General features: G+C 37.5%; 3 protein-coding genes and 1 pseudogene across 4 annotated transcripts; 3 read left to right on the top strand and 1 right to left on the bottom strand.

Annotated features, from left to right (window-relative positions):
• Positions 1-18259: 18259 nt before the first annotated feature.
• Positions 18260-20773, bottom strand: LOC125473431. Of its 2 annotated transcripts, none has more exons than XM_048576216.1 (2): positions 19429-20773; positions 18260-18593 (listed from the first exon to the last, which is right to left on the bottom strand). In XM_048576216.1, exons 1-2 carry the CDS (start codon positions 19741-19743, stop codon positions 18426-18428), a joined length of 483 nt encoding a protein of 160 aa, XP_048432173.1. In that variant the 5' UTR covers positions 19744-20773; the 3' UTR covers positions 18260-18425. The 2 variants fall into 2 exon arrangements, with proteins under 2 accessions (XP_048432173.1, XP_048432174.1); XM_048576217.1 differs by lacking the exon at positions 19429-20773 and adding an exon at positions 18828-19279.
• Positions 20774-27352: 6579 nt separating this feature from the next.
• LOC125473421 (probable rhamnogalacturonate lyase B) lies at positions 27353-31574 on the top strand. The gene is made up of 15 exons (XM_048576195.1): positions 27353-27376; positions 27576-27697; positions 27819-27869; positions 27956-28075; positions 28248-28367; positions 28547-28682; positions 28782-28952; positions 29055-29210; positions 29484-29590; positions 29669-29759; positions 30031-30172; positions 30428-30584; positions 30731-30847; positions 30939-31065; positions 31335-31574. Exons 1-15 carry the CDS (start codon positions 27353-27355, stop codon positions 31572-31574), a joined length of 1881 nt encoding a protein of 626 aa, XP_048432152.1.
• A 7617-nt stretch (positions 31575-39191) lies between these two features.
• On the top strand, positions 39192-44303 carry SAD (8-hydroxygeraniol dehydrogenase-like). Its single transcript, NM_001302328.1, is given in 5 exon segments — positions 39192-39408; positions 39513-39626; positions 42668-43181; positions 43694-43847; positions 43937-44303. Coding segments are annotated over 5 exon segments (1089 nt in total). The 5' UTR covers positions 39192-39310; the 3' UTR covers positions 44146-44303.
• Positions 44304-56329: 12026 nt separating this feature from the next.
• Positions 56330-58227, top strand: LOC103954151 (annotated as a pseudogene).
• Positions 58228-72089: the final 13862 nt, after the last annotated feature.

The following is a 72089-nucleotide window of genomic DNA, read 5'->3' on the forward strand; positions in this document are numbered from 1 at the left end:
TTTTGAAGGAGTACTCATGAGATGCCTAGGTGAGGAAGAAGTTAATCAAGCCATGGAAGAAGCACATTCAGGTGTGTGTGGGGCACATCAGTCTGGACCAAAGCTACATTTCCAGCTTAAAAGAATGGGTTACTACTGGCCAAGTATGGTGAAGGACTGCCTGGAACACGCCAAAAGGTGCCAAGCCTGCCAGTTCCACGCCAACTTCATACATCAACCGCCTGAACCATTACACCCTACAGTTGCTTCATGGCCGTTCGACGCATGGGGATTGGACGTTGTAGGACCAATTACGCCAAAGTCATCTGCAGGGGAAGCTTACATCCTAGCTGCAACAGATTATTTCTCCAAGTAGGCTGAAGCCATACCTTTAAGGAAGTAAAGAAGGAAACTGTTGTTCGTTTCATCAAGGAGCATATCATCCACCGATATGGGGTGCCTCGCTACATTATCACTGACAACGGAAAGCAGTTCTCCAACCGACTCGTGGACGAGCTTTGCGACAAATACAAGTTCAAGCAGCACAAGTCTTCCATGTATCATGCTCCGGCCAACGGTCTCGCAGAAGCATTCAACAAGACGCTGTGCAACCTCCTGAAAAAGGTAATCGGCCGAACAAAGAGAGACTGGCATGAAAGAATAAGTGAAGCACTTTGGGCATATAGGACTACACATAGGACTCCTACCCGAGCTACACCTTATTCTCTTGTATATGGCGTAGAAGCTGTTCTACCGCTCGAAAGTCAAATCCCCTCACTAAGGATGGCTATACAAGAAGGCTTGACTGATGAAGAAAATGCAAAGTTGCGCCTTCAGGAGTTGGAAGCGCTGGATGAGAGAAGGCTCGAGGCTCAACAACACTTGGAATGCTACCAAGCACGGTTATCCAAGGCATTCAACAAGAAAATCCGCCCAAGGTCTTTCCAAGCCGGAGATCTCGTGCTGGCATTGCGTAGGCCCATCATTACAACTCATAAGACAAAAAGCAAATTCACATCAAAGTGGGATGGACCCTACGTGATACAAGAGATCTACACCAATGGCGCTTACTTAATCATGGCAGAAGACGGGTTGAAGATCGGCCCCATCAACGGCAGATTTTTGAAGCGCTACTACCCCTAAAGCAAACGCACCACGCTCCTGGCCCGCAAGAGCATAAACTGTGTACGGCAAAATCATCATTAAAACCATCACTCATTTGAACTACGTCATGACTTGATCCCTCCTCAACCAAGGGTACGTAGGCAACTTGAAACTTCAAAACTTCAAGTACAGTCACATCAAAAAAAAAAAAAAAAAAAAAAAAAAACACTTTGAAGAATAAAGAGCAAACTCAAGAAAGGAAACATTTTATTTCTTTAAAAAAAAAAAAAGTCTGATTACAAAAGAAAAAGGGCAGAAGACACTACTTGAAAACTATGTCCCTAAAACTAAGAAGGCGGTCTTCAAGCAAGCCTTCCAAAGCCTTCAAAGTCTCTACCTCGGTGAGAGACAGGATGGGCAACTCTATAGCCATGTCTTTCTCTTGTTCTAGGCGTGAAATCTCCTCTTGGCATTGAGAAAGTGTAGCTCCCTGCTCCCCGAGAACACTTTCAAGTTTTGATGCCTCGATGCCCAGCTGTTCTTGTTCTCGCATCAACATATCTAGACGTACCCGGACTGAAGCTAAAGAAGTCTCTGTAGATTGATAATCTCCCGAAGCAGCTTGCTGAGAAGACCGGGCTTGGGTTAGTGACAAGTCTATTGCAGCAAGTTGGTGAGCTCTAACATCTGGACTCAACTTCTTCAAGGAAATAACACGCAAGGAAGAATACTCAGTTGAGGCGGCCATAATTTCAGCAATCTTGATCTTTAAGGATGAAGAATCAATGTTAAGATTGTCAATTGCAGAAATAAGTTTCGACAAGTCTTCCTTAAGCAACGCAAGGTCCTCCAACGGGCATTTCGAAATCCTCCCCTCAATATGGCTCTTGATATCCATTGCCGCACAAAGATTGATGCGATGAATAAGCTGCTCAGTACCACTGAGGTTTGGCTCTCTCAGAGAGATCTCAGAGCTAGCTGGCAAAGGTATAGAATGCATGACGGGATCTTGCATGCCTCCACCTACACACGGCAAACTTGGGAAACTGGACAAACTTAGAATAAGCTCTGTACCTGGTGGATCCCCAATTTCCTCGCATGTAGGTAGGTCACCCCCAAATAGCATCTCCGTATAAGAATAAATACTTGTTGTTACCAAGTCAAAAGAACAAGAAGGCCCAACCTAAAGAAAACAAAGAAAGTTGTTAGAAACAAAAGCTAGAACAATGAAAGCTGAAGAAGTCATAAGAGAGAAGAAGATGCATACGTCTTTTTCAAATGACACACTGCCATCGAGTTGAGGGAGCCTAAACACTTCTTTCTTCTTATGACGAAAATTGACATCGCTATCGGCCTGAGCGCCTTCAAGACGTCACTTGTTTAAAACTTGTTGACCCTGCCGCAAAACAAGTCCATCTTCGTGCGAATCGGCTTCATCACCAGCCTCTTCAGATACATCCAGATGTTGAGAAGACAAGCGTGGGCGTTGAGGGGCTAAAACCACTGGTCTATCTTGCAAAGTAGCAGCACTCGCGCGATCAAAAGATATCAGTTGAGCAAGAACCACAGAGCACCCCTCCTTCAATACATTAAGGTGTGAATGAGAAGAATTGGTACCACTTGCCATCCCCAAATTCTCATAATATACCTTTGACCACCAACTTACGTAAGCACGGGTTACTGGACTACTCTTGAACTCGTCTTTGGCCGGCAGGGTGATAGAAGCATTTGTACATGCACGGGTACAAGACTCCCAATGCATATACACGGCTTGCAAGGAGTCTAATTGGTTTTTTTCCTTCAGCTTGCTTGGCACATGTTGGACAAAACCAAATTGTCTGCTGAAACGGTGGGGACTATACGGTTGAACAATGCATCGATCTTCTTGACGCAAAGAAACATACCCTGAGCGAAGACTTATAAGGTAAGATAAGTCTGAGAAGCGAAGATGCGAATCGTCCATGATGTCTCGCCTTACTGAGCCAACTCTCGCCAGATAGTCCATCTTCAAGCCTTTGCAGCTTCTAAACAGTGCTTGCGCTTGGGAATCATCGAGGCTCTTCGAAGAAAGCACGCCAGAATACTTCGTCATCAAAGGCCCTGACTTGTTTACAGTTGAAGAAAAAAAATGAGTGCCGAAGTACTCACCCAACCAACCATACACATAGTGGTAGGGAAGAACCGCAGCACGATCTGCAGTGTTTGCCGAGTTCGAAACAACACTCAAGCCGTTATAAATATTGGCCAAAACCAGGATAGCAAGACTGAAAGATTCACCTGCAGCCATCTTGCTAGCAACTTTGAAAACCCCAGGACGAACAAAGTTGACGTCGCCGATTGGAAAAACAAACTTACAAAGCCAACAAGCTAAGAAAGCAGCTAGGTAAGATTCTTCCACATGCTCTGGTGCTATGCCAAGGTCCTCAAACGCTCTCAACTCGGCAGGGGAACGGCGCCTAGTTGAACCAATGGCACCAGACGAATATGGGTCTCCCTTTGGCTTAGTGGTTTTGTTGCAACTTCTTCTCTTCGAGGACTTCTTGTACCTTGCGTCCTCCCAATACCAGAAGCGGATCCATGAAGAAATCTTCACGCCTGATTCACCTCGAGTATCTTGGGAAAGCTTATGATATGCCCAAAATAAACAGCGACAACTTGCAGGCAATCCTCGGTTGTTGCAGAGAGAAAGTTCCTCCGCACTAGGAACGACCTCGTCATAAAACTTGCCTTGGATTGGCAATCCCCCTATCTTGTGGAGATCCCAAAGTGAAATTGACATCTCTCCTTGAGCTGTATGAAGCGTGTTAGTCGCTGAACACCAATGCTCGAAGAACGCATGAAGGACAGAATGATGGAGATCATAACTAAACAAAGATGCGTACACGGCATGGTAAAGGCCCACGCTAGTAAGCACATGTTTAGATCGGCCCAAGACATCTTCAAGCCACTCCCAATAAGACTCAGCAAAAACAGCTTCTCCGGTAGTCGACAAGACATCATTCCAAGCCATAGCTCCGCTGCGAATGTGATCTCCGAGAAGCTTAAACGGAGCCGGATGATTGTCACGAGTATGGTGCGAAGGGTTCAAGATAAGAATCCCCAGTGTGCACGCCTCCTTCTCCGTATTTGATCGAACAAAGTCTGCCACCTTCCAAGATACTTCAGAAGACCACGACTTAATATGCATGGAGTTGTCTTTTGTAGGAAGAGCAAGCGCCTTAAGGCCAGTCAGTGGGGTGTAAATCTTCAGCGTTGTTCCCCTATCTTGCGAATCACCTTCCTTCGCGAGAATGGTGATGGTGTTGCTCTTAAAACATTTGAAAAATACCATGACCGCAACAAAGCAAAAAATAGCCACAAAACTTGAACAGCAGGACAACAGACAGTGCAATAGGTGTGCAGCGAACAGTGCAGCGATGACGGTGTAGCAAGCAGCAGCAAGAGGCACAACAACATCACCACCGAGGAAAATTATGATCAAAAGACACTACACAGCATAAACTCGCTGCAGTCTTTTGCATAACCCCACACGGTAAAAGTGACACACTGCAACAAGCTCCAAGCAGCGGCAAGAGACACGGCAACGTCACCACCAAGGAAAATTATGATCAAAAGACACTACACAGCATAAACTCGCTGCAGTCTTTTGCATAACCCCACACGGTAAAAGTGACACACTACAACAAGCTCCAAGCAGCGGCAAGAGGCACGGCAACGTCACTACCAAGGGAAGACTGACCAAAATGCATTACACAGCAAAATCCCTTTGCAATCTTTGCACAGCACCACTCTTTCTACACCACCAATTTATGCGTTCCTGGGTTCTTCGTCGGTTTGGCAGCCTCAGCCTTGCTGATCACCACCTAAAAAAAAAAAAAAAAAAAATTGATGATGTTAGGTTGCAAATCACGATATATATAAAAAAATACAACAAAAAAAAAAAAATGATGATGTTGGGTTGCAGATCACGATAAAAAAAAAAAATTATTATTATGATGTTGGGAAGCACCTTAATAAAAAAGAGGTAGCAATGATTGATAGGAGCATTTTTATGCGACTTAATTGGCTTGTTCTCATGCATTTATGTTGTTTTTCCTTAGTTAGTCTAGTGTTTAAAGTCATTTTCGTGCAATTTCAGGTTTTAGTGTCAAAGTATGCAAAAAGAAGCAATTTGGAGCATTCTAGAGCATTTTTGGGCCAAGATTGGATAGTGCAAGCATGGAGGCATGAGGATGGACGAATTTGAAGGCTTGAATTCAGTTAGGGAGCTGCAAGGGGGCCTAAAAACCTTATTTCTAGAAGGCTTTATCTATTCACACATGGTGCCTAATTTCTGTATTGGAAGAACAAGCCGTCCTAGCTTGTCACTAACCGTCCTACCTTGTCTCCTAGCCGTCCTAGCTTGTCACTAGTCGTCCTACCTTGTCTCCTAGCCGTACTAGCTTGTCACTAGCCGTCCTACCTTGTCTCCTAGCCGTCCTAGCTTGTCTTCTAGCCGTCCTAGCTTGTCACTAGCCGTCCTACCTTGTCTCCTAGCCGTCCTACCTTGTCACTAGCCGTCCTACCTTGTCTCCTAGCCGTCCTAGCTTGTGTCCTAGCCGTCCTATCTTGTCTCCTACCTTGTCCAAGCTACACACATATATCCTTTAAGTGTTTCATGTATAGAATTTCTGGTACAAAACCTTTTGGTTTCAACTAAGTTCTAAACCTTTCCTAGCCCTATAAATAAGGCTTTGCAACAAGGCACTAGGGGGATCACTCATTCACATAATTTTCGTCCATTCATCTAGCCACACCACTCTACACATCCTAAAATCCTAGAAACACAATTCCACCAAACACTACACCTTGCCATGCCTATCCTCCATCCAATTCCATAATCCCTGATCCTAAAACACATCCCAACCATCCCATCCACCTTTGTGCCGTAGCAAGGAGAAAGAAGGAAGGACTCTTGGATGCTCAAGCTTCGTCGTTGGTGCATTCTAGGTGTAATTCGTTTTATGATTTCAATGTTTAATTTATTTTCCTTTCATTTTGCTATGAACATGAGTGGCTAAACCCCTATTGGTTAGGGGTGATTTCGAAGCCATAACTATGTGTGCAAGTTGATTTGATAAATTCCAGTTATGAGTTCTTGAATCGTGAATGCAATTGGCTTAACTGTGCGAGTAATAACGTATTTGTGTTTGTTAATTAGGGGTCGGCACTTAATTGGCTTGCATGAATATGATGCTAGAATATAAGTTTGTTTCACATAATTGTCACACACTTATATTCACAAGTGGTGAAGGTTGCTAGTCACAATCGCGTTAAGTTCAATTCCTAGCATAAGTGTCATGATGTCATAGTCACAAGTGCTTTGTCAATGCTTATAGTTTTCATTGAACGTAATGATCTTTGATTGTATCTTTATTATGATGTCATGTAAGGAACTTTTGAAGAATGCTTTGGGTTGTCGTATGATGTCATCCAATTCAATAACACAAGGAAAACTTGAGAATTAACTAGTGATGTCACGGTTAATTTGGGGCATTGTCATTCATAATTCTATGAAGGAATAACTGGAAATCAAGTCATTTGCATACTTGTCATGTGTGGAGAAAGAACCCCTAACTAGTCCATCATCCATTAAAAACCCCAAAAACGTTTCAAAATCAGTTTTACTTTGCAATCTGTTTTCTCAACTTTAATTTCGTCCAAATCAAATCCCCCTTTACTTTGAAGTCTCAATTTAGTTAGAAATTGTTTTGGTTCATGTTTTTAAGTGTTTTGAGTCAAGTTTTCAACCAATTTCGTCCAAATTAGTGTAGGTGCTCAAAACTGCCCAGAAAGTGGTTTTTAGGTAGTTTTGAGTCTTCTAGTTGCTGTTTTGAGTTTTTGTTTTGTTTTAGTGTTTTAACTTTGGTTTTTCATTCTTTGAGTCCAAATTAGTGTTTTTAACTTTGTTTTGGAGTTCTTAGGTCAGTTTTCAAGAGTTTAGCAATCCCTCCTAATCCCCGGTTTTGAACGATCCCTACTTACATACTTTGCTACAATTGTCAGAAGAGGGTTTAATTTGTGTGCTTAATATATTTCGCATCAAATTTTTGGCGCCGTTGCCGGGGATTAGCAACTTTGCTAATCCCTTGGATTGTTTTATTTTCGTTTGTTTTATTTTATTCCAGATTCTTAATCTTGTTTGTTTCTTGTTTTAGGTACCAGTTTATGACTCGGAGTTTTCATCCAATTCGTGAACATATCTTGGACTTTGTTTATTTTTCTTTTGATATTTGATTTAGTTTTATTTCTTTGATTTCAGGTACTAGAGAAGCAAGACATGGCAATTGCTAACCTTCAAGCTCAAATAGCAAATCTTACGTGTCAGTTATCACAGTATGCTAAAGGGTCCACAATGCAAACTGTCCCTACATTTGGTGCTCCTTATAGGCAAGAATATCAAGCAAATCTATGTCCACAAAGAAGTTGGGAGAATTTCAATACCTGGGGGTATCAAGATCATAATCAATCAAGGAACAATTTGTTTTCCAACATGTACAATTCAGATTGGAGTGATCATTCAAACTCTATGTGGTGGGAATCTCAAAAAGTCCAACAAGAAGGATATTGGCAGCCATATGAGGAGTTCTATTCAAGCCCTATGCAGCCACCACAACCTCATATACAACCTGCCCAAACAAATTCAGGTGTGTCTTTGTATAATGATACGCTTATTAAGTTACTCACCAATTTGTCTCAGGGGCAAGAAAATCAAAAGAAAGCAATGCAAAATCGAGACAAAAGGTTGAACCACTTGGAAAAGCAAATTGGGCAGATAGCGGAGTTCGTAGGACAATTTCGTGACCAAGGCAAACTCCCTAGTTCAACCATTGTAAATCCGAAGGGAGATTTTGAAATCCATAATGCTATCACTTTGGGAAGTGCTATGGAGGTTGGAGCTGACCTAAAAATGTCCAAACATAGCCTAGAAGTGGATGAGGAGCTGCTAATTGAGGAGGAGGAAGAAGACATGCACACGGCAAGGGTAGAACAACCCTTGCCGCAGCCCCCTAAGCCCTCTAAACCACCCACCACAAGTAAGGACGTCCCAATTCCATGTTATTCTGATGTTATTCCACCCAATGTCCCTTCTCCTAGCAGGTTTTTGATTCCCAACCAAGAAGAGAGTAAAAAGGACATCGTGGAAGCCTTCCCAAAGGTGCAAAATGCTATTCCAATTCTTGGTGCAACACAACAAGTTTTAGATGGTGTTGAATTCTTCAAAGGACTTTGTACACCAAAAAGAATGATTCAAGAGAAGGTAGTGGCTGGAGAAGATGTAGAAGGCATCAAAGAGGACATATTTGAAACCATAAAACCCAAAGAAGTTGAATTTGATGACATTGGACAAGTCATAACCATCACATGTAATCTGGCCAAGTCCAATATCCCTGAAACTTTCAAAGGAGTGGTGTTTGTCATTGAGTTCTTGTCGAACAAAACAAGTAAGTCATCTTCTCCAAATTCCATTAAATTTTATACTAACTGGCTGATTTTGATGAATCAGGCACCTACACTAGAATTCAAACCAATGCCGGTTCACTTCAAGTATCACCTTCCATTCAAGGATCAATTCCATGCCGTGGGACCTAGGGAAGTTTGAATGGAAGTTTCGTCCGGCTGGAAGACGTTAAAGCAAGCGCTACTTGGGAGGCAACCCATGCAATCAACAAAGGAAGAACTTGGGAATCGCTCCATACTCAGATTTGCGTCCCTAAACCCTTTCCTTTGTTGCTTACTTTATGTTATGTGTATTGTGTTTTTAATTGTGTCTAAAACATTGAGGACAATGTTTAGTTTAAGTGTGGGGGGGTAACATTCTGTTTTGATATATTTTTGCATGAAATTTGTAGGGTATTACCACCTAACATGTCTAAACTTGTTTCCCACTGTTTTTAAGTGTTTTTAAGCTATTTTAGAGTGTTTTAGGGTGTGTTGACTTAAAAATCCGAAAATACCATAAAAATTTGAAAAATTGTTTTGAAAAACCCAAAAAGAGTTGTTTTTGTGTGTTGTTGGTGTCGTAGGTTACCTTCCAACACAATGATGAGGATTTGGTTTTTAATTGCATGACGGTTAAAGAAAGTTACAAACATGGATGAAAGTTTGATTTACTCTATGTTTATGCTTGGTTGTGGTTATAACTTATGAATTCACATGCAATCATAAAAGAAAAAAAATCAGTTTTTGTAACATGCTTGAAGGAAGGAACTCAAATTAACGCTACAACCTTGTGAGACTTGAGCCTAAACGTTTATTTGGAGAGTTAAAATCTGTGCATTCTTTGTTTTCTAAAATCGTTGCATGATCTCATTATTCTTTGCTTGGTTGCTACTTAGAAGGTGTTTCATCATTTAGTTCCAAACACTAGAAGTCATGCCCATTTCATTCAAAGCATGGTATTGATTAGCATAACACATATTCAAGATGAAGTTGTGTAGTGACCACCACTTTAGCCAAAAAGCCGTGTGCCCTACTCCATTATATGTTTAGGTGTTAACCCCATTGAGCCTTGTTTAGCCTTTTCTTTGTTAACCCACATTACCCTCACCTAGCCTAGATTAGGACTATCCATACCCTCGTTCTTAAAGTATAGTAAGCATGATTCAAATGGAATTCCTTTATGGCAGAAACCAAGTGTGGGGGAAGTTTTTATTTTGATAATTATGTGCCATAAGCACGGGTAGAAAGAAAAGAAAAGAAAAATTCGTGAAAAAAAAAAGAAAAAAAAAAGAAAAAAAAAAGAGTATGAAAAGAGTTGAATAACATGAGAAAAAAAGTTCCAAGGTGTTGTTTGTTGAAGAAAGGGTCCAAAAAGTTGAATTCGGCCCCAAGAAGTTGTTTAAAGTCTTCCCCTTGTGTTTTTAAGTTAATTTCTGCAAACTAAGAGAATTCTAAGTCTTAATTTCATTACTTTGCTTACTAATGCTTAAAGAACGTTTGTTTTCCCTATCCTTTCTTTGTTAACCAATACCCCAAGCCCCGTTGCAACCCTTAAACTTCTATCTTGAGTGTTATGTGTTTCAATTTGTTGAGTTTGAATTTGGTATGAGCATATGGTGTTACTGGTTCTCGCATCTAAGTAGTAGCATTCCATTCATGAGATCATATCTAAACATGCCTATTAACTCCGGAAATTGCGTTCTTTGTGATACATATATGTGACCATTCGTTTTTATATCTACATCAATTCTCTCACATATAACTAGTATAAGGTGTGTAGTTAGAAAATCTGAGTGAAAATAGAGTGCAAATCTATTAAGGATTGAGGGAATTCTCTAAGGCATGTTACTACATTCAAAACATTGTTTTAATTGGTTAATTGTGAACTAGTAAGTAGTGACTATGATTAAGCATGTGCTTAAATGTTAAATTGACTCAAATCTGTGGGAATGATAATCTTTAACATGTCATGTGCATTGGAAATCCCTGAGGCAAACGTTGGAAGGTTTAGATTATGTTTGTTTGTTTTGTCTTGTTTTATTTCTTTGTTTTGCTCGAGGACTAGCAAAAGCTAAGTGTGGGGGAATTTGATAGGAGCATTTTTATGCGACTTAATTGGCTTGTTCTCATGCATTTATGTTGTTTTTCCTTAGTTAGTCTAGTGTTTAAAGTCATTTTCGTGCAATTTCAGGTTTTAGTGTCAAAGTATGCAAAAAGAAGCAATTTGGAGCATTCTAGAGCATTTTTGGGCCAAGATTGGATAGTGCAAGCATGGAGGCATGAGGATGGACGAATTTGAAGGCTTGAATTCAGTTAGGGAGCTGCAAGGGGGCCTAAAAACCTTATTTCTAGAAGGCTTTATCTATTCACACATGGTGCCTAATTTCTGTATTGGAAGAACAAGCCGTCCTAGCTTGTCACTAACCGTCCTACCTTGTCTCCTAGCCGTCCTAGCTTGTCACTAGTCGTCCTACCTTGTCTCCTAGCCGTCCTAGCTTGTCACTAGCCGTCCTACCTTGTCTCCTAGCCGTCCTAGCTTGTCTTCTAGCCGTCCTAGCTTGTCACTAGCCGTCCTACCTTGTCTCCTAGCCGTCCTACCTTGTCACTAGCCGTCCTACCTTGTCTCCTAGCCGTCCTAGCTTGTGTCCTAGCCGTCCTATCTTGTCTCCTACCTTGTCCAAGCTACACACATATATCCTTTAAGTGTTTCATGTATAGAATTTCTGGTACAAAACCTTTTGGTTTCAACTAAGTTCTAAACCTTTCCTAGCCCTATAAATAAGGCTTTGCAACAAGGCACTAGGGGGATCACTCATTCACCCAATTTTCGTCCATTCATCTAGCCACACCACTCTACACATCCTAAAATCCTAGAAACACAATTCCACCAAACACTACACCTTGCCATGCCTATCCTCCATCCAATTCCATAATCCCTGATCCTAAAACACATCCCAACCATCCCATCCACCTTTGTGCCGTAGCAAGGAGAAAGAAGGAAGGACTCTTGGATGCTCAAGCTTCGTCGTTGGTGCATTCTAGGTGTAATTCGTTTTATGATTTCAATGTTTAATTTATTTTCCTTTCATTTTGCTATGAACATGAGTGGCTAAACCCCTATTGGTTAGGGGTGATTTCGAAGCCATAACTATGTGTGCAAGTTGATTTGATAAATTCCAGTTATGAGTTCTTGAATCGTGAATGCAATTGGCTTAACTGTGCGAGTAATAACGTATTTGTGTTTGTTAATTAGGGGTCGGCACTTAATTGGCTTGCATGAATATGATGCTAGAATATAAGTTTGTTTCACATAATTGTCACACACTTATATTCACAAGTGGTGAAGGTTGCTAGTCACAATCGCGTTAAGTTCAATTCCTAGCATAAGTGTCATGATGTCATAGTCACAAGTGCTTTGTCAATGCTTATAGTTTTCATTGAACGTAATGATCTTTGATTGTATCTTTATTATGATGTCATGTAAGGAACTTTTGAAGAATGCTTTGGGTTGTCGTATGATGTCATCCAATTCAATAACACAAGGAAAACTTGAGAATTAACTAGTGATGTCACGGTTAATTTGGGGCATTGTCATTCATAATTCTATGAAGGAATAACTGGAAATCAAGTCATTTGCATACTTGTCATGTGTGGAGAAAGAACCCCTAACTAGTCCATCATCCATTAAAAACCCCAAAAACGTTTCAAAATCAGTTTTACTTTGCAATCTGTTTTCTCAACTTTAATTTCGTCCAAATCAAATCCCCCTTTACTTTGAAGTCTCAATTTAGTTAGAAATTGTTTTGGTTCATGTTTTTAAGTGTTTTGAGTCAAGTTTTCAACCAATTTCGTCCAAATTAGTGTAGGTGCTCAAAACTGCCCAGAAAGTGGTTTTTAGGTAGTTTTGAGTCTTCTAGTTGCTGTTTTGAGTTTTTGTTTTGTTTTAGTGTTTTAACTTTGGTTTTTCATTCTTTGAGTCCAAATTAGTGTTTTTAACTTTGTTTTGGAGTTCTTAGGTCAGTTTTCAAGAGTTTAGCAATCCCTCCTAATCCCCGGTTTTGAACGATCCCTACTTACATACTTTGCTACAATTGTCAGAAGAGGGTTTAATTTGTGTGCTTAATATATTTCGCATCAATGATGATGTTGGGAAGCATCTTTCAAAGACAGCACCAGCTGCCAAACCGACTTCCGCATGTGCCATCAATGGAAGTTTTGTAGCAATTTGAGGCCCGTGGAGACTGAGTCAAGCAAAGCAGACAATTTATGCGCTCCTGGTTTTTTTTTTTTTCTCTTCCTTCTTCATCACCAGCTTCTTGCAGGTCCTTTATATAGGAAAAAAAAAACGACAATGTAGAATAAGAAATAATAAAATAAAGTAAAATGAAATGATGATGTTGGGAAGTAATGATGAAAGTAAAGAATAAAAAAATAAAAAATAAAAAAATAAAAAAAATAAAAAAATAAAAAACAACTCTGGTGGATCAATCCACCGAAAGAAGAAAAAAATAAAAAATAAAAAAAAATATATATAAAATAAAATAATAAAAAAATAATAAAATAAAGTAAATTGAAATGATGATGTTGGGAAGTAATGATGAAAGTTAAAAAAAAAAAAAAAAAAAAAACTTTGGTGGATCTGTGCCACCGGGAAAAAAAAAAAAAAAACTTTGGTGGATCTGTGCCACCAGAAAAAAAAAAAAAAAAAAATTCTTGGTGATGTACATGTTTTCTCTGTATTTAGCACAATACACTAAATAAAACGAAGTATGTTAATTGATTTTCGAAAAATTACAAGTGCGAAAAAAAAAAAGTGTCTAACAAAGAAAGAGAAAAATGGAGCCTTCACAAAGGTTGTTCACGTGAAGCCCCACTACTCGGCCAAACTCCAGGAGCGGGAAGCACCGAAGATAGATCATTCGAGGCCCCAATACTTGGTGGAACGCTTGATGACGCAGGAAAAATGTGTCTCTGGAAGAAAGACGCAAGCCTTTGACGGTCACTTTGAATGCGACCTTGAGATTCTTGCATCTCATCAAGCTTCCTCTTCATGCCCGACGAATAGTTATTTGCAAGCACATGCAAACTTCTATTCTCGTACTTAAGCTGTTTAATCTCCTGCTTAAGATCTTCCACCTCTGCCATCAATGATTCCACCTGACGGGACCGAGCAAGCAGGCGTTGGCCCATGTTGGACACAGAGCCCGCACACTGAACACTAAGAGCGAGGGACTCTTGAACGGCCAACTCATCGGACCGTCCTGAAAACAGCCTACTATCTTTTGGTGTGAGGAGGTTCCTAGCTACTATTGTAGCTGTTGTTGCATCCTGCATCACTGAGTCTTCACCTGTAAGAGGACCGTTAGAAGATAAGAAAGAAGGGCGCCATACGTTACTTTGACACGGTGCGCCTGTATCACTGCTGAGACCCAATTCTAAGCTAAGGTTCGATGGGTTAGCCATTTTTTTCAAAGGTGTTAAAAGAGATGGGTGGATGGAGTTAAAACTCAAAAGGCCGGAGATGATTTTCAGGAATGAGCAACCTTCAAAGTGTGCATGTTAGAGGTGATCAATACCTCTATAAAAAGGAAGAAGCGCTTGCTCAGAAATCAAAGAGGCGTTGGTTCAGAAATCGAAGGGCCGCTTATTCAAAAGTGAAGAGACATCGCTCTACAAATCTCAAAAGCTGGATTTTTCGGCGTAAGTTAGGCAACGCTTTCTCGGCTTTTCAGAGCACGGGTGCCACTTTGTCAAAAGATCACGTGGAGGTCATCATCGCAGCTACACATCTTTAGCCGACAAGCGCAAAGTTCGGTGACGCTTTCTCTGCTTTTCAGAAAACGCGTGCAGCTTTGTCAAAAGAGGCGCTCGTTCAGAAATCGAAGAGGCGTCGTTCAGAAATCAAAGAGGCGTATTCAAAGATCGAAGAGTCGTCACTATTTCAAAAAGCCGGATTTGCGGGATCAAAACGTTTGTCGACAAGGGTAAAAGAACAGTACCACCACTTGCTATTAGGAAATCCCTATATATGTCGACCTTCATCTTTTATGGTAAGGCAGACCTGCAAACAAGAAAAAAAAAATGCCCAACTCTTCCTCACCTCCGAGAGTACACTCCCAGCAAAGCATCTCAAAATGCTCAGTTTTCTTCCTCTTCGGGAATGCCCTTGCAAACAATTGACACCAAGGCAAAAGTATCTTATATCATCAAGGGCGAAAGCAAAGGTATCTCATATCATGCTTTTCCCCTATCTTTTCCTTTGCCCTTGTTCTCACCTGCCAGGACAAGGACAGAGAAAGCAATATGTTGGAACCTCCACTCAAACTTGCGCTGCCACCAAGAAGTGATGGTCCATTCAAATGCAAGGTTTGCATTCAACTCCTGCATCAGGAACAAATAGTACAAGAGAAGATGCTAAACCTGCATAAGGAAATACCACTTCTGCAAAAGGGAGCAAGTAAGGCAAGTGAAAATGATGCATTGAAGCATGTGGAGACAAGCTACAACTGCATATGCTGAGCTATCTTCTAACCCTCTTCAATACGAATTGGAGAGATTGAACAAAGAAACATCAAAAAAGGAGTAAGCTCAGACCTTCGGGGAAGACCAAAAGAATCCTGCTGCCCAGTTTAAGAGTAGCACAAAGGAAAATCAACGATAGGGGGAGACCAAAAGAATCCTCCAGCCCAGTTCAAGATCAAGCCTCGATGGCCCTTGAAGAAATCACAAGTCCGATTCAAAATCAAGTGTTCACCACCCTTGAATCAAATTCAACTCCAGATAAAAGGAGTAAGTTCAGACCTTCGGAGGAGACCAAAAGAATCCTCCAGCCCAGTTCAAGATTAAGCCTGCGGAAAATCAACGATTGGAGGAAACCAGAAAATCTTCCAGTCGAACTCAAGATCAAGCCTCGATGGCCCTTGAAGAAATTTCCAGCCCAATTCAAAATCAAGCCTCGACGGCCCTTGGGTTGACATCTACATTAAGGGACTTCAAAACGCATCTTCTACACGTGACAAGCACATGCCTACGACGCGCCTTAAAGTGGGGGCATTTGTAGACATCAAAATTTCGGTGAAATGAATGTTGACCAATAATTAAAATTTCAACGTTCACGTGTCACATAAATTTTACATGTAGCGTGTGATTCAACGAAAAATCGAAATAAATTGGAAAAGTCATCAAATAGGACACGTGTCAATACCTGGCAGAAATGATTTATTTCATCTGATTATTTAAATCCAAAAATCAAGTTTTGGAATTCTATAAATAGGAGGCCAAAGGCATTCATTTTAGGGGGAAGGAAGAAAGAAAAAAAGAAGGAAGAAAGAAAGAAAGGAAGAAAGAAAGAAGCCTTGAAACTCTAAAGCTCTCAAGCAAATCCCGAAGAATCAAGAAAGCACTCTTCGTTCATCGTTCATCATCCGTTCATCCTTCAAGATCAAGCCCCAACGGCCCTTGAAGATTCATTCATCATTCGTTCATCCTTCAAGATCAAGCCCCAACGGCCCTTGAAGATCAAGCCCCAACGCCCTTGAAGAACTTCCACCAACTCAAGATCAAGCCCCGACGGCCCTTGAAGAAAGTGTTCATCGCTCATCATCCGTTCATCCTAAGATCAAGCCCCAACGGCCCCTTTGGATCAACAACCTCAACAAATTCACACATCCAATCGTTCTTCAAGATTAAGCCCAGAAGCCCTTGAAGATCCGCTCATTCATCAACCTTCAAGATCAAGCCCCGACGGCCCTTGAAGAACTCCAACCAATTCAAGATCAAGCCCCAACGGCCCTTGAAGAACTCCCACCAACTCAAGATCAAGCCCCGACGGCCCCTTGAAGAAAGTGTTCATCATTCATCATCCGTTCATCCTAAGATCAAGCCCCAACGGCCCCTTTGGATCAACAACCTCAACAAACTCATACACCCAGATCAAGCCCAACGCCCCTTGAAGATCCATTCATCAACTGTTCATCCTTAGATCAAGCCCCGATGGCCCTTTGGATCAACAACTCATCCACAAACCTACACCCTACGAAGATAGAATCAGAGGACCAAATTACAAAGAGATTGTAACCCCAAAATCATTAATACAAAAATATATTTTGTACACGTATTCTTGTCACTTGTTTCAGGAATTATCCGTGTTTATAGTAAAATTTACAGATGTTCGTTTTGTGAATTGGGTTTATGAATGATTTGTGGGTTTTGGTTTTGCAAGAGGACGCTTGGGGTGTGGGGAAGTTGCAGCATCGGTGTAAGGTCCCGTATTTTTAGTTGTATTGTGGCTATTATTATTATTTTTATATTTAGAATGAAGCTAAGATAAGTTTTTACATAGCTCATCACGTGTGATGCATGTCGCTATGCATATTTACACCTCACCATTACCATGACTAGGTTTTGAGTTGGAAGGATTAAGGTGGAGGTGTCATTAGTTTGCATTTATAAGACAAGTGTCTTGTAATTCATGTTTTTATTAGTAGGAGCTGCCATTTAAAAATCATGCAAGCAGGAGGTGGAACCTTAATGTTAGAATGAGGGCAAAAGGTGTTCTTTTCATTAGTCTAGCTAGATTGCTTACTGTTGGAAGCTATACTCGAATGTGGCACACCACAGTTTATGGCTATCTCCTTGTATATTTGCTTAGTGAGCACTCTACACAGTGACTATGTGAAGCTACTTACTTGGACGTGTCTTATCTTCTATTTCCACTTGTTATTGGCTAGCCACTTGCCTAAGCCTACTGCCTATTTAGATTACCACGCAGCATCTTGTAAGAGAAGGTCAATTGATTTGTTATATCTCTAGCCGCTAAGCCAACCAATAAGAAGTTAGCTTGACCTCCTCATTTCTAGTATAAATAGGAAGCCATGCTCCATTGTTTTCTCATATCAAGGAAACATGTAGAGCATGCATCGAAGGTTCAACGTAGAGAAAGGGAGTGAAGGTAAAGAGAGAAAGAAATAGGGTTTAGGGTTTGTTGTGTGGAGATTCTTTGTGTACTTGTCTTGCCGAGGTTCTAGCTATCGATAAATGTGAGTGGTTTATGTAATGTGTTTTAGGCCTCGTTTGGCAGCTCAAACTGTACTGACTATTTCTGTCGAATAGGATAAATAGTCACCGGATAGTACGGACTAAATTAGTCGGGTGTTTGGTGCAGTATCGGATTAATGATCGTATTATTTATATTGTGTTTGGTACTGAACCGGATAGGACAAGAGGAAAAAAAATTTAACAAATCTTTCTTTGTTTGTTGAACTTTTCTCATATTTATACCTATTGAAAAGCACATCAAATTCAAAATATTTTCCAATAACATAAAAGAAGGTTCACAAAAAACAACTACAATCGTTATGATATATAATCTAACCACATAACCAAGTTCATAAAATATACAAATGCAAGGTGGTTTCAGTAAGAAACAGTTTGTCCAGATAGCCAAAATATATGCATGCTACTTTTAACAAAATATATGCATGCTACAACTTTTAACAAAATATATTGTTGTTGGTTTGAAATGTCAATTGAGGTTACTTTGTCCAAGTAACATGAGTACAAAGGCTTTTTTCATTGCACCATCCAAAGACAAGAATGTCCTCTCATTATGTGGCTTTTCGAAAAGGATATTTAGTGCCTTGATTTGATCCTTAATAGACAAATCCATCTTTGACAATTCTGAAACAATCTTAGGTTTTGGATCCACTCTTTTCCCAAAAGCAACTTGTAAAACTTCACCCAACTTATCAACTGATTCAGAAAGCATTTCTTTAAATGCCACAGCAAGATCATTATCATTAGTAGCTCTCTTCCTTTTCCGGGTACTTGAACTACTGGACCGTCGAGCAACAGAGGGAGAACTAGTCTCCCGCCTCATCTTCATCTTCATTAATGTGCTCAGGCTCATTCATCATCTCAGTAGGAGTTGCATCTTCTACTCCGGTTGCTCGGTCTTTCCCAAAAATAACATTCAATCTGTCATACAATGGAAACGATTTTCCTAGCCAGCCTTCTGCTTCTTTGTTAACCTGCAATGCGAAAACAAATCACACTATCCATAAAATACAAACAATCTTATTTTGTTCTCTTCAACCTATCTTGATATAATCAAGCATCCATTAATTTAATTAAGCTGTTATAATGAATGGGGCTAAATGATATGGTTTGGTAGAGACAATCATACTATTAAATTGTATGTAAAGGAACATGTTAAAGTAATCAAATATGTAAAGTTAAATTCTAGTATTATGTTAGAGAATTACCTTTACATAGGATTGCCATACTTCAGTGCTATCAACCTCAATACACTTTCGTACATCATTCCATGCAAATCCAGTTTTATTAACCATGTCATAAACTATTGCATAATCTTTTTTCCACCTCCTCATTTTGGACTCACTATGTGGAATTGCCTTTAGATTGGCATTAGGACATTTCAAATTAATAGCTGTTTCAAACTGAGCCATTGTTCCAGGTTTGAAACAACTGTTATCACATCGCAAATTCTTAACAACTGCCTCCTCAAGTATGGAGAGCAATGCATCTTCTTCATGTTATTTCCAAACCCTTCTACGTCCTTTTGGTTGACTACTTTGTTCACTTTCCATTCCTACAATTACATACACAACATGTGGAACTCCTTTATATTGGCATTAGGACATATAATCAATAATGCATATAATTAATAGTAAGTGATAAAAACCATAAGCAAATCATACACTTTTTAAATAAATACATAACTAGGTCACACTTTGTTCGAATAAAGTATCATAACCGAATACATAAGAAATCACTATTTGTTCAAATAACAAACCATAACCAAATCACAACATGCATATGTAAAAAAATTTAATCAAATCACACTTGTGCACGCCACTCATTGTACATATTCATAGCCAAAATGTTTCTCCATGCAGTCCATTCTTGTGTAGGTTGAACACTCTCAATCATATCTTCATCATCATCACTACTTTCACATTCGTCCAAGTTTAGGATTTCATTTTCTATTGGATCAGCTGACATATGCCTTCTAATAAGATTATGTAATAGGCAGCAGGCTGTCATAATCCTAAATTGTGTTTTAATTGGGAAAAATGATGGATCTCTTAAGATGCTCCAACGCATCTTAAGTAGTCCAAAACATCTCTCAATGACATTTCTAGCTTGAGCATGTTTCATATTGAAATACTCCTCATGATTAATCGGGAGTCTTCTATTTCTCCACTCCGAGAGATGGTAACGCACTCCCCTATATGGTGCAAGGTATCCTGGACCATTTGTGTACCCACCATCCACAAGGTAGTAACATCCTAACACACAAAAAAATGTATATTACTATATATAAGAAAAATGAGGATTCAAATTACTAATATAAACAAATAATCTATTGTTACCCGTGGGAACTTTTAATCCCAATGGTCAACTTATCGCATCTCGGAGTACTCTAGAATTAGATGCCGACCCTTCCCAACCTGGGTACACAAATATAAAATTCATGTCCACATTACAGACTCCCAACATATTGGTTGCAATCTCTCCCTTACTTGATCGGTATCTTGGTTTATCTCGCTTAAGGACATGAACGTTAATGTAAGTCCCATCCAATGCCCCCAAGCAATTCTAAAAAAAATCATTAACATTAGTATGCTCAATATATTTAATTACATTAATTTTAGAAGTAATTTTTATAAAATATGAAGAATACCTCAAACCAACTCTATTTAGGATCTGGGTAGGCATTAGGAATGGGTTCTGGCACTTTCAAAAGTGTACCTTGTAGCCTTAACACTCCATGTAGAATGGAATTGAAATACCTACTTATGGTTTCCCCCGATCGACAAAACCTACTCCCAATTGTACGATTCTTGACATGATGTGCAAGTATATGCAAAAACATGCAAACTCGTTCTTCCATTGTCACTACACCATCCAATTTTACTCTACCGTGGTCACGAAGCATTTGACATAAATAATGGAACGTTTTTCTATCCATTCTAATTTGGTTCACACACTGAACATCATCATATCCTATTATGCTATCTAAATAGGCTGACCCTACCATTCTCCTAACAAATGTGCGATTTCTAAGTGCAAGTTGCAGATTCCGCTTTCTAGCTGAATTATGATTCTTGATGAACCACATCATCAACCAAGTCACAATATTCAAGTACCACACGTTAACAATGAAGCATGCCACAATCTTTCTTTGATCCATGTCTAGTGAAAATATAAAATAACATTATTAGATAGTGAAAATATTACCACATAGACACACACACAATTCAACAACCCTAGTTCGAAAATTTTCAAATCAACAACCCAACTTCGAAATTTTTCACACACACACAGATATATATATATATATATATATATATATATATATATATATAAAGTAAAATTCACATAAAAATTTAAAAAATTTGGAACGAGATTTGTAGTTCAGGTGTGGTTAAGAGTTGTCACCGTCATACCTAAGGTCAAGTTTCCGTATGATTGCATTGTGGCTGCGAGACAGTGAGTGAAACAGGGGCTGCACCAGAGACAAAGTTTTGTTTAGGTAAGTGAACCTGCACACTCCCACTCTACCCAATCATTAAAATTGTAAGTTCAACACCAACAACAAACCCTAAATTCGACCCCAATAGCAAACCCTAAAATTCAAAAATTCTAATTAAAACACAAAATTACATAATCAATTGCATAATTAAAGAGAAAATAATAACTAGATTCAATCAATTGAAAGAAAATTGCAAGAAAAATAGGAGGAGGGGGAAGAATAGAAGAAGGGGCGGAATCCTAGAAGAAGAATCTGAAAAGAACTGTGATTCAAACGAAGAAGAAGAAGTTGAGAAGACGAACCTGGGATGAGAGGAAGAGAGAGCGCCTGGAGAGGAAGAGAGGGCGCAGAAGACTGGTTTCTCGCTGAGCCCAACTAAGTTATACCGTGCATTTGCACGTTATTAGTAAGCGGGTAAGCGTCGGGTAAAAAGGTGGGCCTGAATTATTTAATCCGGTGCTTATTTAATCCAAACAGTCACCAAACACGGTACACCGTATTATTAGTCCTATCCGGTGCCTTATACGGTGTGCCAAACAGGGCCTCAAAGTATTCTTATTTTCTGATAAATGAAAACCACGAACTATTGTGGGTTTTATCTATTTATAAATCTCTATCTATTTTAAGTCAAGCATGTTGGATTTGTTAAAATGCTTTTGGAATTATTAATATGGTGATATGTGGATTATTTGGATATGTTCATGGAGCATGCGAACTTTAGTGTTGCATTAATCCAAGGGATAAATGTAAACTGCACATGGGGACATTAGGGGGACATTAGGGCAAATGACCATTAGGGGTCACGTGGTGAGTTACAATTTATGAAGGATATCATGAACACGTGAAGGGATGATGTGATATGATATTATGTGTATAATGATTTAATATTATTATCCTATTTTATAGTGTGATTAAAATGGAAAGCTTGACTGGCATATTATATATTCTACTCACTGAGCAACGGTGGTTGTTGCTCACCCCTCACCTATTATTTTATAGATGAGTTATTTGGCAAGACATATGTTATTGGCAAGATAAGTATTGGAAAAGTCGAGGATGTGATTGAGGAGAAGTTTAAGGATTTTTTAATTTATTATTTTTGTACACCCTGTAAGGATTTTGGAGTTATTTTTATAAGAGAAGTTTGTTTTTTGTTTTTTTTTTTTACTTTTACTTTTACTCGCGCATCGAGAGCAGGGTTATTTTTCCACCGACCCCGGGTCTGGGGCGTGACAATCGGCGGCTTGAAAATTTGATTGGGTATTGCTGTGATGGGGATGAAAGGCTGCTTGTTGCTGAGTACATGCCTACTGATACTTTGGGCTAAGCATTTGTTGCATTGTATGTCAAACAAAATCTATCTTTATTTACTATTCGTCTTTCAACTCCACTTGGTTTTTTAAGAATGCTATTTTTAGCTCAGCTTCTAAGATTTCTCAGTGACCCTTTTGTGAAGTACATCTAAATACATACTTTGTAGGAAGGGTCACTCCAAAAAGTGTTGTTTATAGCTTTGGCACTGTCCTTCTAGATCTGCTTAGTGGGAAGCACATCCCTCCAAGTCATGTAAGTGAACTGCTATAAATGTGTGGCATCCACATTTTTCAGCTAGTGTGTCCTACTCCTTTGCTTACTTATTCAAACTAGAGTCTTTAGTGTTGTATTATAGTCATGTTGGAGTGTGTCAACTTATAATTGTTCGCTCAAAGTTGAAGTTAATTGATTACAAATAATCTTTAGTAGATCTGTTTATACTAAACTTATGTAGTTCAAAAATAAATGTTAAACAACGTGGTACTCCTTTTGTTTCGTCTATAATGGCTCTATTTGATAGCTTTTTTCAAAATATTTGGTATGGCATTCATTATAGCTTGTGTATTCGTTTAATGCCAACTGCTCCATTTTGATGATGCAATATTCTTTGGACTTATAGCTTGTGTATATAAGGACAGGTTGCCCTGACGGAGGAAGTGAAACCCTAAAAGATAAAATTGTGGCCCAAGAAGTAGCCAGGGATGCTCGGGAAGCCCAGATTGCGGATCAGTTTTTGGCCTAGGATGAGAAGATGAGCATCATTTTACGGGCCTAACAGATGTCTAACCTTCAAATCCCAATGCCATCACCTAATCTTGCTAAACCTTCAACCTTCCAACCATTTTCTCCAACCAATACCCAGTAGCTTGATGTATTAAACCTAGAAGACTACTTGTTGTAGTTTTTTCTTTTTTGTTCGGACATCTTGTATGTACATTTTCATATATTTTATAATTAAATAATTTTTCTAGGTTTATTAATTATTGTTTAGAATTTAATTAAAATATTTATTAAAAATTAAATAAAAAATATTTTTGCCAAAAAATAAAAATAAAAAAACAAAGGTTTGCACGATGAAGAAGTAACATACGTTGCGCAAAGTGTCTTTGCACGATGTAACTCCCTACGTCGCGCAAGGTAGCTTTGTGTGATGTAGGGAACTGCATCACGCAAAGTAGTTTTGCGCGACGTAGGGACTTGCGTCGTGCAAAGTAGTTTTGTGCGACGCATGTTACTTCTTTGTCACGCAAACCCTGCTGTCACTGTCTTGGCTCGACGGTTGGTGCGCGACGAAGGTTCGTTGGGCTAATTTTTGCGCGACAGTTTTTAACTTTGCGCGACGAAGGACATGCGTCACGCAAAGTATTTTTTGTACTAGTGTAAATAGCCATTACTAAGAAAACCCTTGATGCTAGGTAGACATTACGAAGTTTGTTGAAAACCACTTTGACATAAAAGCAAGCCATGAATTTGAGAAGGAACCGGTAAGCGGAGAAATAGTGCCAAAATGAGTTGCAAACCAAATCCAAGCAAGTTGTGCAAATTTACAACTAAAATATAAATGCTAGATAGATTTATAATTATTGTAACAAAGTTGCCATATTGGAACCAGACGAATGCCCCGTCACTATAGTTGATCCTTTGCGGGGAGCTTATTGAAAAGAATCCTCCAAACTAAAATAATATAGTTAGGTGGAATGAAAAGATGTCAAATAATGGAAGCCTGACTTTTAATAGGAAACCGATGACGAACAATTTTCTAACCATAAGAAAACCAAAAATAAACTCCAGATGTAGAAGGTTTCCCAATTAACATGTCATTTTCCTCATGAATTGGAAGAGGTATCTTTAAAATCTCTTTAGCCAACTCTGGAAAAGTAGAAGAAAAAAAAAAGCAATAACTCATTTTCTCATACTACGAATAATGTCAAGACTTCATAAAGGAGTAAGGACTGTAGCACCAACAACCTTCACAATAAGCGTATCAAACCACTTATCAACCAAAAGAGAAGTACTAGAACCATTTCCAATCACCCAAAGACAATTCTGAAATAAGATATGGAGAATGGAATTAACACCGGGCCATATAGAAGATCTCTTGTAACAAGAAGAGTATGAACGACCATGTAGATGAAATCGCACTCGAAAATAAATACTCCATAGAGAATCAAAAGTAATAATAACCTATCCAAGCTTTAAGAGAGCCGTAATATTTAGAGAGCAAAGATCGCACAACCCCAAACCACTTTATTTTTTCATGCACAAATCTGAAATCAAGAAACTGTGACAATCTTCTTTAAGGTCATGTCACTGGACCATATAAATTTGCAATTACATCGCGAAAGAGACCTTAGTAAGGAAGATGGCCATTGATAAACAGAAACTATATGTAATCATACTCTGAAAAACTTATTTAATGAGTTGAACTCTTCCTACCATAGTTAAAACGTTCCCCTTCCAACTTGTTAACTTCAGGTTTATCTTCCAAGGCTTGAAGATGAGACCCCTAGACTTGTCACAGAAAAAGTTGAACTCTTAGATAGACAAATGGTACTTTACCTTGTTTGAACCCCAAGTACTGCTCGACCACAACTTTGTGATGCCTTGAAATAGAGCCCAAGTAGAAAATACTTTTATCCTTATTGATAATTTGAGTAGAGTCCCTACTATATCTATCTAAGAAACCTTGCAGATTAAGCAAAGTGACACCAATATTTATGCAAAAACTAAATAGTTCACTTGCATAAAGTACATGAGAATAAGAAATATAACCTGTTCGAGCAAAATTTGTCTTAGTAAGCCCATCAAGTTGAAACCGACTCAGACCCCTTGACGCATTCCCTGAAAACAAAAGAAAAGAGAAAAATTTATGTGGGGAACCATTGATTAAGATGGACAATTTAACACATGTCGAGATATTAGATACTAGTTCATAAAACAAGTGTAAAAGCCAAAATTAGTAAGTACCCGTAATAGAAAAGACCAATTTAAAGTATCAAAAACGTAAGTTGTATCCACTTTAACTCCTATGTTACCACCACAAGCCACCCCAACAGTAGTTAGTTTAGGATATTTTACATACATTTTAGTTTAGGATGTTTTACATACATTTGTATGAACATTTTAGTTTTAATATAACCAAATACATATTTTAAATATTGTGATTTCCTTTGAGATTATTATAATTTAAATCACGAATTATTTAAAAAAATTTAAAACTTTTGGCCGATGATTTCTTTCTTAAAGCTTGTACTTTGTACTTTTTTTTTTGCTTGAAATTAATTGAACAACAACCGTTTCGTTGGGCAAAATATTTTAAATTTTTATTTCTTGAAATATTTGGTTCGTTGGGCCAAGTTAGTCAACACACCTTAAATATTTGCCCAACAAATTTTCAATATTCATGCAAACATTTGAGTGACGGTGTTTGCCCCACTAAAATTGCCCAACAAATTTTCTTCGGACAAAAAACTAGGCGATGGAACCACTTTGGCTCGATGAAATTATTTCGTCTTGAAAAGGTTATTTTTTGTAGTGTTGATTGTCGAGATTTTTTCTTGTGTAGGGTACTCCGCTCCTCATTGTTGGCAAGAGGAGATAGTGTCGTTGTATTTCTTAACATGGATTGAAGATTGGTTGTTGTACTCAACATTTTCTGCTCAAACATGGGATGAGGAAGTTAATTGTGGAATCAGATGTGCCAAAGCTTGTTGAGACTATTCAAGATAAAAGGGTGGTTGACGTTACTTTGAAGGGACTTATACATAATTTCCAAACTTTAACTACCATGGTGGAAACTATTAGTTTTCATTTCACACCAAGATCGTGTAATATGTCTGCCCACGCCATGGCCTCTTATGCTTCTACTTGGTGGCCGTCTCCCCAGTTTTGAGGGCGATGTAAACAGATCCATTTGATAAACAAATCTGTCAACTGTTTGACAAAACAAGTAAAATCTTTGTTTGTTTTGTTTTGTTTCCGTTAACCAAGGTAAAACTGTTTCAACAAAAAAAAAAAAGTTACAACCGTTATTTTTAGAATGTGGCTAGCTGAGTTCCAATAAAAATTTGATGGAAGTTCCATATACCATGCAGTATTTTTGTATTGTTTGTGTTATATATATGTGCATGTCTTTTGGTATTTTTTTTCTTAAACATTTGCAGTTAATAGAAGATGGAGAAGGTAAGGCAATGGAGTTGGATCATTGGGGCATTAGCAATGCTTGCCATTTTGTTGTTTATGCATGGTGATGGTTTCAAGAAGACCCCAGTAAGGTCCTTCCTCTATCCCTTCTCATTATTCTTTCTTGTTTAGTGCAACGGTGCAACCCATCTCTGCAATAGAGACTCATGCATTGTCATTTTAATGTTGATATTATGTCTGAGAAAAGGTGATGAGCTCTGAGCAGCCATATATCTGTTATTTCAGAATACTGTACAAATAAACTGTCTCGAAAAAGTTCTGCTTTGTTTTTGTTATAGATAGTTAATTTCCATGATGACCGATAAATGATATTTTTCCCAATACATATGCTCTCAAAATTTTATTTTTGGCCCATATTACATTTTCAGGTGCTTCTTTAAGTTTGAATTCTTCATCAACATATTCTTGCAATCTCATTTGAAATTATATCCTCCTAATGTCATTTAGGATGTCCTCTTGATGATTCTTATTGTACTTGATTTGAGTATTAATTCAATCGCCTTCTCTTCAAGAAAATCAACCACTCAATCCTGCCACACTTTCTATTTTACCTTTTTACGAACTACTGCCCCATAGTCAGGCTTTCTCTTTTAGGTTTTATTTTGTTTGGGGTGAATTATTGATTTATAAGAATTATAATGAAATTAATATATTTAGTGTAATTACAGAAGGTTACAAGCGGGTGTTACTGGGGCAGATACCGGGGTCAATCCGATGCTAACAAAGACTAAGAACCAGGTAAAGTGCAATCACTATTTGTTAGCTTGATCAACATTGTTACTGTCTTTCGATGACAAAAAGTTTCTCATAGTTCAGCGAACTCTTTCTCTTGCTTTCCCTATCTTCTTCTTTTTTATTTTTTTTTATTTTTTTATTTTTATTTTTATTTTTATATAAATGTTTTCACGTCAGTTCTCTCAAGGATGTTGTCTTTTAGGTGGTGATCGATAATGGCATTGTCCGACTCAAATTTTCTTATCCCGGAGGAGACGTCATTGGAATCAATTACAAGGGAATTAAAAACTTGCTTGAAACCAAGAATGCGCTAGATAATCGAGGGTAAGCACACAATCTTACATCTTCGATATACAAATATCAGCACTGATTTCTTTTGTTTACTGAATACATGCATAATTTGCACATTGTTTGAACTTTGATATATGTCAAACCTATAATACAGGTATTGGGACGTTGTCTGGAACAAAGATGGAGGTAAAGATGTGGTGGACAAGTAAGCCCTCTTCCTTCCATTTCTACCTAGCATAGTAGATAATCATTCCGATATTGACTAAAATTACGTCCATAACTCATTTGCAGGCTACAAGGAACTGGATTTAGAGTCATTACAGAGAGGGCCGACCAAATAGAGATTTCTTTTACTAAAACATATAATGTTTCCCTCGGTAATACTACACTTCCCATGAATGCTGACAAAAGGTACGGTTCTAATCTTTCCCAATAAGGAGTTTTATTATGCACTTCTCGCTATTTTTTAATTTTTTTTTTTACCAATATGAAGTACAATTTTAGAGTGTCAATAACAACCAAAACAGTTCATCAAACTTTATGCTCAAAGTTCTCTAAACTTAACATTAAATTCTTGTTGCAGATACATAGTGCAACGTGGTCATGATGGGTTTTATGCCTACGCAATATTTGAGCGTCTTAAGGGGTGGCCCAGAACTAATGTGGATCAAATTAGATTTGTATACAAACTTCAACAAGACAAGTACGTGTGAAAAGTGCAAAAAATCTGTAATACATCAATGTAGTGTGTCAGGTTAATGATAAATGGACACTATGGACACTATATATTGTTATCAGAGTTTGACACAATTCTTCAACCTTATCAAATTGTAAAGGGATTGAAACCTCTTGACTAATTATTATGAAAATTTTCAATTCCAGATTTCCATTCATGGCTATATCAGACGACAGAAAAAGAGTCATGCCAACAGCCAGAGACCGTGCAAATGGCAAGCCCCTTGCCTACCCTGAAGCTGTCCTTTTAACCAAAACAAGCAATCCTGACCTTCGAGGAGAGGTACCACTTAACCTAGCATCACTTTTACGATTATTTTTCTTCTTTTGCTGAGAATATGATATTTCATTTTTGTTATTGTAATTTTTATGTTTGTTGCAGGTAGATGACAAGTACCAATACTCAACTGAGGACAAAGACAACAAAGTTCATGGTTGGATTTGTAATGAACCACCTGTAGGGTTTTGGATAATTACATCAAGTGATGAGTTTCGTACAGCCGGGCCTTTCAAACAAGACCTTACCTCACATGCGGGTCCAACTGTGCTCTCTGTATGTCCACTCATCTAATATTTCTTCTTACCATTATTGGCATATCCATATCTTCGGTGACGGAACTTAATAACTTGTGATCAAATTCACCTGATCCAATAGATGTTTGCTAGTACTCATTATGGTGGGAAGGAAGTTGGGATGACATTCAAAGATGGGGAGGCATGGAAGAAGGTTTTTGGGCCTGTCTTTGTCTATCTTAATTCAGTTCCAAGCTCAAATAATTCCCTCAGACTCTGGGAAAATGCTAAAGAACAGGTATTTACTAATTAATATTATGTTATAGGCAATCATTGTTGAGAGTAGCAATCCTAAATCAGAAAAGAAGAAATCTTGCATGTACTTATAAGTAATTGGGCTACTTCACCCCAACATTCTTCAACCATTTCTCTTTTCATTTTTCATTCGGGTAGTAAATATTCGAACAGTGCCTTTCCCAACGTCCAGAAGATAAGTAATAATGCACTAATTGAAGTGCATGATTCATGTAACTATTATTCAACTTATAACGACTAGAAAATTTTATAATAGATGCTTGAAGAAGTCAAAAGATGGCCTTACAATTTCACTCAATCTGAAGATTTTCCATCATCGGATAAACGTGGATCAGTTGCGGGCCAGTTACTAATACAAGATCGGTATGTTCCTCGTTTGAATATTTAAATTTTTTCCCTTCAAGAGTTTGAATGTAACTATAAAAACTGATATTGGTTTAGGTACATCAACGAGAGCCTTGTTTGGGCAAGTTCCGCTTACGTGGGATTGGCAGCACCTGGAAATGTGGGATCATGGCAAAAGGAAAGCAAGGTAACTTTTGAGATTTTTTCTTTGGTGAAACACAAATGTCTTCTTTGGTGTTAATGGACGGGTCTCTCAATATTGAGCCATAAACAAACAAAAAGTACCTCCATTTGTTGTGAACTTATGCCTTTTTTTATTTAATGAAATATTTACACTCAAGGCTGTAGGTAATAAATTGGTATCGAACTCGCCATCTACGAGATTTTAATATAAGACATTTCTTGCAATCATTCCTTAACTGAAACATAATTTTTTTATTGCATACTTTTCGTTTCAGGGTTATCAATTTTGGACTCAAACTAACAAGCAAGGTTATTTCCTCATTAAAGACGTTCGACCTGGGAACTATAGTTTGTATGCAACAGTTCCCGGCGTTGTTGGGGATTACAAATATGAAACTATTATTAAAATTAAACCAAGTAAGTTATCTTTTCAAAATAAATATATATATTTGAAATTATAAACAAAAAATTATAATTATACTTTCGATTTCTAATTTTTGTTTCTTTAGTATAATCTGAAGTGCGGTGGAAATGAAAGAGTATGTCAGAAACCTCTTTCGTGTTTTTGTTGGTCCAAAACGTGAATGAAGAAATTCAAGATGCCCAATGATTAATGCAATACAGAACAGTATTTCCGGACTAGATATTCACATCACTGAATTATATATGCAGGACGTGGAATTAATCTGGGCAATATAACTTACGTACCTCCAAGAAATGGTCCGACCCTGTGGGAAATTGGCATCCCAGATCGATCAGCTGCCGAGTTCAATGTACCTGATCCGTCCCCAACTCTTAGGAACCAATTATACACCAATCACACGGACAAGTTAGTTTTCGTATAGCAGTCGTATTTTGTTTTACTAGAGAGGAAATGTTCTCTTGATAGATAGTTTAGCACATTATCAAACTGCAATTTTTCGAGTACTCTTAGCAATTGGTTTGTATGCTTACATAAGGTTATATTGCTTATAGGTTTAGGCAATACGGCTTGTGGGATCGCTATACAGATTTATACCCTAACCATGATCTCATCTACACCGTTGGTGCTGACGATTACCATGACAAGTGGTTTTTTGCTCATGTGACAAGGTACTTCATTGTTCTAACTTAACCTAACATGAGAACAATGCCTCTGCTTTTTTAGATTTGTAGGTACTCTTAATTTATTCAGGCATTGCAGGAACACTGGAAATAATACGTATGAAGCAACCACATGGCAAATTTTATTTCAACTTAAGAATTTGACTACTACCGGAAATTATACACTCCAATTGGCATTGGCCTCAGCCAACAATGCAGAAGTACAGGTATCGTTTAAATCCCCAGAAAATGCTAAACAATGTGCAAATGACAGGGTTTTAGTATAGTTTTTTTTTTTCGGAAAACTAATGAAAATGATTTGAAAATTTTGAATTTTAAAGATAAAATAAAGGGTAAAGTGAATAGTACCATGATTGACTTTTTAATGTAATAATGTGGTTTTTCGTTAAAATGAACAGTACCGAAAGCTTTTCGTTAAAGTTCTCTTTTTTTTTTTCCTTGGCTATTTGTGTCTTTGACAATGGGATTCAACCAGGTTCGATTTAACAACCAGAGCGCCAAACCACCTCACTTTACGACAGGACTAATAGGGAAGGACAATGCCATAGCAAGACATGGAATTCATGGTTTGTACTGGTTGTTCAGTATTATTGTACCAAGTTATCGACTACAAGAAGGAAACAACACCATCTTTCTTACACAGTCAAGAAGATTGGGCTCTTTCGACGGCGTCATGTATGATTATATTCGACTAGAAGGACCTCCTCAATGGTGAACATATATTGGTTTTAGTACCAACAGACAAGTGGTGACTTTTGGTGGTTCCTTCAACGGATATAGTTGTCAATGAGGCCACAGATTACGGCATTGTGCTCCTTTTTTGACGTAGCCATTGCTATATAGATGGCCAATTAGTTATATAGACCTTCACTTGGTCACATAAGTTGCGTAGAATTCAAACTCAGATTACTAGAAATGTAATTCAAATTATAAGCTATGATTCTTGTATGATATGAAAATGAAGAAGGGATCGATGAATACACAGAGGGTTTGTTGCAGAGAGAATGTAACTCTTGCTGCTTGGATTTATTCATCACACTAAGCATGTGAGCTCGACATCAGTACAAAAATAACTGTTGGAGGGGAGGGGGAGAGAGAGAGAGAGAGATAACAAACTCAATCAATCTCAGCCCTCCATTGTAACTAGCCGATGAACTAATGCCAAGTGAACCATTACATTACTTATGAGCTAATAAAAGAACTCTCCAATAACATAATTGCTTGTGTAAAATCTGAGTAGGATTTTTATTTTTGAAAATTTGACATTACTCCTTGAAATTAGATTTTTCGTAACTAAAACCCATCTCCTTTTGTTTTCTTGACTAAAGGTCATTGACTAGGCTTCACTAAGCAAATTCTTTAATTAAATTGGACTTTTCAAATTGTGTATTTTCCAGATGCCTAAACTACCCTTTAATGCTTGGATTGGGTTTTTAGATCAGTTACTTGTTATATCAATTTAATTAATTATATTTATTTTACAAAATATTTCATGCTCATTGTATATTCATTGTATAAACTTTCAAATTGTTATAAGGTGCCGATTGGAAAATAATAATACTAATTTTGTGATTTTGTACATTAAATATACAAGTTAATTTACCTACAAACACAACAATAGACCTAAAACAACTTCGGTTATTGCATATATACTCCAATCCCTAATGCACAAAACAAAAGCTATATGTTCCACACAAACTGACACACCCCGACCCGGAATGTCCACTAGGATCCCAAATCGAGTTGTGTTGGCTGACACCTGGAAGGTGACGAAGCCATAAAATGTGATAGTGTATAAAATGTGAATAAATTTGAACCTAACAGTGCCTAAATACCAGAGTGCGCTACGAGTGGGAGCGAACCCATTTCACACGAAGTAAAGTACAGTAATGTGGGTAAGAATCATACCCTTAAAAGTAGCCACCAATACTAAGATTAGCCATATATCCTCGTCGATACGAACTCAGCAGTTAAAACCTGAAGGGGGTACAAAACAAAAAGTATGAGTAAATAGTAAAACCAAGCTTCCCAAAACTATTACCTTTCTATCAGTAATAACCCCTCACTGTAATTCCCTTATCGTTTTCTATAGGACAATACAACACACACATATATATATCCAACTATGCTCAAAAATGACCAAAACCATGAGTATGCCATGTCCATAGACTCTACAATGCATTAACAAGTAAGCCAAATGAACTTAATCAATATAAAATGATACATCAGCCAGAATCACCTAACGTGACTCGTACGACTGTACTCATATCTCATTAATCAATACTAACATATAAGTCGGGAGTCATCTCTGGTGACCTGTACGACTTATCCATATCTCATCAAGTATTCCTGCACACGAGTCGGAACCACCTCTAGTGGTCTGTACGACAGGGCTGGGTGTAAATAAGTATGCTCAAGTGCTACGATCACGTGAAGACTGGGCGAATAATCGCGGGTCACCTACGAGTCGGAACCACCTATAATGGTCTGTACGACAGGCCTGTGCACCTACCTTGAGTCCAAGGTGAGCGTAAGGTGCGGGAGGTGAACATCACGTCAAGGACTGTGCTCTGACCATGGGCGGGAGCATTAACACCGGGGTGCAAGTATCCATATCTCATCAATCAATACTAGCATACAAGTCGGGAGTCACCTATAGTGACCTGTACGACTTAATCTATAGCTCATCAAACATCCCTGTACATGAGTCGGAACCACCTCTAGTGGTCTGTACGACATGACTAGGTGTAAATAAGTACGCTTAAGTGCTACGATCACTTGAAAACTGGGCGAATAATCGCGGGTCACCTACGAGTCGAAACCACCTATAGTGGTCTGTACGACAAGCCTGTGCACCTACCTTGAGTCCAAGGTGAGCGTAAGGTGCGAGAGGTGAACATCACGTGAAGGATTGTGCCCTGACCACGGGCGGGAGCACTAACACCGGGGTGCAGGTTTATGAGCTCTCAATGCATCTCAATATAACATGTGTAACTCATGGCAACCAGTACGACAATATCGGAGTTGCCTAACACATAAATGTAGTCATGGTATAACGCAATTGATTCAACTAATACCATAAACTCACTTGAACTTACCTGGGTGTCCTGTGTTCACCTTTGCACTTGAAAGCATTCCCAATAATTATATGCAAGTAATATACATATGGATATACCATGATGCAATCTAATACTCAACCATGTCGTAACATTTTCAATTATAAACAATACGGTGTGAAATGTACAATCAATAACGCCCTATTCCCGAACTACTTATTTTCAGGAGTAATTATCCATGACAACCCAATTAACACTAATTTAACTAACTAATTCACAAAACTAAAACTTTCCTTTACCAATTTCCTTCGCATTACTCAATTTCCCAAATAAGGCTTTTGTCTCAAATATATTATGGCTGCATCTAACGTCTCGTTAGACTGCCTACGTATCCTAAACAGGGATCAAGCCATTCATAGTTCATATAGTACTTCAAGCATTCACAATAATTATATATGAAGGTAATATACCTAATCAATTTAAAAGTGCCGATAGAACTCTCAATAATATGTACGATAAAAAGGAAAAGATCCACTCACCTGGAGTCCACGCTATGATTCTCTAGTGCACGCATCGAGGCGTCCTGAATGATTGGTCCTTGTGACCAATTATCAAATTATATCTTAGAACTCTTATCCGTAGAATACGTAATTCACATACAACACAACCTCAAGGGCATTCTAAAATAGTTTGAGACCCATTGACCACAAGTCAACAGTCGATCAAAGATCGACGGTAGGGTCTACAACCCTGTATAACTCGACCCGAAAGATCCGCATATCATATTTCCAATCCACAACTCCCAACGATCCACAATATGTTTCTAGAATAACATATTAAAATTTCATTACGATCCAACGGTCAAATTTCCGCCAATTGCCTAAAACAAGTGGTCGTGAACATTTATTTTACTAACTTACAAATCCAATTCAGGAAGATCCGTAAGTCAAATTCCCGATCCATAAATTCCTATGATCTTTAAATATTACGTATTATAATGTATCCAATTTTGGTGATGATCCAACGGTCGGATCGTCGATTCACATTTTTATCAAGTAACGTATCGTAACGAATTTAGGTTCCAACGATCAACCTACGTCATTCAAATGACAAAACTGAATTCAAGACATTCGACATAGCCTAAAAATAGCATTGGCGGCTCACTGGCCACGCGCTGCCCCGACTCGTCGAAAAATCCAACTATTTCCAAAAATTCTCAAACTTCATAGAAATGAAGATCTCAGTGAGTGGAGCAACTTTCATACCTGCCACGAAGTCCAAAAGTGGATGGAAGATGGTCAATTTTGCCCACAAAGCCGGCGGGTGCCTAAAACTTCCCGGTGTTGATTCCTCTTCTACAGTGGTCCAACGGGGTCAAGGTTGGTTGGGTTTTGCTCCTGGGATGATGGGCTACAAAGCCCAAGTGGTGGCATCGTCCATCACTTTGCCGATTTGCCGGAAAATAAAAAAGAGTGCCCGGAGCATCGTGAGAACCGCCAACTTTCGTGGCCTCAAACAGCCACATACCATGGTTAATCAAGGTGGTTCTTGGTGGGTTTTGTAGAGGGGAATGAGAGCTTCAATATGGTGGTGGTGGCGTCGAAAAATTCCATCGGAGTTGGCCGGAATCGTCCTTGGAAAATGGGTGGTCACACAGGTCGGGCACGGGAAGCTTTCCCATTTTTTTTTTTTTCTTCTTTCTTTCTGATTGGCTGCAGGCTTTCCTCCTCTCTTCTAATTGGTTCCTTGTCCCTTTAATTTAATTGGTCCACTAATCCCACAAGGTGGGAATTCAAATATTTAAATAACCAATTTCAAACGTCCATAACTATACCGTTATAATCCGGACTTGTAAACGGCTTTCGCCGATATGTTCACACCAACAAGTACTACGAGAATATGTTAAAAGAATAAGTCATACGTCTCTCTAGACGATGGTCAACATAAGTCAAAATCTTTGTCTCTATGACATTTTCGTAAATTCACGCTTTTAAAATAAAATAAAAACATAAAATTTGGAACGGGTTGTCACACAAACAGAATAGTCTAATTTACCTATATGACTTATGTCCATTGGATTTCAAGTTTATTTAATTGCCTACAAGCACAAACCCACAACATTCAAACATTATCTATTATCACTAATATTTTTCTTTTGGAATAGGTAAATTAAAGTAGGTAAATTAGTATAATATTTTATAAGTAGGTATATTAATTTATATGTATGTAATTACATGATTCAAACAATATTATTTTTTTCGTACGGGATATGTCTATTTTTTAATATGGTAAAGTAATTTATATATATGTTACTAATATTTATGATACAAGAAAGGTAAATATCCATATGGGTTTAATTGCTCATCATAATTAGGATGAGTAATAACATTTATTGACCAAATTAGGATTTTGTGGCATAAATTGTATATGCGTTGTAATAGTTGGTTACATATTTGTCTACATGGCAGTCTATTTGAAACTTGGGTTTTATTTGAATGTTTAAAATTAGGTGGGTTTTTGTTTGGAAAATAGGAGTTTGAAGGGCCTATATCAAAAGAACCCTTTTTATTTCAACATCCCCTTTAAGTCATGCACAGATTTTACCCCAAGTTTCTTCCTCAAGTAACCAAACTTTCTTGATAAGGACTAGGTGAAGATGTCTGATATTTGCTCATTTGTATGACAGTAAAGCAAATCAATTTTCGCTTGCTGCAATGCATCTTTGATGAAGTGATATCTTCTATCAATAATGCTTGGTTTTTTTTATGAAAGACAAGATTTTTGGTGATAGCTATAGCAGAAGTGTCATCACACAATAATGGAGTTGCTTCAGTTGTTAACTCCCCAAAGTCCTCCAAAACAAACCTCAGCCATATAGCATGATCACAACACAATCATAGTCATCAATAACCAAGATTTGGATGAAAAGTAATGGGTTGTGATTTTCACACCCTTAACTACTTTTCTCACACCCCTTCCTATTTTTTAATACTTAATTGGTATCCTACTATTTAATATTCCATATATGCCCTTCCTACTTTTTGATGGTAATTAATGAAAGATTAAATAGGTAGGGGTATATATGGAAGATTAAATAGTAGGATACCAATTAAGTATTAAAAAAATAGGAAGGGGTGTGGGAAAAGTAGTTAAGTGTGTGTGAAAACCATAACCCAAAGTTATTCTCATTACACAAGTAATGCGATCCAATTTCATGGCTTAATTCCCAATACTCAAAGGTAAAGGTACAAGAGCGTAATACCTAAGCTCTCATACGACTAAAATTGTCATGCTCCGGTCCCGAGATACATCCATGATCAACACGTGATGTCATCACGTACCTATTCAACTATCATGTCTCGCTTCCAAGACATGATGAAAATTGACCCAATGGTCCAATAGCATGTTAACTTTTCCTTTATTTCATGGTTGCGTCTAACCTTTGTGTTAGATTGCCTATGTGCCCTAAGACGGGATCAAGCCATTTGTAATTTACCCTTTGTTAATTTCAACATTCTCATGGTACTTTATGGCTGAAAATATAGAGTTCTCAAATCACTCAATGCAACTCAACTAGCATGATTCACCAGATTTCAGACTACTTAGGCCATCTCCAATCGAAAGAGGGCCAGAGGGCTCGTTTTAGCCCTCTGGCCCTCTAAGAAATTAATATTTTAATGAACAGTGCATGGCTATATTTCTTACCATCTCCAACCAAGGGGTCAGAGGGTCATAGGCCAAACATAGCCCTATGATGAAAAATCATCACCAACCGAGGGCCAAAGGGTATGGAATGTGAAGAATTGAAATAAAATGAGGTAAGATAGTATGGAATGGTGAAAAATAAGCAAGAAATAATGTAGGAAAAAAAATTAGAAATTAGAAATTTAAAAAAAAAAAAAACTTCCAAAAAAAGAAAAAAAGTGGGCTGGGCAAAATAAATAAATAAAGTGAGATGGGCAAAAAAAAAAAAAAATTCATAAACCCTAAACTCTAAAGTGGGCTGGGCAAATGGAAAAGAACAAAAAAAAAAAAAAAAAGGGCTGGTTAGCTGGCTGGAGATGGCTGGTTTTGGCCCAATGGGGCCCCACAAGCCTTTGGCCTAGCCTTGAGTTGGAGACAGTTTTCGTGTTATTTCGGGCTATTTTTGACCCTATGACCCTCTGGCTGGATTGGTTGGAAATGGCCTTACGAAACCACATAACATCCAGGATTGTCACTTCATCTTTTACACATGTCCCACTGTCTTCCAACAACAATTTCACAATCATGACAATTAATCGATTCAATGAAGATGCGCAATTGATATTTAACTATGTTAATACTTTACTAAGTTTAATAAAGCCAACCTCCATTAATCAACCATTAAAATCATATATTCCCGTACCATAGTCGTCAATCATGCGATAGAGCTGAATTGAAAATGAGGAACAAATACACAGCAGTAAAACTGGAGTAAAAGCATGTTTGATTATGCTGAAATCTGTAATGATAAATTGATAACTGGGAAAAACTTCACACCAGATCTCAAAACGTCCGGCAAGCACAAAAAAATAAAAAATAAAAAATCAGAATACTTAAGAAAATTAAACAAAAAATAAATTGTTAGCTAACCAAATACAACAAATGTACCTGGGATCATTCAATACGGAAAAGGATCCCCGCCGGATCTTCTTTGTGGGGATCCGGCGGATCAAGCAATCACGGTCGTTTATCGTATATCGTGCAGTCAGTTTTCGTTAGATATTATTTAAATTTAATTTAAAATTTAAAATTTAAAATAATTTCTGACCATATGATATACAATAAATGGTCGTGAGATTGCTTGATCTTCGGATCCCCACAAAGAGGATCTTTTCCATTCAAAAGAATCTTCAACAATTTGATCTGTCTGTCTCCCACTCGCATCCTTCCATGAAAATGAAACCAAAAAGCCCACAACGCATCAGAGAAACAGAAACCTCAAAAACCAGCGGATAAACCCAAAATGCTCAATAAAAACTTGAGGCCATCCAAATTTCAAACGTTAGACATAAATCTCAAAAAAAAACAAGCAAACGTGCAGCAAGCTTTTATAAAAAAGCCGCAGTAAAACAAACCTCGAACTAGAATCACAAACTCGGAAATTAATAATTAGCATTTTAATTTCAATATTTTTTTACCCGTACTTTTGTTGCAGATCACAACCATGACAAACGCCTACATTTAAAAGGCCAAAATGGTAGTTGAGATGATAATCTAATGTTAAATTAGATCTGGCTTTGCGTACTGGCTCTGCCCCCAACTTTTCTATATTTATACCGAAGCTTTAATCACTCTAACCGTGTTGTGGATCCCTGAACGTATACACTTGAGAGATTACACTTTCTCCTCCCACTCACTCAGTGCTTCAAAAATGGCAAAGGCTCCGGAACTAGAACACCCTGTGAAGGCCTTTGGATGGGCTGCTAGAGACACATCTGGCCACCTCTCTCCCTTTAACTTCTCCAGAAGGTAATATATATATATATATATATATATATTGCTTAATTTTTCCCTCTAATTTTTTGGCAAATAACCGGTACGTGTGTGTTGATATGATGTGTGTGTATGTACAGATCAACAGGTGATGAGGACGTGAGGTTTAAGGTGTTGTATTGTGGGATATGCCACACCGATCTTCACAACATCAAGAATGAATGGGGTATCTCTTTGTACCCTATGGTTCCTGGGTACGTACAAATAACCTTCAAACTTTTGATTATCCTTCTTGTTAATATATATTCTTTTATTTCTTTCTTTTCTTTGGTTTTCTTTATCAATGTATTTTCTGTTAAATTTTAGAAGAGGCACCATAAAAAAAATATGGAAAACAAATAAAAATAAACACAATCACCATCTCTTTATTCGAGTAAACTTAACGTAATTAAATGAAGCAAAATGTAGACATAGATGTAGTCACATTTGTTAGAATAAATGTACTTTTTTCTGTGATCTCAAATTCAAATCTTCGTCTCCGCATGTAAATATCACCTACATAAAAAATGTTTTTGAACGCCTATATGTTCAATTTGGCCTTCCCAAACTATCACGCGTATGTGGAAAAAAGAAAAAGAAACACACACACACACAGAGCTTGTTTAATCTATAAGTTAGAATATAAATTTTGTTTTAAAACAATAATCCATAAGTTATAGACTGTTGAGTTTTCAATTGATCCGTAAAGGGATCGAAATTGGCTTAATCCGTATTTGATTCGTTTATTATTTGGATTGGCAGATCTAATTAGTTGTTCGTATCGAAAATAATACAATTCGAATTCAATGTATTGAAAAACTTATGTTAACTATCAGATTTGAATCCTATTTAAATTAGGGGCTTTTGGATTTAGGTCCAAAAACATAGGTTGTTTTTGGGACTGAGTCCAGTTATCCAATTACATATTTTGATATCAATTTTGTCCCTTCAGATAAAAATATTTAAATTCTTTAATTTTTTATCATTTATTCAGTTTTTAAATTTTGAATATTTAAATACTCAAACTAAAATATTATCTAGTAACTACCTACTATTTATGAAGAAAACAAAACTGATATAATTTAGTAACTACCTACCTATTGTATAGGAAGAAAAATGCTTTATACCTACAAAGTAGATATAATCTACCTGCAAAACAAAAATAAACTACCTATTGTATTGGAAGAAAAATGCTGGGAACCTATAGAAATATAAATATGATATAATATACCTCCATTAAATGAACGAATTTGGAGGGAAGAACACAAAAATATCACCCATGAAAAGAAGAGACAAAAAAGAGGAGGATTGATAGAGGGAATTGTTTGGAAGAAGGAAAAAAGGAGGGATGAAACGGATTGGGGGTTGAGGTGATTATATGGCTATAACTAATCCTACAATTAAGGGATTAGTTAAACGACAAATAATCCTATAATTAAGAAATTTTGTGTATTTACAACAATTCGTAAGCCTAAGGGGTAAATATGGTACAAATCACAAATAAACATACGTAGAATCTCAATTATTGGACCTATTTCAATGAAGTGGACTAATTCTACTAATGACTCACAAAATTGGATCTATATTAAGTTATCCCTTTAAATTATAGGTTGAAAATGTCAAATATAATATTAGATATTGGGTATTAATACTTTGAGAATCACCCGTGGATTGAGACTCGTTCATCATCTTGGGTACTACTATTTTTAGAATCACCTGTGGACTGTGACTCGTTTATTTCCTTATATGAGAGGTCTTTAGGACTCATGAACGTATTTGTGATAACATTTTAAGTTAGTTTTGAGGTGATTCAACTTGTATGACAAATTTGACACCAAAATAAAAAAATAAAAAATCTCAATTCAGAATTTAGTTTTTTTGAATAATACTAGGGAGACAAAATTGTGTAAACTAAAAGATATGTAAGTTGATGATTGAATTATTACTTAAGCGTTGATAAATATGCTCATTTATATTTGTGACGCATCATTTAGCCTGTAAATTTTGTCCACAAATTTAGTCTCTCTAGCATCATCCTCTTTTTTTTTTTTTTTTTTTTTTTGTCGAATCCATATCTTGTTAATTAAATTGAACTTGGGTTGCATTATTTTTAGTACAACTATATATATCATACTAAGGGGAGAGGGGCTCAGTTAAATCATACAATAAGCGACCTAATTTGGTATTGAATTTTCTATCTACAAGATTTGAACATAAAACTCTCACTTACAAATAAAGTGAAATATCACCAAATCGTAGTATTGAATGACAATTTGACTCGCATTTAGATCACCATCAGTTCAATAAGCCTAGTTTTCAATAATATGGGCGAGCCCAACAGTGAACTGTACCTGACTCCCTAATAAACGCACACCATTAATTTCAGCGGTCACCGACTCAACTTCGTCTCGTATATATAATAATTGTACCGTCAATTGCTCTTCAATGTTGTCAACTAACTCAACTACTCAAGGGCATAGCATGTAATGCATGTCAAACTACTGATTAATAGTTGGCCCAGCAGAAATTAAAAGGTATATTGGACTATATTAACTTGATTTGGAACATGTATGTACACATAATTTGGTATGGGCAAATCTCCCTTGTCAACTCTTTTTCATAAATGATATTTTTTTTTTTTTGGTAAAACGATATATTTTAAATTAAGGAGATGGAGAAGTTTGGTTAAGTCATACAATGGGCAACCTATTTTGGTATCGAATTCATCATCCATGAAATTCGAACTTAGACCTCTCACTTACAAGTGAAGAAGAATACCACTAGACCGTAGTACTGAGTGGCTTCATAAATGCTATTTCTATTTTTGTTTTTGTTTTTTTGTTTTTTTTTTTCCTTCTTTTTTCAACTAAGCTCTTATTTTACTAAATAAAAATTTAATCATGAAGAACTTAACCAATAAATAAGTTTTTAATATAACTATATATTTACATTAAAGGATAGATGAAAAAATTGAGTTCAAACTCGTGTACAAGAATTAAATGTAAGGCCTCTAATATACGAAATACTTCTTTATAAAAAATATAGCGCTATGGTACGGTACTTAGTGGCCCAAATAAGTTCTTAAAACATCTAAAATTTCTTACAACATTATGGTCTTTGCATTTTTTGTTACAAGGACTGCTCAACACATGCATAATGCATGGGCAATTGCTAGTTTTATTTAATTAAACACATCTAAAAAATTTTAATATCAAAACGAAAAGCAAAATTGGAATTTAATTTGGCTAACTTTCAGGCACGAGATTGTGGGGGAAGTGACAGAAGTGGGAAGCAAGGTGAGTAAAGTGAAAGAAGGAGACAAAGTGGGTGTGGGCTGCATGGTTGGTGCTTGCCATGCATGCGAGAGCTGCAACAGCAACCTTGAAAACTACTGCCCCAAAATGATACTTACCTACGGTTCCATTTACGCCGACAGAACTGTCACATATGGAGGTTACTCGGACACAATGGTCGCCAATGAGCGCTACATTGTTCGTTTCCCTGAGAACCTGCCACTTGATGCTGGTGCTCCTCTACTTTGTGCAGGGATCACAGTTTATAGTCCCCTGAAGTATTTTGGCTTAGCCGAGCCTGGTAAGCATGTTGGCATTGTAGGCCTTGGCGGGCTTGGTCACGTCGGTGTGAAATTCGCTAAGGCCTTTGGGGCAAAAGTGACTGTGATTAGTACCTCCCCTAGCAAGAAAGATGAAGCTCTGAAGCGACTTGGGGCTGATGCATTCGTGGTTAGCCGCGACCCCCAGCAAATGCAGGTTCATTTCTAGCCAATTTCATTATGATATGTTAGCTTGTTTTGCTCTCATTAAATTAATCCTTTTTTAAATGTTAATAGAGGATTAGGCAAGATTAATTCCTCGGTGCACTTGTCACTGGCGGAGCCACATTAAGGGCTACCCTGGGCTGTAGCCCAAGTAGCTTTCGGTAGAACATAAAATTTTACATGTAATTTTTAGTGATTTTTTAATGTAGCCCACCATATATTTAGTCATTGATTCAAATTCTCTCAGTTTAATTATATAATAGAGTTTACAAACCATTTTTTTCTCATTGCTTCTTGTCCATGTACAAGTTTGAATTTGTTTGAATAACGAAAGTTTTTGACTCACCTTGTGAAAATTTTCTTAAGCTAGCTGATATTGTAAAAAAAATATAGTATCAAGTTTCTTTGTTTATAAAGATTTAAATCTTTAAGCTAGCCAACCTGGTGAAAAATTTCTAACTCCGTCATTGGCACTTGTGATGATTTTGTACATATTAATTGCAGGCTGCCATAGGAACACTGGATGGCATCATCGACACAGTCTCAGCTGCGCATCCCATTGTGCCCTTACTTGGTCTTTTGAAGCCCCATGGGAAGCTTATTCTGGTGGGCGTAGCAGATAAGCCACTTGACCTCCATGTGTTTCCTTTAATCATGGGTAAGTATAAAACTCCTGGATAATTTGTATATTATCTTGTAAATTATTTCGGCCTAAAATCTAAAATGATTATGAATATGTGAATCTAGGAAGGAAGTCGGTGGCGGGTAGTGGAATCGGAGGAATGAAGGAGACCCAAGAAATGATTGATTTTGCAGCAAAACATAACATAACTGCGGAGGTTGAAGTTATCTCAATGGATTACGTGAACACAGCAATGGAGCGTCTCGCTAAGAATGACGTTAGATACCGATTTGTGATTGATGTTGGAAACACACTGGCTGCTAGCAAAGATTGAAGACTCAAGAAGGGAAATAATTAATGAAATGTGTTGGTCTAAGTAACCAAATTTCATCCAAGTATGTAAGTTGAATGTGTACGAGACGGTTTATTTAGCTTCTCTCGCTATTTGATATTTCAAATAAGAAATGTTGGAATCTTATTGGTCTTACTAAATATATTGTTAAATTAAGAATTAATTAGAGTTAATATTTGAATCACACACTATCCTTAAAAGAAGGACCTATATAAGCTGACCCGAAAGAGTGGTAGATAACCCACTTTGGTATTTAACATAGATATTACGGTTACCAGCTGATGCCCTTTATAGGTGGGAATCAGTTAGGGTTTGTCTATATCTATATATATAAAGGAGCACCTCAAATGGTAAAATATTTGTTGACACACACAGACCTAGGATGTCCACTATGATTCCGAAGCGAGCTGTGTTAGCCGACACCTGCAAGGTGACAAAGCCATAAAGTATATTGATGTGGATGATGTGAATAAATTTAAACTTAAAAGTGCCTAAGTACAAAGTGCACGGTGAGCGGGTATGAACCCATTTCACACGTAATGACAGAGCATAAGTACAGTATAGTAAAATAGGGTGAGAATTATACCATCGATGGTAATTGTCTACCCTAAGATTTGTCAATAATCCTCGTCGGTACGAAAACTCTGCTACTAGAACCTGGAGGGGCGAAAAATAAAGGTGAGTGGGCCTGAAAATAAATTTTTTAATAAAAACCTTTTGAAAACGTTATAAACCCTCATCGTAAAACTTGTATAGTTTCCAGAAAATACTACTACGTAGGTATGAAAACCAATGCACAAGAGCAGCGAAAACTGAAGTATGCCATGTCATAATATTTCAGCAATAATAAATGTAAGCCAGGTGTGAAACCAATATAAAATAGCATACTAGCAGGAGTCGCCTAACATGACCTGTACGATTGGACCTATAGCTCATCAACATATGTTGGCATATGAGTCGAAGTCACCTAATGTGACTTGTAAGGCAGGCTGGGTGTGAATAAGTACGCTCAAGTGTTACGATCACGTGAAAGCTGTACGATAAATCGTGGGTCACCTATGAGTCGAAACCACCTATCGTGGTTTGTATGATAGGCTAGCACCAAAACTTGGATCCAAGGTGAATGTGTTGTGCGGCAGGTGAACAATCACGTGAAAGCTGTGCCCTGGCCTCGGGCGAGAGCACTAACACCAGGGTGCAACCTAATAAGCTCTAAATGCATAAATACATAGCAATATGCAATGCAACAAGACCAATCACATGCTAACTCACCTGAAGCTTACCTGAGCCTCCGCAACATCAAATAGTGTAATTCACAATTCATACTAATGCAACAATATAGTAATAAACAGTATAGACATGGCATACAAGGTATAAATTCATTTAAAAACTTTTTCTGGAAATCGTAAAACATATATATATATATATATATAGAAAACAACAAATGCTTACTCACATGAGGTCCACATTACAGCTTCCTAGCACGAATATCAAGGCATCACGAACGATCGTCGCCTAGAACAAATATTCAGCCACGTCTCAGAATTCTTATCGATAGAACACGTAACTTACATAAAACATATCCCCAAGGATGTTTTAAAATGATTCGAGACCTATTGACCAAAAGTTAGCCGTTGATCAAAGATCGACGGTAGGGTCCACAACCCTACATAACTTGATTTGGAAGATCCGCATCACAGATTTCTGATCCGTAACTTCCAAAGATCCACATTATGCTTCTAAAACATCATAGTAAAGTTTCATTACGATCCAATGATTGGATCTCCACCAATTGCAAGTGCAAGTGGCGGTTAACGTTTTGTTTTATGAACTTACAAATCCAATTCGAGAAGATCTGTACATCGGATTCCCGATTCATGAGTTCCTATGATCCTCATATATTACATACTATAATGTATTCTGATCATTGATTGCTATAATAATCAAGTGGCGAATCCTATCAAAACTATGCTCAAATGATGAGATTTCATCAATCTAACTTCACCTATGGAATTGAGGTATCAAACTTAGCTTAGGAAGGTTAGGAGATGCCTCGACCCACGTGCCGCTGCCACGCGCCGCCATGTAACTTCACAGAAATTAAGATCTCAGTTAGTACCTGTTACCAAGTCCAATTTGGCCAGGAAAAGCCTCAAATCGCCACGAACTCACCAGGACCCTAGAATTTGGGTGTTTCTTGATTCGTCCTCAAATCGACTTTGATACTCCAACCAATGATTGGGCATTGTTCCTGAGCTCAAGGGAAGTATATTGGTGGTGGCAATTAAATGGAAATATTGCAGGAATGGTGGATTCACCACCGTAGGTGCCCTTAAAGCTGTGCCTTCGATCTTCACAAATTAAGGCCCAAATCCCTCGATTTTTAGGTGTAACGTGAAGAAGGGAGGTCGTGGGACGGTCAATTCGCTAGGTGATTGCCAGAATCACCACTAGGTTGTGTAGAAACCACGTTTAGTAGGCGGGGAGGAACCGAGTTAAGGGTGATCTAGTGCTCCTCCACTCTCTCATTTCCCCTCCTTTATTCTCTCCCCCATTGATCACTCTATTTTTCTCTTCTTTCTGATTGGGCATCTCGCCCCTCCTTTCTCTCCTTTATATTTCATCTCCACCGCCCATCTTTCCTTTCCTTCAATCTCAGCCACACACATGACTTTCCAGATTTGGCTCCAAAAATCTGGAGCCTTCCAGAAAATATTCAAATTACCATTTTGTTCCTATTTTTACATGCCCATAACTTCTTCGTTCTAACTCCAAATCACATTCCATTTTCCCCCACACGTTCGTAGCGATGAGTACTACCCAAATATGCCAAGAAAGTGGATCTTACATGACACGACAAGGTGGTTTATTAAAATCAATTTATTTGCCTTAAAAGGGCATTTTCGTAAATTCATATTTTAAAATTATAAAACGATAATTTTTAGGGGCAGATCGTTACATTTGCCACTTAGTACTATGGTCTAGTAGTATTCCTTTTCACCTACAACTGAGATAATATCGTATGCTAAAATAAAAATTAAAAAAAAAATGATGAAACATTTTAAATACTATAAATTACCCCTCAAGAATTTTAAAATTACAATTGAATTAAAAGGAGTTAAAATAATTCAACAAATATTAATTTTGATTGAATTTAAAATTTTAAACATTAAAATTTTGAACTTTAGAAAAATAATAATAAAACCTCACATTAGTGGGTGGTTTATATTTAACTTCTAATTTATTTTCAAAAATATTTTTAATAACAATATATAAATAGAAAAACTTGAATTTCTTAATTTGTTTTATAAAAAAAATCATAAAAAAAACTTTAATTTAACATACAAATGTCAATCACTACTACAAAAGAGGCTATCACTGGCGGTGTAGAAACCAAAAAGAAACCCCAATTATTGTCGGATTTTTGGTAAAAATCCGACATCAAATAATGCAATGTCGGATAGGGGAACCGAATATTGACGTCGGTTAGTCCCCTTAATCCGCCCCCATGAAGCAAAGTGATATAAAATAAAAAAGAACAACAACGTCGGTTAAAAGTGACATCGAACTTTACGTCGCTTAGAAGCGACATTAAATTCTGACATGATGGTGGTCCTAACCGACATCAAGTAACAATTAAACAACTAAAATATCAAACCTACAGTCGGTCTTAACCAACATTACATAACATCTCGATAAATAAAATAATTATTATGTTGTCGCCCATAAGCGACACCAAATATATTAATAATAAAAATAAATTGGCTTTAGTTTTTAATTAATAATAATTAAAAAAATTTATATAAAAATAATTCCCACCATATTTCATATATAGGCCAAAGCAAACATTAATAAAACTATTAACAATAACAATAGTACCAAACACTAAAAATTATCCACCATACCTACAATTAACTACAATTCTTAAAAATGTACAACACATACATATTCTTCCCGAACTCTTTATAAAGATTTTGAACCAGTTGTGTGGTTCATTATTTTCAACTGCCGATTATGCTTATTTTTTAAGCAATCTCCTGAAAAATAAGAGATTTTATTACACAAATTTCAAGGTATAATAAAATAAGTCATAAACGGAAGATTTCTGACGTTGAATTAAAAGCCACTGACGCCGAATTAAATGAAGCTTGGTGTTGGTTAAAACCAACACCAACTTCTAACACACTTTACTGATATGCACGTCGAATTAAATGAAGCCACTTCCTAACACACTTTATTGAAATTTACGTGGCGTTGATTTAGATGAAGTTTGGTGTCAGTTCTAATTGACATCGTCTTCTGACACACTTTATTGAAATGTCGGGTGCATCAGTTTAAATGGAGTTTGCATCGGTTAAAAATGACACGTTAATTGACACACTGACTGCAAACTCTTCTCAATCCATTTCCTCGTGCAAAACAAGCAGGAAAATTCTCATCTAAATATTTCAAATTATCCGTCGTCGATCAATTCTTTATGTACTCAACTAACTCAAATAAAATCCCTACAAAATTGAATTTTAAATAAAAATTAAACATAAGAGGAGAAAATAAAATTACTAAAAGCAAGAAAAACTTACTGTGAAGAAGAAGGAATTAATGAAGTTGGAAGAACAAATAAGAAAGATGAGAGAGATAAAGAACAAAACATGGGGGAGAGTTTATAAATTGGAAGAAGAAATAAGAAAGACGCGAGAGAGGAAGAAGAAAACACGGGGAGGGTATATAAAGGCCACCAATCTGTCGCCTACAACCAACACCGTGTTTCAAACTATTTATAAAAAAAAAAATCCATGTAGGCTACAACCGACACAAGCTTTGAAAATATTAAAAAACTTTCATTAGTGTCGGGTAGAAGCGACACCAGTCTTCTTTTAACCGACGCTAACTTTATGTGGGTTACAACTGACACAAATTTTTTATGGGACACCACTATTTCAAAAAATATTAAAATCTATGTCGGTCATAAGCGATATTAATAGTTTATGTTGGTTATAAGCGAGATAGATAGTTTATGTCGCTTATAATTGACATTAATTCCGACATCATGTTAAGTAGGTGTTGGAAATGTCTTATCAATCACTATGTTATATAAAACCGACACCAATCACTGACACAATAAGACCCTTTTGTAGTAGTGAATTGTCATAGGTGTATAGATATGACAAAAGGCTTGTATCGATATAAAAGAGAAACCATGCTCACAAGAAAATGTGTATTCTATACAGAAAACTAGCCTATTACTAATAAAAAAACATAAGATTCTCAATGAGTAGAAGCTCTTCTTTTAAGGAAAGATTAGGGTTTGCTTAGGGTTCGGTGACATTCCTTTCTTGGATTTCTTTCTTATTTTATCAGATTTATGTGCTGCTGATTCTTGTATGTGTGGGTAGATACTATGTTAGGGTCTTGAGTTTCCTCAATCAGCATGGGACCTTTCCTTATGGGTTTGCATTCTCTTGTGGGTTTTTCTACTTGACTATAATGAAATTCGTGGGGCTACTTTTTTGTCGTGGGTTTAAAGGTTCCTGGGTTATAGGGGTTGAGGGGTTTCTGTTAGAATTTTGATATTTAGGGAAGAATGATGTAAAAGAAATAACAAAACACAAGGAATTTTCAATATTGCATTCTGCAAAACATTGCTGCTAGCTTGATGATTTCATTCAACATTCCTTTCTTCATTTTCTTACATTCTTATCTCAAGCACTATAGATGGTACATGTCCTTGACAAGGGATAGCTGGATGTATGAATCTCAGCCATTCACATGTTCTAATCCTAGCCTTACAACCATTCTTAGCAACTAGGATCTTATATGCTTTCATTCTTGCATAAATTAGCCGTTATGTTTAAAACATAAAACTAGTCGTTAGACCCTTAAGTCCATTGAGTCCGGGCTTCAAACCTTCAAGGCTGCAAGCAGCTCATATTCCAACACTCCCCTTTAAGATGCTTTTAGCCTTGACACCAAGTAGATCTGTGAGATATATGAATCTCTCTTTAGGCAGTGGTTTGGTGAAGATATCAACCACTTGATCTTCAATTTTGCAGTAGAGGAGTTGAATCACATTCAACTTCAAAGTGTCCCTGATGATATGATACTTTCTTTTGATGTGCCTTGTTCTATGATGGAACACAGGGTTTTTTGTCATTGCAATTGCTAACATGTTGTCACACGTCAATGGCATAGCTTCCAATTGAACTTTACCAAAGTATTTCAGCATAAATCTGAGCAAAATGGCCTAAGAAGTTGCTTATGTTGTAGCTACATATTCAGCTTCTACAGTTGATAGTGCAAATGTTTGTTGCTTGACAGAGGTCCATGAGAATGCACTTGAACCAAAGGAAAAAGCATGTCCTGAAGTGCTCTTTGAATTATCTTCATTGCCTTCTCAATCACTATCACTTAATTCAATTAGGATTGAAGATTGTCCTTTTTTATAATAGATGTCATAGTCAATTGTGCCCTGCATATATCTCAAAGCCCTCTTTGCAGTTCCTAGATGAGTTTTTGTTGGGCAATATATGAACCTAGAGAGTAGGCTTGCAACATACATGATGTTTGCTCTTGTTGCTGTCAAATAGAGTAGGCTGCCCATAATGCTTCTGTACAAACTTTGATCCACATCCTCGGTTTTATCAACATACACAAACACAATAAGGATATCAGAGTTTCCTTGTTTTTTTTTTGTATACAAGGTAGCTTAAATGGAGCTTCTCTAGAACCCATTTTTTGTGAAGTAAGAATCCATTTCACCATACCAAGCTCTAGGTGCTTGTTTTAGCCCATATAAAGCCTTCTTCAACCTATACACCATATCCTCTGCATTTTTTATTTGGAAACCTTCTGGTTGTTCAACATAGACCTTTTCTTCCAACATTCCATTGAGAAATGCTGATTTTACATCCAATTGGAACAATTTCCAATTCTTTTGTGCTGCCCAAGCTATTAGAGTTCTAATAGTGTCCAACCTTACCACTGGGGCAAAGATTTCATTAAAATCAATTCCATGTTGCTGTGAATACCCTTTGGCAACAAATCTTACCTTGTTCTTCTGCACAGTCCCATCCAAGTTAAGTTTGCTCTTATACACCCACTTAATTAACACCAATGACAGGCTTGTCATTGGCCTATTTACAAGTTCCCAAATTGAAATCTTTTCAATCACTGCAGTCTCCTTCTCCATTGCTTTCTGCCATGCTAAATCATCTTTGGCTTCTCCAAAATTGTGTGGTTCCACAACACAGAAATGAAACATATATCTCATTCAAACTCCTCATTTTTATAGGAGTTGAACTTGGAGTAGATTTGGGTGAGCCTTCCATTTGAGAGCCAATTTGTTTGATACATATAAATGGCTAAAAATCTACAAATGGAATGATTTTTTTTCATATGACCATTAGATAGTGACAAAGAGAATGAACAGTTCTAATTATAATGTTCATACAGTAAAGATATGTTAATCGTGAGTAGGGGAATAAGTAGGTTTGCCTATAGGAAAAACACAAACATATAATCCATGGGTTATTGTATTGGGGATTAAAATTTGAAAAAAAAAAAAAAAAAAAAAGGAAATAATAATTTGAGCCCAAACTATCCGAAGCAAACTATTCAACATTGGTATGGTTTCCTTAGAAATTTTTGTGAAAACCGAACCGAATGAAATCATTATATTGTAGTTGGTTTGATCATGGGTTTGGAATGAAATAATCGATCCAATTTGGCGGTGCCCCCACTGCCCACACTTAGGTAGGATTAATTGATTGATCATCACTGGAAGATGGCTTAACATATTCTTGTGACCTTAAGTTCTAAGTAGTTTGATATCTTCACTTTCAAGTAATTGGTACGTAGTTGGTCAAGATAGTGTAATAGGTGCATCGAGTAGGGAAGGGGCAATGGGAAGTAGGCTAATAGGGGCAAGTGCCTTCGATTAACACTTTTGGGTTTAAAAAAAGACCAATAGTAATTTTTTTTTAAAGAAAAATTTACTGAATTAAGGAGAATAGGAGTTTTAAATCTAAGACGCACATCATTACTAAAGACCCTTGCATGTGCCTCTGCTTAACAAGTGACCTAATTACTAGTAGACCTTGCATGTGGCAAAACCTTATCCGCAAAAATATTAGACCACATGTAAAGGCCATTAGTAATTTAGTTCATTTACTTGACCTAATTAATAGTCTTTGAATTGCTCTACACTTCATTGTTTTGTTTTCCGATTCATCATTTAAGTAACAAAATATATATGACCAAGTAACCTAGTTTCCTACTTGTTATAAGTTAAATTGACTAATTAACTCACTTAGTACTATAGTCTAGTTGTAACAACTCGTCCCTAATTTTACAATTTTATTAATTTTAAAAGAGCGAATGAACGAAAATGCCCCTATAGGCGAGATTGTTGACTTTTGTTGACTATCTTTTCATGATGTGTACGAGCTACCATTTTGCCGTATTCTCGAAGTGCTCAATGATACGAATGCGTAGAGCCAAGCGGAATTGAAATTGGAGTTAAGATGGAGGTTTTACGGAACTACGAATCCAAAAAATACTTTTGTATAAACTACTATTTTATATTCTATATATTTTTCATAATTAATTATATTATTTCTAGCCCGTGGGGCCCACACCTCACCAAACTCCCCACTTCTCTCTTACCACGTGTTGCTCTCCTCCATACTCTTGGAACTCTCCCAACTTTTCTCTTCCTTCACTCTCTCAGACTCTCTTAGCTCTCTCTCTTACCTGCCCTCAAACTCTCTACCTCTCCCGTCTCTTTGGGTTGCACTGAGGTGGTGCAGCAGCAATCACCGAGCCCCGAAGACGCACCCATCTAACCACTTCCATTCTCTTTGCTTCTCTCAAACACTCGATATTCTTTTCTTGATACTATGCTCGTTGTACAGATGCAGCAATGGTAGCCACCATCACTATACTTCCCGGTGAGATTTCACGATTTTCCAACCAAGGATTTGAGGACAGAAACCACGTGGGGATGCTTTCCCCAGTTTTCCAGTTAGATTCTAAGGTTTTGGATGCCATTTCCGACCAACTCCGACCATGACTCCATTCCCCATTGGTATATTTCGAACCTTTACTCCACGAGCTTCATTTTTACTTTTATTTCATTGAAAATGGTTAAGTTTTAAGCTCGAATGAAGCTATAGATCGTTGCCCAGATTCTAGCCGATTCGGCGACCTGCAACCGTGTCGACCTGGTCCGATTCCCAAAAAAAAAAAAAAAAAAAAAAGGGCCCAAACCTGGATCCGAAACCAAATCCGAAATTTGATTTAGCCCATTTCCAAAAATGGATATGAAATATTCTTGGAATATTCTCTGGAATATTCATTGTGTTGACTTTTTCAAAATTTCTTAGAAACCCTCCTAGGCTAATTTCGATGCCCCGAGTCCGGTTTTGGCATCCATTTAGTGAAATTCCAAAATTTTAACATAGTTGACCGTCTCGACGGCTTGGTTGACTTTTTAGTATTGACCGTTGACTTTTCATTGACTTTTCACAAAAAATTTGTCGGGGGAGCCTTTTTGGCGTATTTCGACGCCTTGATTCCAAATTCGCACTCCGTTTTCTCAAATTTAATCGTTTTAGTTGAGTTTTACTGATGGGACTCAATATTATGCTTTGGTGTTATTACTATCGGAGACTTTGGCTTTCCTAGCTCGAACGGTTGCAACTTTCATAAGTATCTATGAGTGGGTCTTTTCTTTTATATAGTATGTATATATTTGTTTAGTTTCCATATATACATCTAATGATAAAGTTCCTATGTGATTGCCATAATTAAATTAACATTTATAAGAAATGTCGTAATGATGATAATTAGAAAATCATTATAATCCTACGGGATGAACAAGTATGCGTACTATATTTGGATGTCTTAATCATATTTATGGTTATGAATAGTATTATGTCGACGGGAAGTACCGATTTACCGTTACGTGATTTTATTCATATTATCTGTTCATTGTGTGCTACACTGGTATTAGTACTCGCCCGGGTCAGGGCTCGGTTTCACGTGTATGTTCACTTCGCACCGTACATTCACTTTGGATCTATTGTAGGTGTCAGTCCTGTCCTAGATTGTTATAGGCATTAGGACTCATATGTGATGCGCATAGTACCAATCTTCATGTGCTTGTAGTATTAGAGTGTAAATCATTTATTACATCCAGTCATGTTCATGTCAGAATATCTCTGCACGAACTCATGTGTCTGCATATGTCGATGGGCACTCGATATGATATGTTTGTTTATGCAAGATTATGTGATTATCAGACGTTAGATGTTTTATTTACGAAATATTGTACGTATTGAATTCTTGAGGTGTTGCAGGCTATGGTAAGTATTTTCGTACTATACGTAGTATGTTATATTGGAAACTATACTTGTTTTACGACGAGGGGTTATTATGTTTTCGAAAAGGTTTTTACAAAGTTTTATTTTTAGGCCCACTTACCCTTGTTTTTCACCCCTCCAGGTTTAGTAGCTAAGCTTTTATGACGACGAGGGATTCTTGGCAATTCTTGGTATAGGTGATTACCTTCGATTGTATAATTCTTATCCTACCTTTACTGTACTTTACTTATACTCTGACATCACGTGTGAAATGGGTTCATTCCCTTTCATATGCGCACTCTTGTAGTTAGGAACTTTTAGGTTTCAATTTATTCACTTTTTCTACCTCACTACACTTTATGGCTTTGTCACCTTCCGGGTGTTAGCTAGCACAATTCAATTCAGAGTCCAGATGGACATTTCGGGTTGGGGTGTGTCAGAAGTGATATTCTTCTTTACTTTTGAATCTCAAGGAATGAAGATTTCACAAACAATTTAATCTCCCAACCCCTTAGTGTAAATATATTTTTTTTATAAAAAAAATTGAATAATTACCTATAAGTGGTTAATTATCTTGGAAGATAGGGTCTTTCTCTTCAACGCACTTCGTCTCAGGTTCAAATTGTTCTCTCTTCCCTTAGTGTAGATTAGTGTAAAATATCATTTCTAATAAAAATCATTGGAAAAAATAAAAGTTATGGTATGATTTTTTAGCAAAGTGATAATGTTAGTGGGTTAGCGAAGGAGAATTGGTGGGTGTGAGATGGAACCTGCACTTAGTATATAGACATGATTGCTTTCTGCAATTGCAGAAAAGTGATATGTGGAGAAAGACTAACATAGAACGGGTTTACCATCATGTAACATCCCCTATCCTGTAATATATTTTCAAGTGCAGATTTTTCTCTACATAAAATATATTATTAAATTTGAACGTCACATGACTTTGAATCTGTTCTATATATAAATTGTTCTCCAACATATAGGGTGTGGCGTGATTTGTTAAATGGTCTTCACTCTCCAACAAGAATAAAAAATGCCAAGTAGCCACTTGTAGTAGTAATCATTGGTTCACTTTTTAATATTTCCTTGAGGGAATAGAATAATTTAGCTAGAAATTATTTGGTAAAGATCCAAATTAATAAGTACACCTAAAAGCAGCAAATTAAGAGCAAATGGAGTATGTACGACGCTGCCACCAGGAGTCCCACATTCCTCAACATACTATTGTGGAAGTATAGGCTATTTGCATGATGACTTTTTTTTAAATTTATTTTTTTATTATTATTCTTTTAATAAAGAAGGTCTCACTGTCCATTGATAATGCATTGATTTCTTTTTTTTTTTTTTTTATGTATTTTCGGTATCACATAAGGTTACAACGTATTTTTACTTCTAAAGTCGAACGATGCGTTAAAGCATAGTCGATGAACCTAGACAATTTCGTGGAACTTGAACTCATACTGAGAATTTCAAAAATTTACTCGCTTTTTACTATACCAACCCCTTAGAGGTTTTGTATGATGACTTTAATATATAACAAAATGATTCGTTATTTTGGTCAGTAATAGAGCAAAATGAGTAAGGATCAAGCAAACTTTAAAGGGAGATCGGTATAGGGCAAGCCATTACGCAATTTTGCAATGGGATGACGTCAGTAAACCATTAGGAGAGTTCAGAGGAGAAATGGAATATTTAGAAGACCCCGTTTTCACTTTTGATTTCGCTCACCCAATACGTCATCCCAGCCACACTCCATATACATATAAATAGCACCCGACCACTCCCAAACTTAGCATCTACTCTCTCTCTCTCTCTCTCTCTCTCTCTCAGTCGTTCTACTAGCCAAAGCTCTCGTACTAATTAATCAAGGGAAAAATGGTGATGTCTAAAGAACAAGAACACCCCAAGAAAGCCTTTGGTTGGGCTGCCAGGGATTCATCTGGCGTTTTCTCTCCCTTCAAATTCTCAAGAAGGTCAGTATTAATACAAACTTCATCATCAAGTTCTTGTTTAATCAATCTTTTTATACGTTCTCTGAAAATTTCGTTCTTTTGATTGCAGGGAAACGGCCGACAAAGATGTAATATTCAGGTGTTATACTGTGTGATATGTCATTCGGACCTCCACATGGCCAAGAACGAATGGGGAATTTCTACCAATCCATTGGTTCCCGGGTACATACTAAACTTTCATTTTAAATGCTACAAGTACTGATGCCAAATAGTACATTGTTGAATGAACACATATGTAAGTATCTGAATTTGGATTTGGTATCCAAAACTAATGGAATGTGAACTGGACAATGCCGACATGAAATTGTTGGTGTAGTGACAGAGGTAGGGAGCTGAGTACAAAAATTCAATGTCGGAGACAAGGTAGGTGTTGGATGCATGGTGGGATCATGTACATCTTGTGAAAATTGTTCCAACCATCATGAAAATTACTGCCCCAAAGTGATACTCACTTATGGTGCCAAGTACTACGATGGAACCACCACATATGGAGGTTAATCTGACATCATGGTGGCCAACGAGCACTTTGTAGTCCATATCCCAGACAACCTTCCCCTTGATGGAGCGGCTCCTCTCCTATGTGCTGGGATTACAACTTACAGCCCTTTGAGATATTTTGGACTTGACAAACCCGGTGTCCATGTGGGTGTGGTGGGTTTAGGCGGTCTAGGCCATGTGGCTGTTAAGTTTGCTAAGGCTATGGGGGTTAAGGTTACTTTCATCAGTACCTCCCCTAATAAGAAGGATGAAGCAATTGAACATCTCTGTGCTGATTCGTTTTTGGTCAGCCGCGATGAAGATCAGATGCAGGTAAGATGATTGTTAATTTAAACAAGTTTGTGTAGTAATTCAAGTTGATTTGAAGTGTGTAGGAGTGACTGACCTTTTTTTTTATTTTTTATTTTTTTGGTGTGTGTATGTGTGTGGATTTTTTAGGCTGAAATGGGCACATTGGATGGTATCATTGACACGGTTTCTGCAGTCCACCCTCTATTACCTTTGATTGGTTTGTTGAAGTCTCACGGAAAGCTAGTGATGGTTGGAGCACCAGAGAAGCCTCTTGAGCTTCCAGTTATTCTGTTGCTCTCGGGTAAGCATGCATATAAAATAATGCAATGACATGTTACTTTTTGTTTCCTCTATACGACGATATATTTCCACCGAGGGATGGAGGATTTGTAGTATGAAGTGTTTACTTTGTAAACTGTATAATGTCTTCGGTGGCTACTTATTTACAAGAGTACATTTTGCAATTTCAGGAAGGAAGATAGTAGCTGGGAGTGGCATTGGGGGCATGAAGGAGAAGCAAGAGATGATTGATTTCGCAGCCAAGAATAACATAACAGCTGATATTGAGGTTATCCCAATCGATTATGTGAACATTGCCATGGAGCGCCTTCTTAAAGCAGATGTCGATTTGTCATTGATATTGGAAACACATTGAAGTCTACCTTGTAGATTTTGCATCGATGCATGGTTGAACTGATGCTCCTGGGGAGATCGAATGGAAATTGGGTTCGCATTCAACCTGTCTCATTTTTCGGGGTTTTTTTTCCCCTTCTTTTCTGAAGAATCAACTGTGTTTCTGGTTTATTTTTTTATTTTTTTTTTTATGTTTTATGTCGCATTATGAGCAGAATGTAATGGTGCAATTTGAATTAATAAATAAACAAGATTATGATCTTCATAAACGGTCTGTCACCATGAAGCAGAATGGAGCTCATGTTGGTAAGTATTAAAGCGATCTCACGAAGATTGTTCAAGAACTTGATCAACCAAGTCCTAGACGTACTCCTAGCAACATAAAGGATCCAGATGCTAAATCTCATATTGCTGGTATTTATATTACACTACCAATGGAGATATTTGAGAGTTCGAAGGAATTGGTAAAAGTGCTCGATGAATGCACATATCAAGCTTTGTTTTTGTTTTCCAAACACTTTTAGGTTTTTGGGGCTTGCGTATTCAAAGTGTAAATAAATTGAGACTTGTTCTTATAATTTACATATGTATTGTCCTGAACATCTGACTTAAAGCTTTTATTGTAAGCTGAATATCTATTTATCCCTTCCCCTAGTTGACAAAGCTAATTTGCCGAACTCAGGTAAAAACAATTGCTGAACTTAACATCAATTAGGAATCAATGGATGGGTGTTGGAACTTGAATTTTGATGGATCTGTTAAACATTCTAGTCTCGCAGCTGCTGGATTTGTTATCAATGTTTCCAACAGTGTTGTTAAAATTGCAGGAGCTATTCCTATAGGTTTTTCTTCAGTTCTTAAACCTGAGCCTATGTGATTAAAGTTTGGTCTTATGTGCACTAAACGGCTTCGATTAAATAATATTTTTGTTGAAAGATATTCTGGACTTTTTATTGATATGATTAAAGGCTCGCATCAAACTGTGGAGAATTTCTTCTATCATGATATATGTTTGATCCCTTCTCAAAGAATTCAATGTTCAAGGAGACATATTTACCGAGAATCAAATTTTGATGCGGATGCTCTAGCTATCTATGAACATACTATTCCGAATGTTTTCATATGTTCATCCATGTAATATAGAAATTATGTTACAATATGCACATTTACTCTAGTAAGTTGTAGTTTCCACATGTTTTTATACTTGCATTTGGTTTGGTTGCTTAATGGAATAAAAGGTCCTTTTTTTTTTTTTTTTTTCCTGTTAAATCAGATGACCTTGTATCCTTTGTGAGTGTCCAGGTATATAACTTCATATCCTTTCGGAATGCAACACATTCTATGTAGCTCTATGTTCTATACATTTTAGAAACTTAACAAACAACGAGCAATATTTGAGCAAACCTTATATTTTCGAACGTGATGTCAACGATCCAACTAGTCATCTTTTGCATTCCACTGAAAATGATTCTTTGAAAAAAGAAATACCGAAAAGAAGTAATGGTGATGACCACTCAAAGCGTAAACGAGAATCTGACAGTTACTGTTTGTCACTACGTTTTCTGCCTTATGGGTTAAGCTTTTAGATTTTACTTCTTCACGAAAGTTGTAATCCTTGTCAACACGAGCGTTTCTACTACTTTTTCACTTTTTTTTTTCATTTATAAAATAATTACTTGTTTTTTAAGCAATCTTAGTAAAAGCACTATTCATGATCGTTTCAATGGTTCCAAAAATTCATATTGCCATATGACCTGATCATATCGTAGGGAATGTCATCCCAAGCATCCTTATAATTTTTTTTCAATTTTTTTTTTTTACATTTATATGTTTTTTATTCTTAATTTTTGTTTAAATATTTGTTTTTACAAATTAATTTACATGTAGCATAATTTGAGGCAACCACACGTCCAAATCAGGCGGCAATTAGGGGGAAATGGAAAAATTGGGGGAGATTTTCCTTCCCAATCCGTTATATTTGCAGAAGACAGCAAAAAGGAAATTCCCCTTCTTCCATTCAACAAATTTCATTAACTCTAATTCTCTTTAATCCCTTTTGCTCCTTACATCTTTCATAAATCATTAACTTCACTCATTCATGGCAACAACACCCAAAACGCCTCCTCCAGTTCTCTTGAATACACCAACACCCAAAACTCCTTGCAAAATCCCCTTAAATACACCGACACCCATAACTTGCTTCCAATCATCTTTAATATCCCACCGCCCAAAACTAGTCAACTCATCCTTAATACTTCCACTCCCAAATATGTCCTACACCCATTCCAAATCTCAGCATACAATCACCTTGTCTACACCCCCTGCCAAAGAATCAAAGTCTGGCAACAAGCGGTCATAGTCTAATAGATGTTATGCTAGGCGTCATTCCAAGCGTCTATTTTGAGGTATACATACCTCAACACAGTCTCTTTTGTTTTGGAAGAGTAGACACATTGAGTTGATTGAGGAAATCGAATGTATTTGTGGCAAGTTGAGTACTTTTGAAAAGGTAAACTTAGAATTAAAAACCAAGGTAACGGGGAATCTTGTCAAAGTCCTCCGCATGAAATACTTGAATGCAAGTGAACCAATAGGTAAATCCAGGGACTGCATCCACAGTAATGAGGAAGTGGAATTGAGAAAGAGCAATTTGATGTGCATGAAAGAGTTAATTCTTTTAAGTTTTATGCACAACTTGTGCTGCCCAATGATGAAGCCATTCATGATGTAACCGTACAAGAGGTCCTTGCATTTGGTAATGCTTCACCAAATAACTACGTGGGGTGTGTGATGAGTATATGTTTTTTTGGTTCACAAATTTTTGTATGATGTCTTTAAAATTGGATGTGGGAGTGGCATGACTACATGTTTTTTTGGTTCTCAAATGTTTGCAGAACATCCTTAAGATTGGATGTGGGAGTGGGATAAGTACATGATTTTGGGTCCTCAAATGTTCATAGAATGTCTTTAAAGTTGAATTTGGAGAATGTCTTTAAAATTAGATGTGGGAGTGGTGATATGTTTGTGTGTACCAGTGTATTGTTTCACTTCTCACTATCAAAATTTATTGTGTGCTACTAGAAGGACCAGACTAACAAGACTGCAACAGAGAAAACATAACTTTTCATAAATGATCATAACCGTACACACATGCTAAATCGTCAATTGTCAAGCCTATTAACATGGCTGAATACGAACTGGAAATATCAGACAGTTTTGCACAACTATTTACAAGTCATCATATACCTACAATAGACCGTCAATTCCATCCAGTTTTTGTTGGCGTGGCATTTAATGACATCTAAATTGTTCTCCTATAAATGGAAGCCAAGGACAACTGAGAAACAAACACTTACTTCGTCCATAACCATGGAAACCATAGATGTCATGTGTGATACTAGGAGTGATGAACCTGAGTCCATCTTGTTTACATTACAACAAAAGTTGAACGAGGCATTGTACAAATCGGCCATGTACAAACGCAAAATATATAATCGAAAACATAAGTACGATGAACTAGTTCTAAAAGAGGAGAAAGTTGTATGTCGTAGGTTAATCAAATTATGGGTGACGAAGCATCTCCAACAAGAGTGTGACTCCACTTTCTATGATGGGTTTGAGAAATTTTTCTCGTGCCTCCATGGAAAGGATATGATTGGGACTGAGTGTTTCCCTCGCACGTGAATGACATCGTCAAAGATGGCGGTGATTAAAAGGAGAAGGAGTACGTAAAGGCGGCTTACAAGGTACCAAAGCATCATTAGGTTGAAATCGGCCTTCTTAGATATTTATGACTCGTTATTCTATACATTTTGCGCTTTTTTAAGTATATTGTAGTTTCAAGATTCATTAAGTGATTCAAGTGTTATTTTCATTAACGTTCATTAGCTATCACAAATATTCATAATGCATTTATCACAAGTCACAGCTAATATATCACAATGTCTATCAGCAGTGGCACATCCATTCAGAGACCCAGGTGGTCCTGGGACCCTTTGGAAGCATGGTTGTGAGGACCTTCAAGGACCACTCAACCTTTTGTGTATATGGTGAAGAATAGGATACACTACTAGAATTTTGGCTAAATGACATCATTTTCATTGGTGTATTATAGAGAATGGGCACCAGACTGTGCCAAACGAAATTCCGAACTACACCGAACGAAATTCAAGGAGTTTTTATGCAACCTCTACCTCAGTCAATTTCAAGTTCTCATTAATTTTCTCCTCCATCTAAACCCAAAACTGCACTAGACCAGTAGCATCTCTGCACATGAAAAAGGAAGGGAACCAAACCATGATATGCAAAGCAGTTGAATATGATTATCAACACAAAGTCAAGTTCAGAGGGAAGAAAAAGTCACCTTAAATGACAGCTCTGCATGTCTTCCAATTCAGGATCATTTTCAACTGCCTTTGCCAACGATACAGGGGATACCCTGTAAACTCCAGTCGCTGCTCCAGACCAACCATTTGAGTTGTCACTCTTACTTTTTCTTTTACTTTCAAGGCTTTCATAATATCTTTCACAAGCAGAGTTAAAGGTGTTGACAATAACAGCATTAAGAGAAGATACATCCATCCAAACTTTAGCCTATTTTGTTGCCAGACTGAAAATGGAAAGTAGGTTTGAGAAGACTGAGATGGTAACATAATACAAATTTCAAATAGAACAATATCACAACTAGCTTGACTAGCACAGCCTACAAATCAGAGACGTCACTTTTCTACTTCAGAAAGAATGGAGTCATATGGAAACAATTCAATGCCTGCCTTCTTCAAGTGATCCATCACCTTTGTGCTCAATTTACTAAGTATCGATAAATAATTTTGCTTGAATTTTCCTACCCAAACCCACCTTCCTTCCTCTCTCTCTCTCGTTGCGAGTCGGCTCCTTGAATTTTCCTTGCAGTCTATTTGGTTCTCGAGAATTTGTGTGAGAAAACCTGACAATTACGAGTCTTGATCTCAGTTTCCTGAACACGCAAGGAAAATTCAAGGAGCCGACTCACGACGAGAGATAGAGGAAGGAAGGTGGGTTTGGGAAGGAATCGAATCGAGATGAACCTTCAAGGGAGGATGAGGTTGATGATTAGGGCACTGCGAAGAAATTGATGCTGGGAAATTCCTTTGAGAGGAGGGAGCGAGGAGGAGGAGGTAGTTTTTTTGGGTGGGTCGCAGCCGAAGGCTGATGAATCCGACAGCTGGGTGTCAAATAAGAGGGCACATGTCAAAGTACAATTTTATCTACGTATTAATAGATAGTTAACGAAAAAATCACTTTTGGACTAAATTTGCTAACGGAGTACACTATAGGGGTTTAAATCCGAGTTTTTTTTAGCATAGGAGCTATTTTCTGAATACCTTATGACCGCAGATATCATTTATCCAATTTGGCCTTATACTTTATATAGATGTGAAAATATAGATGGAATAATACTATTAAATGAATATAAAACTATTTTTGACAAAAAATAGGAGAGCAAAACTGAATCCTAAGTTAAAAAACAAAACAATATGACTTTGGTATCAAAATTTTTACAGTTGACACCAATGAATGGTGTTGAAAAGGTTTAAGGCACCAAATTCAAACAATAGTGACACATACATTTACAAAGTCACTGATAGAGAATGATGCCCTCAAATCGGTGCCCTATAACACATTTTCTAGTAGTGATACAAACGTTGTAGGCTGTGCAAAGTGTGATGAACTTGGCACCGTTGCAGCAAAGAGTGATGGATTTGAGTTGCCAAAGCAGTGATTGATGGACTTTGAGCCGGTAATGAGGCCACCCAGAAATTGCAGATAGATAACGAAGAAGAAGTTTGTTTTCCTATTATATGACTTGGGTTATACACATGACATCTTTAAAAAAGCACGTGACCCTCTCTTTTAATAATCCCAATCAAAATTTCTTTGCAGACCCTGCAGTGGGTAATTAATAATTCCCAATTCCCAATTCCCCATTCACTCTTGCCTCTCCCAAACAGATCCTCTCCGAATCCTTTTGGTGAGAATCCGGAGGATCCGTGAATTATGTTTGTTTATTGTATATCGTGCGATCAATTTTGTTAGGTACTGTTTGTGTTTAATTTTAAATAAAAATATTTAAAATAATTTCTGATCACACGATTTACGATGAACGGACACGATTCACGGATCTTGGATCCTCACAAAAAGCGACATTCATGTCATGTTTCTAGTTTTTGTGTCATTTTCGTATTATACTCGATAGCTTAACGGGTTGTGTCGTGTAATTCCTATTAAAGTAAATGGGTAATATGACCTGACTCGAAATCGACCCATTAATATTATCTAATAATATGACCCGACCCGTTACCTGTTACGAAAAATATAGTTTAAATCAATAAATAATGAAAATGATAAACATAATACTAAATTAGTATTACATACTAAATTTCGGAGTTGACCCCTTCACAAAGTTGTAAAGTTTGTCATTATGAGTGATTATATATATTTTTTTCACATTTTTCACACTTCTACAATAATTATTATTAATTTTATTAATTTTGCACTCAAATAAAAAGCACTATTCATGAGATATGGAGGGTTTTAAAAATCTAAACTATGACAATCCATCACTAATTCTACGATTTTATAAATTTTAAAGTGTGAATTGACTAAAATGCCCCTAGAGGTGAGGGCATTGACTTTCGTTGACCGTCTTTTTGTGAGGCGTATGGGCTATAATTTACCATATTCTTAAAATACTCAACGACACAAATGCGTAGGCGCAAGCAGAATCAAAATTGAAGTTACGATGAAGGTTTTACAAAATTATGAATCTAAAAAATACTTCTTGTAAATATTATCATTTTATATTTTATTTATTTATTCAAATTTATATTATTATATATTTATTTTATTATTTTCTTATTAGATTTTTAATGCTTGTGGAGCCCACACTGACTCCCAAACTCTCCCGTGTGTTCCTTTCCCCCACAATCCTGTACCTCTCTCTCTTCACTCTTCTCCCTCTTATCTCTCATCTCTTTCACCTAACTCTCTCTAACTTCCTCATCTCTGTCAACTTTCCTCCTCATCGCCATATTCATCTCTGAAAACAGAGAGGCCAAAAGGTCAAGAACAATCTCACCACCCTTCTAGACCACCACCTCTACTTCTATTTTCCCTCTTTTTCCCTTAGTTTCTTTCTTTGAAAAATTCTCATCACCCTCATTTCCTTCTCTGTAAACACAGAGAATCGGCAGTCATACACCACCCGACAAGATTTACAGATCCTCAAACCCAGAAAGCCATATTCATGGACGTCTAACTCAACCCAGTCATGGGGCACGACACTGAACTGTTGCACCGTCATTGTTCAAGGGATTTTCCAGAGAGTCGCCGTTTCTAACATAGGTAAGCCACGGGACTCTCTCTAACCTTCATTTTAGATCGATCAAAACCTAGTTATGGCCCATCTCAGGCGTTTTGGTTAAGGTTTTAACAAAACTGACACGGGGGAAGAAATTCCTTAGATATTCAGCAAGAACCCGTGACCAAGCCACTTTCAAATCATCTTTCCGGCCAACGCCGACGATAACTCGGCCTCACTTTGGTATGGTTTTGTTCCCTACATTCCTAAATTTAGAATGGAATTTGAGTCATTGATTTTGGTGGTGAATTGAGCTAGATATTAGCTCTGCAAATTGGCCCAAAAAATAGGCCGAGCCTATGCTTCTCGAAGATGGTGAGTACGTTACTCGTAGGGGCATGGGCACTCGTGGACGCATGAGGGTGGTCGGCACGTGCGGCGGCGCGTGGAGGAACCTGAGGTCCCTTTCTTAGGTTTCTCGACATGCTGAACCCGAATCCCCTGTTCATTTTCCGAGATTCGATTGATTTAAAATAATTCCTTTATTAGCCATACTTTTTATGAAAACGTATTTATATGTTAATATGTTACGTATTTACATAAAAGGTTTCGTTTCTAGGCGAAATGCATCACAAGGATTCTCGATACTACGAGGTGGGTTCGACTCGATGACATGAATAGTGAGTGGGTCTTTCTTTGATATATACATATATTTATTTAGTTTCCATATATCCATCGAGTAATGAATTCTCTATGTGATTGCCATAATTAAATTAACGTTTGTAAGAAATGCCTCATTGTTGGGAAAGTATGAAATAATCATACGGCATGCTCAGGTAAGCTTACATGGTGGAATATCAAGCCATTACACTGAAAATTACAAGGTTGAACAATTAGTGGACAAGAGTACTGGTCAGTTGGGCTACAAGCAAAAGGCTAAGTTCCCCTCTAACGAAAAGTATGTGGACAAGGAGCTAGGATTTGCCACCGAGTACTAGACCCATATGAAGTTCAAGGAGTCTATTTATCCAAACAAGATTTGATCTTCATCATCTAAATCCAACTACGACAACAACAAGAATCGCAACTTTTTTTGGAAATTGATGGGAATAACGTCTGCTACTGTAGAGTTTCCCAAGAAAAGTATATAAACTAAATGAAGTCAATGCTTAAAGAATTTGATGTGAATCTGACAGTCAATGGTTAGGGAACTTGACTTCATTGTTGGAGTAAGCAAGAAGGTTGAAGATAGAACAATCGCCGAAGACTGATTCTAAAGATACATATGAATTTCTTCAGTGGAAACGAGTCCGAGAACATTGATTTGCACCCACCAACTACCACATACTAAACTTCGTAACAACTGGCGCCTACTTGCGTTCCCCACGCACTTCGAATGTTTCGAGTAGTTTCCAAATAGATATGACTTTGCCCGCCATTCCTAGGGAACGCATGTTGCAGAGTGATATCATCGTTTCGAATTTCCAATTGGTCTTATTCAACTCGTACCGCTAAAATTTTTCCATTTCCCAAAACTTCTATGTAGGTTCAACTCCGTCCACAATTTCTAGTGAATGCATGTTGCAGAGTATCAGTTTGATGTTGAACGTCGTCCAACAAATCAAACACGTCACCGATGAGGCACAATCCCGACACAAATTTCTTCTTCTTCAATAGGATGAGACAATTCATAACGTGATGAAGATTGCACAACTGTGCTGAAAAAACAGCAAATCCAGAAGTTGTGAAATCCAAATGATGTCATGATCGACACATTACGAGAGTAGAAGAGAATCCTAAGTATGCTCTGAACAAACTAAGCTCTGATACCAATCTAACACGCCCTGATCCCGATATTCTCCGAACACCAGGATAGGCATGTGCTAGCCGATACCCGAGTGTGACGAAAGCCATTTATTAAATGCAAATGCTGAGAACAAGGAATAAATAAGACTTATAAATTTAAATATAATGAATATGTATTTAAGGAACGTGTTCAGAGCACATACCTAATCTAGAATACTAAAAGGAACAATATAAAATTGAGTGAACAAAGGAATGGGTCCTACACCGAGAGGACTCGAAGATACCGATGCGGAAGTGTCTTGACGCCAGGATTATATGCCTCGATTCTAAGTCTTGAAGGGGGCGCAAAACAAACATGAGTGGACCAAGTAGGTATAATAAAACATTTATCAACATACTAACCCCCAGGTTTTATGGAAACACATATAGCATGATAAATAAAATAGGTTTTCCGAAACCTAGCATGCCGTGAAATGTCTCAAAACATATCTGTATATATCCTAATCACTAGTGAATGTCCAATATCCCTCTAGGCCCCATGCCAACTCCCCGTCTTTATGCCAATTGCCAGAGGAAAATCAACCCCAAACCTCATGCCAGCTCCCCGTCCCTGTGCTAATAGCCAGAGGAAAACCATCTTCAGGCCTTATGCTAACACCATAACCGTCGCCCAGGACGGAATCTATCCCTCACCCCGTAGCGGAATAGGAACCATTGGTAAGTACAAAACCATTGAACATATATATATATTTGAAAAGCAACTTCATCGTATAAAGTCATCCATCATCTATACTATAAAGAGGTGTTCGAAACATGTTCTAAATATTATATCGTCATCCATCAAATATTCTATAAAGAACACGGGTTCTATAAATAAGCATGTTATCTCATAAAACGTAATCATTAAATCATGTTTTTCATGTATGCATTTCTACTATTAAAACATGCATTTTTCGAAGGGGTCCACTCACAGATACTTTGCCATTGATGAGCCATGCAAACTAGCGAAGACTGAAACGCACAATAATTGCCCCTAAGCACATAAAAGGTCTAGTTAATTAGGGGATGCCTTAATTATATTTATGTTCATAAATAATGTAATATTGACTAGAGTTATCGAATCACTGTGGCATGACTACATTTATGTTGTTTGCTCATCGTTTACTGCATCGGTGTTAGTACTCGCCTGGGCCAGGGCCAGACTTTCATGTATATGTGCACATTGCATTGTATGCTCACTTTGGATCCATTGTAGGTGTCAGTCCCGTCCCAGATTGCTATAAGCAATTAGGACTTGTATGTGCTGCACCAATGCCAGTTTTCACGTAATTATAGTTGTGACAAGCCTGTCCCGAATTTTTCGTACCGTAGGTGTGAAATGACGATTTTGCCCTTGGTAGTTATTTGTCATTTTGGGGTGGTTATATTATTGTTTGGCTCGTTGCATCTAGACCACACACACACCCTTATCCCCATCATCCTCTCCCGTGTACCACCCTCTGTCTCGAACATTCTCTCTCTCTCTCTCTCTCTCTCCTTCTCAAGTGTACGGACGAACTTCAAAACCAACCTTTCACACACAGATCGACGTCTAGAAGGTAAGATTCGAACTCCTTGCAAGTTCTTGAATTCATTTATACCATTTGTGAGACTTGAAACCTTCGAAAACCTCGAGAACCCTAACCCTAAATTTCATGCACTATTCATGCACACATGATTGTGAAGTTTTTAGGAGTTTTTAAGGTCATAATGAGTTTTAGAACACTCTCACGAAGCTCGGGGAAGAAAGTTGAAGTGTTTTGGACGTCGGGAAGCCCAGTTTCAGTGAGTTGCAGGTTTGGTTGGAATATCATGGGGTTTTTTCGGCGAGATTCCGTTGGTTTTGGGTCCCCATAGTGGTAAGGTTTTGTTCTACTCTTCGTAAGCTTCATTTTCATACAAAATTCATGAATTTTGGTTGAGAAAGGAGTGAGATTTAACAACTGGAAGTTTTTTCCCAGTTTCCGACGACGACGACGAAGTCCGGCGATTAGCCGAAGAAGAAAGGGGAATATTCCGTTAAGATTAGCGAAATATTCATAGCGACAGTTAACGACGTCAGGTTAGTTTTAACGGTATATTCTATTTTTTAGACGGAATATTCCCTAACGCCGTTAGGGTTACCACACGTGTGCCAGGCATGTCTAGCCGTGCCTTGGCCGGCGCGTGGGTGGTCGGAAAATTATTTTAAAAATATGGTGATGTTCGTGAGGTTGAGTAAATCACGTTGATGTATTCATACATCTCGTTTGAGCATTGTATGAGAAGCTATTACCTAGTTTTGGTTATGTGCTTTAAATTGACATTTTTATAGTTGTTTCGCATATAGGTGAGACCTATCCTGAGGACGAGTGCAGTCACTCGAGACAAGGGGTTACGATCCTTCCACATATCAGTGAATGGGGTTTTGGTTTTCTGTATATACCTATATACTTGTGGTTTTTCCTAGAAAATGATATGGAATGTTTATATGTTTTAAATGCCATGCATAGCGTTTGCCTATTTATTTATGCATTAGTAGTTGCATATATGTATGTTTAGTGCTGTGGACGCACAAGTAAGTGCCAGGTAAGTTTATGGTTTATGATTGTGAATTAGTGGTTATGTGAGATACATAGAGAGCTCATAACCTGCACCCCCGGTGTTAGTGCTCCCGCCCAGAGTAGGGTACAGTCCTTCACATGATGTTCACCTCTTGCACCACACGCTCATCTTGGATCCAAGTTAGGTGCACAGTCCTGTCGTACAGACCACTATAGGTGGTTCCAACTTGTAGGTGACCCGCGATTATTCGCCCAGTCTTCATGTGATCGTAGTACTTGAGCGTATTTATTTACACCCAGTTCTATCGTACAAACCACTTTAGGTGGTTCCGACTCGTGTGCAGGTATAGTTAGTGAGTTGGCATTTGAGCTCTAGATTCAGCCGTATAGGTCACGTTAGGTGACTCCAGCTGACATGTTACTTGCATTGATTGACATTACTTGGGTTACTTACATTTTATGTGGAGGCATTTAACATGACATATTTTTTAACATGTTTTCGATATATGTGTATATTCTATTTTCTGGGAAACTATACAGGTTTTATGGCGAGGGGTTAGAACTTTTGATAATGAAATGATTTTGAAAAGCTTTGTTTTTACCTACTCACACTTTCTGTTTTACGCCCTTCCAGGTTCTAGTTAGAAGTAGCTTTGGTGGTTCACGAGGACTTGACGGTGGTTTTGACAGAACATCACAAATGTAGGATCACCATTGGGTGTTGTGTAATTAGTATTCTTCTTCTGGACTGAACTTAGGTTTTTTGTGCTCTGAATATGTTTATCACACTTAGTCTTACATTAGTGTGTTACCTTAACTAGTTTATTTAGTAGTTTGGTTTTTATTTATTCGTACTTTTATTATTTATCTTTTGCTTCCGCACTGTGCACATGGCAACGTCACCCTCACGTGATGGCTAGCACGCCTTGATTTCGGTCGAGGTGTGTTGGTAGTACTAGAGCGTATGTCATTGTTACACCCAGTCATGTTCATGTCAAAATATCTTTGCATGAACTCGTGTGTCAGCATGTGTCGATGAACATTCATTATGATATGTTTGCTTATGCGAGATTATGCGCTTACGGACGTCATGTGTTTACTTACGAACGTGTATGACTTATTGCATTCTTGAGATACTACTGACTCTGGTAAGTATTTTCATACTATATGTAGTATGTATATTTTGGAAACTATACTTGTTTTATGGTAAGGGGTTATAATGTTTTCAAAAAGATTTTCACAAAGCTTTATTTTCAGGCCCACTCACCCTTATTTTTCGCCCCTCTAGGTTTTAGTGGCTGAGCTTTCGTGTCGACGAGCATTCTTGGCCAATCATGGTATAGATGGTTACCTTCAATGGTACGATTCTCATCTTACCTTACTGTACTTTACTTATGCTCTGACATCACGTGTGAAATGGGTTTATTCCCGCTCACAGTGCACTCTTATATTTAGGCACTTTTAGGTTTATGTTTATCCACATCACTACACTTTATGACTTCGTCACCTTCCAGGTGTTGCCCAGCACAGCTGGATTTGGAGTTGTAGTGGACATTCCGGGATCAGGGTGTGTCAATTTGGTATCAGAGCATAAGTTTGGGCAGTATTGCGTTCATCACACACGTGATGTAAGCATTCTCAGCTCTTGAGCCTAATTTACGAATCTTGCCACCTCGTCGAGCACGAAAAATGTGTTAAGTTTTTCTAAGTTTTGAGTGACTTAAACAACTTATCAACATTCTAGAATGTAATTTTGGTGAACGCCTCTAGATTTAAACGAAGAACCTCTCTACCAAGGCAAAATCCCAAATAGAGACAAGTTGATGACCCTAAAGCAGGGCTAATGTATCGATATTTTGTATCACCAGAGACTTACCACTCAATCCCACCATTATTCTCACGCCATCATTACCAAACCTTTCGAGATTGGAAATTAGAAACAGTTTTGATTCCTTGGCAGTATCTATTAGAATACCACATATTAGAATTCCTTTGATGTTTACTTTCGTCGACATTCTAGAAATGTTTTGAGCGACAACCTAGTGCTAAAGTGGTAGCACTTGACAGAAGAACATTTGGGGGAACAACCACTTTTGGCTCCCGATAACACTAATCTTCTCAAACGCACTAGTTATAATTCTGGATCTTTTAGAGGAAGATCGAATCTTTTTAGACACGTTCTGAAGTAAGTGATTAGCAATTTCTTTTCCGACCTTAAGGCGTCTCAACCAATACTAGTTCCCATAATTCATTCGATGTTGTACTCGTCATTTCGATGAGTATAGGCATGATAGTTTGAGTTTATACCTACAGTTAGTAGAAATCCCCATTTAGCAAGTATTTTCCCTAGAATCAATAAAACTAACTCATAGGATCAATTCCTTACCATTCATTCAAAACTAAT

This window comes from the organism of the source record quoted next, unplaced genomic scaffold, assembly GCF_019419815.1.
Source record: "Pyrus x bretschneideri cultivar Hongxiangsu unplaced genomic scaffold, Pyrus_bretschneideri_v1 Contig86, whole genome shotgun sequence".
NCBI classification, from domain to species: domain Eukaryota; kingdom Viridiplantae; phylum Streptophyta; class Magnoliopsida; order Rosales; family Rosaceae; genus Pyrus; species Pyrus x bretschneideri.

Coding starts and splice junctions, on each gene's coding strand:
- LOC125473431 (XM_048576216.1), bottom strand. CDS start 19,743: ATGAAACATGCTCAAGCTAGAAATGTCATTGAGAGATGTTTTGGACTA. Junction 18,594..19,428: donor ACAATGAGTGGCGTGCACAA/GTGTGATTTGAT, acceptor TTCGCATTGCAG/GTTAACAAAGAAGCAGAAGG.
- LOC125473421 (XM_048576195.1), top strand. CDS start 27,353: ATGCTAACAAAGACTAAGAACCAG. Junction 28,953..29,054: donor CGGGTCCAACTGTGCTCTCT/GTATGTCCACTC, acceptor CTGATCCAATAG/ATGTTTGCTAGTACTCATTA. Junction 29,211..29,483: donor GGGAAAATGCTAAAGAACAG/GTATTTACTAAT, acceptor ATTTTATAATAG/ATGCTTGAAGAAGTCAAAAG.